Source organism: Mytilus californianus, unplaced genomic scaffold (genome assembly GCF_021869535.1).
Source record: "Mytilus californianus isolate M0D057914Y unplaced genomic scaffold, xbMytCali1.0.p SCAF_10, whole genome shotgun sequence".
Classification (NCBI taxonomy): Eukaryota; Metazoa; Mollusca; class Bivalvia; order Mytilida; family Mytilidae; genus Mytilus; species Mytilus californianus.
Genome location: NW_026262582.1, coordinates 56,875,141 through 56,947,229, shown reverse-complemented (window position 1 = coordinate 56,947,229; position 72,089 = coordinate 56,875,141). Strand labels below are relative to the sequence as shown.

Genomic DNA, 72,089 nt, shown 5'->3' with positions numbered 1-72,089 from the left:
CAAAAATCTAAATACATGGTTAGATTCAGCATATCAAAGAACCCCATATATTCAATTTTTGTTGAAATCAAACAAAGTTTAATTTTGGACCCCGATTTGGACCAACTTGAAAACTGGGCCCATAATCAAAAATCTAAATACATGTTTAGATTCAGCATATCAAAGAACCCTAAGAATTCAATTTTTGTTAAAATCAAACTAAGTTTAATTTTGGACCCTTTGGACCTTAATGTAGACCAATTTGAAAACGGAACCAAAAATTAAGAATCTAAATACACGGTTAGATTCGGCATATCAAAGAACCCCAATAATTCAATTTTTGATGAAATCAAACAAAGTTTAATTTTGGACCCTTTGGACCTCAATGTGGACCAATTTAAAAACGAGGCCCAAAATCCAAAAACTAAATACACTGTTAGATTCAGCATATTAAAGAACCCCAAGAATTCAAGAATAAAACCCCATTGAAATTGGTCAAGAAATAAGCAATTTATATGAAGTATCTTCTTTTGCACAATACTGTGCAATTAAATATTTCTTGCTATTGTGCAATACTGTACAATTGACAATTTCTTGCTATTACGCAATATTGTGCTATTGGATATTTCTTGCTATTGCGCAATACTGTGCAATTGAAGATTTCTTGCTATTGCGCAATACTGTGCAATTGAAGATTTCTTGCTATTGTGCAATACTGTGCAATTGAAAATTTCTTGCTATTGCACAATACTTATTATATAATAATTAACACATCCTGTTTGGTGTGTATCTCCTACCATATCATTATTACTTGCTTTTAAATATAAATCAGAAATAACCAACTTAAAATGGAAAATTTTAAAAGAAAAAAAAAAGGAAAAAAAGAAAAAAAAGGAAAAAAAAAAAAAATCCCCCCCCCCAAATTTTTTGAACCCCCTTATGATTCATCACCCCCAAACTCAATCCCAGGCTTCCCTTTGTGGTATGGTACCTGCAGTACAATTTCAGAGAGATCCATACACTTGAACACAAGTTATTATCTTGAAACTAGAAAAATGCTTGTTTTTTGGCCCCAAATTCCTAAACGTTTAGGGCAATTACCCCCAAACTCAAAACCAGCTTTCCCTTTGTGATATGGAACCTTGTAGTACAATTTCATAAAGATCCATACACTTACACATAAGTTATTGTCCTGAAACTAGAAAAATGCTTGTTTTTTTCCCCTTTTTTGGCCCCTAATTCCTAAAATTATGAAGCAATTACCCCCAAAATCAATCCCAGCCTTCCCTTTGTGGTATGGTACCTTGCAGTACAATTTCAGAGAGATCCATACACTTGAACACAAGTTATTGTCTGGAAACTAGAAAAATGCTTATTTTTGGCCCCTTTTTGGCCCCTTATTCCTAAACGTTTTGGGCAATTACCCCCAAACTCAATTCTAGCTTTCCCTTTGTGATATGGAACCTTGTAGTACAATTTCAGAAAGTTCCATACACTTACACACAAGTTATTGTCATGTATCTAGAAAAATGCTTGTTTTTTTTGGCCCCTAATTCCTAATATTTTGAGGCAATTACCCCAAAAATCAATCCCAGCATTCCCTGTGTGATATGGAACCTTGTGGTACAAATTCAGAGAGATCCATACACTTGAACACAAGTTATTGTCTGGAAACTAGAAAAATGCTTATTTTTGGCCCCTTATTCCTAAACGTTTTGGGCAATTACCCCCAAACTCAATTCCAGCTTTCCCTTTTTGATATGGAACCTTGTAGTACAATTTCAGAAAGATCTATACACTTACACACAAGTTATTATCTTGAAACTAGAAAAATGCTTGTTTTTTGGCCCCTTATTCCTAAACACTTAGGGCAATTACCCCCAAACTCAAACCCAGCTTTCTTTTTGTGATATGGAACCTTGTAGTACAATTTCATAAAGATCCATACACTTACACACAAGTTATTGTCCTGAAACTAGAAAATGCTTGTTTTTTGCCCCTTTTTTGGCCCCTCATTCCTAAAACTTTGAAGCAATTACCCCCAAAATCAATCCCAGCCTTCCCTTTGTGGTATGGTACCTTGCAGTACAATTTCAGAGAGATCCATACACTTGAACACAAGTTATTGTCTGGAAACTAGAAAAATGCTTATTTTTGGCCCCTTTTTGGCCCCTTATTCCTAAACGTTTTGGGCAATTACCCCCAAACTCAATTCTAGCTTTCCCTTTGTGATATGGAACCTTGTAGTACAATTTCAGAAAGTTCCATACACTTACACACAAGTTATTGTCATGTAACTAGAAAAATGCTTGTTTTTTTTGGCCCCTAATTCCTAATATTTTGAGGCAATTACCCCAAAAATCAATCCCAGCATTCCCTGTGTGATATGGAACCTTGTGGTACAATTTCAGAGAGATCCATACACTTGAACACAAGTTATTGTCTGGAAACTAGAAAAATGCTTATTTTTGGCCCCTTATTCCTAAACGTTTTGGGCAATTACCCCCAAACTCAATTCCAGCTTTCCCTTTTTGATATGGAACCTTGTAGTACAATTTCAGAAAGATCTATACACTTACACACAAGTTATTATCTTGAAACTAGAAAAATGCTTGTTTTTTGGCCCCTTATTCCTAAACACTTAGGGCAATTACCCCCAAACTCAAACCCAGCTTTCTTTTTGTGATATGGAACCTTGTAGTACAATTTCATAAAGATCCATACACTTACACACAAGTTATTGTCCTGAAACTAGAAAAATGCTTGTTTTTTGCCCCTTTTTTGGCCCCTCATTCCTAAAACTTTGAAGCAATTACCCCCAAAATCAATCCCAGCCTTCCCTTTGTGGTATGGTACCTTGCAGTACAATTTCAGAGAGATCCATACACTTGAACACAAGTTATTGTCTGGAAACTAGAAAAATGCTTATTTTTGGCCCCTTTTTGGCCCCTTATTCCTAAACGTTTTGGGCAATTACCCCCAAACTCAATTCCAGCTTTCCCTTTGTGATATGGAACCTTGTAGTACAATTTCAGAAAGTTCCATACACTTACACACAAGTTATTGTCATGTAACTAGAAAAATGCTTGTTTTTTTTGGCCCCCAATTCCTAATATTTTGAGGCAATTACCCCAAAAATCAATCCCAGCATTCCCTGTGTGATATGGAACCTTGTGGTACAATTTCAGAGAGATCCATACACTTGAACACAAGTTATTGTCTGGAAACTAGAAAAATGCTTATTTTTGGCCCCTTACTCCTAAACGTTTTGGGCAATTACCCCCAAACTCAATTCCAGCTTTCCCTTTGTGATATGGAACCTTGTAGTACAATTTCAGAAAGATCTATACACTTACACACAAGTTATTATCTTGAAACTAGAAAAATGCTTGTTTTTTGGCCCCTTATTCCTAAACACTTAGGGCAATTACCCCCAAACTCAAACCCAGCTTTCCCTTTGTGATATGGAACCTTGTAGTACATGTAGTACAATTTCATAAAGATCCATACACTTACACACAAGTTATTGTTCTGAAACTAGAAAAATGCTTGTTTTTTGCCCCTTTTTTGGCCCCTCATTCCTAAAATTTTGAAGCAATTACCCCCAAAATCAATCCCAGCCTTCCCTTTGTGGTATGGTACCTTGCAGTACAATTTCAGAGAGATCCATACACTTGAACACAAGTTATTGTCTGGAAACTAGAAAAATGCTTATTTTTGGCCCCTTTTTGGCCCCTTATTCCTAAACGTTTTGGGCAATTACCCCAAAAATCAATCCCAGCATTCCCTGTGTGATATGGAACCTTGTGGTACAATTTCAGAGAGATCCATTCACTTGAATACAAGTTATTGTCTGGAAACTAGAAAAATGCTTATTTTTGGCCCCTTATTCCTAAACATTTTGGGCAATTACCCCAAACTCAATTCCAGCTTTCCCTTTGTGATATGGAACCTTGTAGTACAATTTCAGAAAGATCTATACACTAACACACAAGTTATTGTCATGAAACTAGAAAAATGCTTGTTTTTTGCCCCATTTTTTTTACCCTAATTCCTAATGTTTTGAGGCAATTACCCCCAAAATCAATCCCAGCATTCCCTGTGTGATATGGAACCTTGTAGTACAATGTCAGAGAGATCCATATACTAACACACAAGTTATGTCTGGAAGTTACAAAAATGCTTATTTTTGGCCCCTTTTTGGCCCCTAATTCCTTAACTGTTGGTACCATAACCCCCAAAATCAATCCCCACCTTCCTTTTGTGGTATTGAACCTTATGGTAAAATTTTATAGAGATCCATTCACTTAAACTAAAGTTAGAGTGCGAAAAACCAATGTGTCTTCGGACGACGACTACGATGCCAACGTCATACCAATATACAACCACAGGTGTTTAACGACCTTGCCTATCCATGAGGGTCTCACATGGTAAGATAACAGATAAGGTATATCAGATGTCTTCCCCCATCTTGGATTGTAAAAAAGCAGAAAACAATTGATCTCAACCTTTAATGAAATATGCAAATTTTGAGAGAGGAATGTAATTCATTTGTCATGTTTGTAAGATTTTTCATCTGAATGAAGAAAATTGTTTGTTTTATTTTATTTTGTTTTTACAAATACAGAATATTTTTTGTTTGGTTGATATTTTTTGTCAATTTTGCCATATAAGGGGAGATAACTCAGATAATCTATTTTGTTTTGTTTCAAGAATTTGAATTCAGCCCAGGTCATATTTTTTATGCAATATATTAATTGAAATGATCTTACCTTGTAACAAATCCATTACAGCTCACTCACTTTACTTGTTTAAATGCTTCATATGTTTTCCATAAAATGTTATATTTCAACCTTTCCAGCAACTGTGAAGTGCTACGATTATTTCTTCATGAAGTAGCACATAAACAGTTACATGAGAGGTACTGCCTACAGCACATCAGGAAAGCTTGTTAACATGGTAAACTGCAAAACAAATTTAAGTTCATTTTGCATTTGATGCTATCTCTTAATTATGTAGAAACTGCTGTCCAAGTTTTGCAAAATTCAATGTTGGTTAAACAAAGTTATTGATGTTTAAAAAAACATTTAATTTCAGACTGAACCTTAATATTGACAAGGACGGGAATCTAGGATGGCTGTCAAGTCAGGGCTTAGACACAATCAAGTCAGAATCTTTGATTAGACTTGTACAAGTAAGAATCTTGGAAGACTTTTGCAAGTCAGATTATGTATTTTTTAAGTAATATCATATAAAAACTTATAAAAGTCAAAATATGCTTCACTTATTCAGGTCAGTTTCTGTGAATCTTGCAATTTCCTGTAATTTATAAAATGTGTAACAACCTAGTCAATAAATAAACATTTCTATGATCATTTACATTATTAAAATCTACATGCTTGTGTTCAAGTTTATCTGTTAAGCATACAAAACACTTTTTCACAAATACATAATTGCATAAAAAGATTAATTTGACATTGCTCAGTTTTTTAGACTCTTGTCATATTTTTTTATTGATAAACAACATTGAACAAGTGTTGGCATCAGAAAGCATTTTTAACATTTTCATGTTGATGTCGAACTTTAAACATAGGTGCATGGCCCTTAAAAGTAAGCAATTTTGGTTAAATTTTGACTTAAGTTAAATTTTGAAATATTTTTGTTAACAGGTCACAGGGCATGAAATATCATCATGATCATCGACTTGTAGAAGTGAATTTATTTTAAATGATGGGAGGTACTTCATGACACCAAATATTCTGACTTTTTTATGTCAGAGCTCTGACTGATGTCTCCGTCTTCGAGAGATTGGTCACAGGAGAGACAAATCATCAAGATACATAATTAACTAAGACAACAACTGACGAGGTTCCTGAATTGAGGGTTGCACTTATCTCTGTTATTGTAATAAAATATGACAGACATGAATCAAAGACCACCACTGAATTACAGGCTCCTGACTTGGGACAGACACAAAGAGTGTGCCATCTTTTTTTCTTGTGGTTAATTCTTTTTGGCGAGTGTTCCCCAATTTATCTCAAATTTCTGACAAGTTTAATACAATTTTGAAGATGTAAGCTTTGAAATATTTGCTGCTGAAAGCTAATTTAATATTTGGTATTATAGTTTATTGTATCCTGATAATTATTAAGCCTTTTAAGTATTCTTATTATTTATATAATTTTTGAAGTGTGATTTGTCATGACTAAATGGTACACCACATTGGAACTGTATTTATACCACTATAAGCATATAACTTTTTTTGCAAGTTTTACTTTACGATGTAAATCTTCATTCACGTTCATCCAATTAAATAACACCTTGCAATGTTTAAATTTGAGACTAGTATAATATGAAAATGAGGAGATGTGGTATGATTGCCAATGAGACAATTATCCACCAAAGTTCAAATGTGAAGTGAAGTGAAAGTCAGCAATTATAGGCAACAGAACGGCCTTCAACAATGAGAAAAACCCATCTCGTAAAGTCGGCTATAAAAGGCCCTGACATGAAAAATACGAAACAATTCAATACTTTGAGTACAATGCTTCGAACAAAGATCTATATTTTTCTTATATTTAACGAGTTATATCATGTATATATTTAGTGTAAAACACAAAGTGGGAAAAAACTACACAAAAAAGAAAGATTTAAAGACCATTTCTAGAGATCTATCATTAAATTGATGTACAAATATAAATGAACACACACAATTTTATTTTGGATTTAGTTTTTGGTGGGTAGATTAACTTTCTCTCTATAGCAATAAAACAAGTCTGTTGCCTATCTTAGGTGTACATGTTACCATCGTCTAAACGTCTACCAAGGGAAAAGGAGACGACAGATACATTTTTCATTTGAATTTTCACTTATTAGTTTATTCATCAACATTTCAATTTTATTTTTAACACATTTAAAGACCAAAAAGCATGAATTCCACTTCTCTACATGTACCTTTGAACATTAACATATTGGCTGAGTATAAGACCAACTTACCATGTGCATAACCATTTTAATGTCCAGAGAGACATTTTTCTCTACAAGTTATTGGAAAACGATCACTTGTATTATATGTACCTATCATTTTTTTAGACAAACCTATCAAGTATTGACCTATCAAGTATTGACCTATCAAGGTGATTTTGACATAAAAATGCCAAAAAATCGCCTAGAAAGGTTGAAGGATTGTACAACTGACCTTTTTAAAGTCATTTTACAGTTTTTTCTATACATATTTCACTCCTTTCTATACATGACATTTACAATTTCATTTAAAAATTCACCAAAGAAAAAGTTTTCATTATTGAAGCCATTAATAGATATAAGAAGATGTAGTATGAGTGCCAATGAGACAACTCTCCATCCAAGTCAAAATTTATAAGGTAAACCGTTATAAGTCACAGTACGGTCTTCAACACGGAGCATTGGCTCACACCGAACAGTAAGCTATAAAGGGCCCCACAAATTACTAGTGTAAAACCATTCAAACGGGAAAACCAACGGTCTAATCTATATAAAAAACAAGAAACGAGAAACACTTATGAACCACATCAACAAACGACAACTACTGAACATCAGATTCCTGACTTAGGACAGGTGCAAACAAATGCAGTGGGTTTAAACGTTTTAATGGTACCAAACCTTCACCCTTTTTCTGAAACAATAGTGTAACATCACAACATAGAAAGACACACTATAAAATATCAACTGAAATAGCTTAACTCAATCAAAGGACATATTAACACCAGTGAACAAACACTGAACAAATAAATTTAACCTATGATACAATGTAAATACAAAATAAATAAACTAAGGGAAGAATAATAAAAGTAACATGTTATATTGGTATGAAATGTTAAACAATTTAAGAAAAACAATATGCTCGAACAAAAATATCAGCCATTTGCAATAACTTTAAACACAGGTAAATGAAAATAATTTACATTCTAATTTTGTTAAAAATGAAACATCTTTCAATACAAGATCTAGTAGTAAAAACTTTTATATACCAGGAATTAAAGGGTGTGAATCAACCACTTTCTTTTATAATGGAATAAAAGACTGGACTCGTTACCAGACATGATTAAAAGTTGCTCTAAAAAATATAATTTTAAAGTACAGGTAAAAAAAAATTTTGATGGATAAATTTAAATCCATCTTTAATAGTGAATTTGTTTTTTATTAATTATATTGGGGCTTTGACCATTTATCTGTGATAAATTCTAAATGATTTGTGCTTGTATTTTCTATGTGTCACCCCTTGGTGTAAACTGGAAGTCTCGTTATAAAAGGACCCCACTGGAAATAAGTTTTAGTAACTTTTGTGGGTCATTCTAAGATATTAGGCTACAGTGTAAAATCTAGTCAAGTTAAATTTCACTCATCTAGTCTAATCATATTATCAAAATATCATGAAAATTTTCATAATTTTATTTTTTATTATTTCTTAAATTAAAATGTTTAGTAAACATGTATATCATTTTAGTGTCTATAAACTATGTCTAGTGCTATATCTGTGTCTTTGTAATATTTTGTATCTGTCAAATTCATGCCTTTTTATCTTGAATAAATATATATATATATATATATATATATATGTTGTTAGGTATAAGTGTACAGTTCCAGTAGAGAAAGGAAATATTTTTACAAAATAAATAATTTTGATGTTCATGGTACGAAGTGAAAATTTATAGTAATACCAAACACTTATCAAAGCTGGTATATAGACCAGATATAACCCTGAATAACATTAAATAACAAAAAAGCATTACTATTAGTATCAACAGGTCAAATAAACAAGAAAGTACGAATTAAACCAACATTGCTACATGTATAACAACACATGTACAAATGTCACAAAAAAAATTGGTATTAGACGACAGGCAATAAACTCATTATATTGCTACCTGGCTACATAGAGAAGGTTTATCTAAATACATCTTTTAAACCTGACAATTTTTTCAGTTCAGATTTTAATTTTGATAGTGATTCTTTTTTTCCTATCAATAATTTTTTTTTTCATCATTTTATAGGACTTTGTCATTATCCATTCTTTCAGTCTGTCATTAAAGCATTACTTAACATAAACAGCACTTATCACCAATTCAAACGTTAGTCTTCAAGAAACATCTACCATTTATGACAACCCTATAGAAAATTTGTAATTCGTTGAACATTTAAGTTGGTAGTTCATCTTTTCATACAAAATCCACTTAAAATAATGAACCCATAGTATACATTGATGAGAAAGTCTTTATTTTATTGGTGTATAGTTTGTTTAAACATTGTTGGCAGTTTTGAATTTGAAAGCCAAGACCAACTAGCACTTTAATTTAGTTAACATTATATAGTGATTGAAAACCAAAGCAGAAACTAATCCAGTGTGAACAAGGTTAACAAATGAGGATTTTTCAATTTTAAAGTCTTTGACAAGGTCAGGGTGCGAATCCACAACATCCTGCACTTGTTGCAAGAACACTACTATGAGATCACTGAATGATGGTTTGTTGTCAAATTGTTTGATAGGCTAAATGACTCCAGCGCTACCTCTCTGATTCATCTCGTGGTAAACTAAATTTCATAAAGTGGGGCCTGATGTTAACCAAGGATATGCAATTTGAGCAAGGGGCAAACAATTTAAGTATTCCAACAGGGACCCATATCAGCTATCTGTTTTTGTGCTCCATTTGTAGATGTTTCCCAAAATTACAAAACAGAATAAATTATCTGACAACAATGTATTAATAAGGGCATGAAGGGTAAATTATGCACTTGACAACAGCTAGAAGAGTTGAGAACGTATAGTTCTGACATGTATTTGATATTTCCTTTCCGTAAATTGGGTTTTTGAATGCATAAATTGAGAAATTAAATTGATTTTTGATTGTTTTTATTTCATAATCACACAAATATGCAGCTTATCTGGAGGTCTGAATTTAAACAAAAGAAATATTTATTGTTAGGTTATAAATAACCTACTGAACATATATGTTAAAATAACTTGAAATTTTGTATCATGGTGCTGTGTTGCAAAAACTGAAAAGTGATTTAAGTTAGCTAATTGATAAGGTTGTCACTTCCTTAGTATGTGATGTGAACACCATTATGACATGATGTGATGTCATATAAATAACGTAATTTAAAAAAAAAATAAACATCTTGACTTTATATCTTAGTAAAGCTTCAATTATGCAAGGTAATTTGTTGTTATACAAGATTTAATAACAAAATACTATTAATGTTATTTTGTACTGAAATTATCCCATTTCTGGGCAGTGTTTTGAAATTTAGCCCAACACTAAGAGGGATATAGTTTTAATTGTATATATTGGAGGCTGTTTTAACTGTAAATAGTTTTGAGATGAGTTTTGCTGGACACTGCAATTTTCGCAGGACCATATTTACATTCACTATTGAATTCGGTTCTTACCAGACCTGCCAACTATCCTGTTTTATGGGGGATATCCTCCATAAGTGGTCTCACTAATAAGCCACAAGAAGAATATTTGCGACAAGAATCATCAAGAAGCAACAGGAAGAAAAAATTACAGACAAGAAGAAAAAATCAGCTGGCCCCTAAACAGTCAGAGCTCAGACATAAACAAGTCGTTTTTTGTTTTTGACTTACAGAAGTCAAAAAATGTATTTATAATAAAAATGTGTTTTCATTTTCCATTTTTCAGACTTATTTAAGTCAGAAAATGACAGACTTGTTTAGGTCTATTTTTGTTTATGAAAAGACTTAATTTTAATTGGTGGGCCGCCAAAGTGCACCACCTATGACATCATAAACCTGTCTGAGAGTTCACAAGGACCTGAGCTATCTATATTTAATTATCTAATCGAACATTTTTACTTAACATAAGATTATTTTCCTTATTTCGTGTGGTTATAGATGGTTGCATTGTATAGTAAATAAACATAATCTGCGTTTTTTTAGGCTCTCATGCATATTTTTCTTTAGAAGACAAAGCATTCTCTTTCAATGTTGTCATAATTTCATGTAGATGCATGACCTTTTTATAAATATGCTTGGGTCTTGGAGTTGACCAATTTTGGTAACTTATTGACTTGTAGGAGTCAATATTTGCAACTTTTTAATTCAGGTCAAATAATTTTTACTTAACACTAATTGACTTATTGAAGTCATAATTTGTCTTAAATTAAAGGGGGACAAATCTTGAAACCTACAAATTTACTCTATGAGTCAAAAGCAGATTTAGACTTATTTATGTCTGAGCTCTGACTGCTAAACAAAAATGTGTACTAGTTCAGTGAAAATGGATGTCACACTAAACTCCGAAACATATAAATGAACTAAAATTAAAAAAACATACAAGACTAACAAAGGCCAGAGGCTCCTGACTTGGGACAGGGGCAAAAATGTGGAGGGGTTAAACATGTTTTGTGAGATCTCAACCCTCTTCACGTTTTATAAACTTTAAAATTATGTTGCATTTGGTAGCTATGCCGTTTTGTAGTGAATTTTTAGTAAAAATAAATACTTTAAAGTATTTATGAATCTGAACATTTTGTTAAAATCCAAGAATCATAATGGTGTCACAACAGTGAAATAATCTTAATAAATAAATTATGTAAATAAAAGCACACAACAATTATTACTCTTAATATAAAAGCATGCATAATGTCCATTAATAAGAATGACTTCAAAATTTAAAGAAAAAAGAAATTAACCAATTAACCCCCCCTCCCCGTTTTTCATTCATTAATCATGTTCATTCACTTATACACATACACTATATATATATATATATATATATATGCTGTAAATATATTATCTTAAACATATCCTCAATAATAAAAAAAAAATCTTTTCTTGAACAAATGTTTATATCCTTCTATCAGCATAATAAAATACTTAAAATACATGTACAATCGATGCAGTCTGGTAAATCCGCCCACATAAGGCTTTGATCGTATGTATTTCTGCTAAATTATATACAAATTGTATCAAATTTAATATAGATCCTTTCACTGACAAATCAACTTTGAGTAGTTTATCTCATTTCCTAAAAAATATCTGAAATAAATTTTAAAATCAACAAAACAAGTGGGTCATCTGTGGTTTTATCGAAAATGTGTTTGTCCGGTTAATCCGCCCCTGCACAGTAAATGTGTATGGAGGGCCAGTTTATCACAAGTTTATGGAAGGAAAGGGTGATCTATTTATCAATAGACCACTTACAAAGAGATTCCAGATAATCCCAAAAAAAATTTCAAGTCAGAAATGAGTTTTGTAAGCAATAATATGATTATCGTTAGCTTTAGGAACTTTTGACAATTTGACATGCAGTGATGATAAGTACAGTTCCTATGAATAAAATAGCAGACGAAATATTCACGGAAGTGACAATTACAGAAGAAATGGGATTGGGCAGGTTTACCGAACGGGCGGAATTACCGGACACTACTGTATATTAAAAAACACACTTTAATGCCTGTTTCTATATACTTAATAACTTGTTTGAAATAACTTTAAAATAGTTAATTTCTTGATGCTAAATTTGTTTTCTTGTCGCTAAATTAGTCTTCTTGTCGCTAAATTATTCTTCTTGTAGATTCTTGTTTCTAATTAGTGAGACCCCACCCCATGAGAAGTGTTGACCAGAATTTTGAAATTCTTTATTATATAACCTGAACACCTCAAAACAGGCATTCAAATGAGTTAAAAGGGTATGTTTACAAGCACACATATGCAGGGTTTAAGCTAGGATTTTGAGGGCTTTAGTCACTTTTGTGCGGTATGAAAATCAACCTTATTTTGGTTAGCAGCAAGGGACCTAGGGTGTATATTACTATCTATACATCATTGTCAGACTTTGAAGGACTTAGGCATACTAGGAAGTTACTGTATGATTTGATTGATGTGGCACTTTAATACGAAGATAAGGATATACATGTAAGATGTAGAAATCTAGTTCACAATTACACTTCAGATAGTTTCAGGGTACATTCCTACATTGTCCTAATCAACAAAAGTTGGGATCCATTTTTTTTTAACCAGGAATCACAGCATGAATGAACTTGTAAGGACTATTTCACTGCATTATTCATACTCATTATCCGTTTTAAAGCGATATTTAGAATCAATTCTATAAAGTTGGAACCAAGGATTTGTACAAATCCTTATTGGAACAATTTTAATGACTTTAAATTGTAAATTTATCATGATTAGATCACGTTTACTTTCAATTTCCAAATGAAATGAAAATGGGAAGTGACAAGTGGATAATAAATTCAGAATGAATCCGGATTCATCTACGGATTGGTTCGTGTTTAAAAAAGGCAGGAAATTATCATTTTTTAAATTAAATTTGCTAAATAAGAACTATATTTGTCTCTCTTGTTTAGTGTGATACTTAATTATTTCGTATTTTAAGTTTTAGTGTCTTTAAATTCATAAGAATACTTTCGCGCATGCGCAGTTCATCTCGTGAAAACATTTCTGAATGTTGTGAATAAATTTCTATCTTTTTAATCGAAATTGTCGAAAGTTTTTGATTAAAAGTTATATCAAATATGACGAAAATACGTTCATTTGATGAAACTACGACAAGCGAACTGCAAATTGTGATCGTTTGAGAAATATTGAAATTAAAATGCGAACTGTCCGAACTGTCCGAGGGAAACAATTTTCTTCAAATGACGAAACTATGACAAACGAACTGCAAATTGTGCTCGTTTGATAACTTTGAAATTGAAATACCGACTGACTGATTTTACTTGGGAAAATAATATGATGATCAATTATGAGGTTGATAAATAATTAACGGATTAGTGACCCATCCGATGGTGATAAGCAGATTATCTGTAATCACATCTTATAACACCTGTTGTAAATGTTAATTAGCTGAGGGTCATAAACTTGTCAAAAACAATAAGACAGGTTAAGAATTATAGTATTTTCATGCGAAAATATTTTTACTCTTTCCAAATTCAAGTGACGAAATTGATTTGGAATACTTTCATCATTTGAAAACCGTTTTTCGTAAATGACGAAAACGAAGAGCGCTAGCAAAATCACTGTATATGGAAGAAGAAGGTAAACAATTCATTTAACGAAAAACATTAATGACACTTATTGACAGACATGAATCAACAACCACCAATGAACTACATGCGTTTGACTTGGGAAAAGCACATACAGAATGTGGCGAGGTTTAAAATGTTTGTGAGCATTTAACCCTATCCTTAGGCTTAGCCCTTACTAGCTTACCTGGGACAGTGCAGTGCCAGTGGTGGTGGTAACGAAAACTAACGATCTATGTTGTATTTATCTGATTTTTTTAGGGGTGGGTGTTGGAAAGAATAAAATGTCTTGGCTACATTTGAAGTTGTTGTTTTTACCAAAGGACTTTAATACTTTTAACGTCCATGTACGCTGCCACATTGTTTACCTGTGTACGTAGCGCGTAGATCGAATCCACCATTTTGAATTTTTAATGTGGTCACATGATTTTTTTTCTACATTTTCCCCTGTAATATGAACTATTTTTAATTTTATGTTATACCTGAGACCTTACTACCATTTAGAAGAAAAATGAATAATGCAATGAATTTTATAACAACAAGAAAAAGTTTCAATTCATAAATTTTCGTCACCACAGCGGAGACCCGTATGTAATATGGCGTCCAGTCAACTGTCAGGGAATGTTGGACAGTTCAACTAAAGTTGCCCATTTCCTCGATATTGATTGCCCGTGCGCTGACGCACTCCATCCGCATATGCATTGATGGTAATGCATGCAAGGAAACAGCCCAGACTCAGTGATGGGTAAAGATGATTACATTTAATATGATTGTAAAGTCGGTTGGTCTCTTGTTCCGCCATTTTGTTGTCAATATTTACAAAATTTGCATGAAAAACACATGTTTTGAAGTAAAATTACACTTCGTATGTATTAATTATGTATTTTTCTGTCTTGCAGGTATACAGATAAGAGAGACTCCCATCTGTACCAGGTAATTTGAAGTGACAGCAATGAACATCAGCATAAAGCATGGTAGAGCCAGTCCCAGACACAAGATTTATGTTGACATTGCGCTTTAATGTTTGAAATATAAGGAAAAAATGTTCCTTTGGTCATACCAATATTTACTACACTAAAAAAATAGTTTGAATGATGAAAAAAGCAAAAATATTTTCAGCATATCAATAGTAAAGACTAAAGAACAGGTTAGGGAAGATTCTGGGTACTATTCGGTATTCCTGTTTATGGGTATAATACGCAAATTCGGGTATCAATTTAAAGTGATTAAAAATCAAATTTTGTATTTCATTATGCTAGCTGTCATGGTGAAAATATTCATTTAAATGGCAAAATGTTCCCCTTAGTTCAAATGACAGTGTCATTAGGCAAAATGTTGTCCTTTACCTGAATGTTTGTGCCATGACAAAAAATATCTAAATCCAAAGTTTATATTTTTATCACTGAAAGTTGATACCTGTTTTGGGTTATGATACCCATAAATGAGGATAGTACTCTTTGGAGGGGATCCTCCCCAACCTGTAGAAGACTCCCAAAATTGCATGCACTCTCCCATAAAATTCCTATGTCACAATGCTTACATTATTATCCGACAGTAAGAGCTGATTGTTTGATGACGTAATTTAATCCAATTGACCTCAGGACAACCACAGTAATCGTTCATAAACAACAACTCAAGATTGGTGTATACACTGAAATGTGTTTCAAATAATAGCAAGAAACATAATATGATGTAGCTTACTGGGAAATTATTTTAATGGGCTGCACTTTGAAAATATTCAGGGAAGGTAAAATTATCATACAGCTGCAGCTCAAAGATCACGCATATACATGGTAGACTTCAAAACTGTTTTGTAAGTAAAAGATATAGACCAAATTCAAGTTCTTTTTTTAATGAATGAGATGCAGGTTGACCTGATGACAAATGACCTCGTTTAATAAGCAATTCTTAGTGTGATGCAATTACATAGCTTAGGGAAAATGCTCAAATGTGAGTCATTTCTTTTATTCATTTGAATTGATATATCATAATGAATTTACCAGAAGTTTCATCACTAGGATGTGGTGTACATGATGTCCCTCCATAAAAATTGGATTGCTAAATAATAAGGCTCATTAAACATGGTAAACAAATTAATTTGATATATATGTTTAAACTGTCAACTCCATATTTTTTTTAATAGATTTTTGAAGTTTTGGGCACAGTCTACCTTATGGTGGCCTATAATTGCTTAAATCCACTTCATTTGAACTCTGGTGGATATATAAGTTTAAAGTTAAGGGAATTATCAGGGTTTGACACTAAACTAAATGTATGTACTAGCCTGCAGGGATAGATAAATTATTATTCTTCTAGTCCTCTTATCAAATCACTAGCCCTCCAAGTGCCAAAGGCACTTGGATGGTCGTGCCAACGGCATGACCCTATCTAGGAGGGCCTGGGGGCATGCCCCCCTCCCCCAGAAAATTTTGATACAAATGAAGCCAAATCCTGTGTTCTGGAGCATTTCCAGAGAGTTTTGAACATGTTTTGTTTCATGAAATTTCACTGGTTTGCTAATAAAAAATACCAAAAAAAAAAAAAAATCATATTTTAATCATCTATATTAAGAATGTGTTCGACTTATTTTGTGTTTTTGATTACCCTACTGCCAACCTATCCTATATTTTTTTGGGTCATTTTATAACATGCACCATTAAAGTCCAAGTGTTTTCTCTGTGTAAACCAAAAAAACTTGAAAAAAAATAAATATTTGCCTTCTTCCTACCCTTATTCTTTTCAGCATTTTAGTGTAAACACAAGTATTATTTTATTTGTATTGAAATATAAATCAACATGATCAGCTGCAAACATCACAAACATGACAAATGTAATATTAGGAAAGAGAGGAGACATTCTGAGACATGTTAAATATCAAGAAGAATATAATTTACTTTTTTTCTTTCAGTCATCCCAGTACCCATCCAAAAGTAAAGGTGAAGGGTACAGACAAACAGACAGATACAAACGTGAATCTTCATACGACAGAGCCAGAGATAGTCCATCACGTGATAGTCCCAGATATCACAACAAAAACTCTTATATTGAGAGGACTAAAGAAAGACTTGACAAAGGTGTGAATTTTTGTTGTTAATTACATGTAAAAACAGTAATACAATCGTTAATAATCTAACACACAATAGTATTACAAGTACAAAACCTACTTTGTACATTACTTAACAATAATTAATGGATGTATATATATATAACCACATATCTATGGAATTTGATGTAAGTCATGTAACAGGGGTGAGTATGGATTTAAATTCTTGGAAAGCTTTTAATGTATTTACAAATTAAGTAAATAATTGTCTTAATTGTTCAAATATAATGTTTTACCAACTTTTATGATACCATCATGACTCAGAAAGCTTTTAATTTTTTTTTAACAATTTCATGAATGTATATTATAAAAATAGGAAGATATGTGGTATGATTGCCAAGGAGACACTCTCTATCAGAGACCAAATGAGTTTGAAGTTGGCAATCATGGCAATTATGGGTCACCTTACAGCCTTCAACAATGAGTAAAACCGTACCGCATAGCAAGCTACATGTATAAAAGCCCTGAAATGACAAATGTAAACCAATTCAAACAAGAAACTAACAGTCTGATTTGTGTTGTGTGCAAAGCAATTATGATATACATTTTACAGCAACAAACGACAATCACTGAATTACAGGCTCCTGACTTTGAACTGGCACATACATTAGCATGATTAGATTTGAGATTTACTGAATGCAATTATCATGATTGTGATACGATTATCCTTAAGGTTTTTAGTACACATGGTACATGTTCATACAGTGTTCCAGCTTGAATCTCAGGGCAGAAGGGTGCTAGTTGTCTGAAAGGGCACTTAAGCGCAATAACCAAGATTGTAAGGGCACTGTTGGACAGTGTATAAATTACCTTGAATATTGCTATGCTCAGTTGGAGAACATAAGTTGTATTTAAACCATATTCAGAAATTATTGTGTTCTTGATGTTGGTTCCAGTAAGAATTTTTTTTATCAAATTATCATACCATGAAGCAAAGCATATCATTTTGATGTTAATCTAAACAAACTTGTACATTTGGTAAGGAAAATAATCATCAGAAATTTCAATGTTTAATAACTTATACCAGTCAACAAATGGTCTATAAAAATAAACAAGTATAGTTTTGAAAGATGGAGTTATACATGCAAAATTGAATGTTTAGTGTAATTGAATTATCTACATTTATATAACTTGTTCAAACATTATAGTATATATGTTATTGAAAGTGTTTTATTATCATTTGAATTGTTACAAAAAAGTATTTTTAAATGCACAAAAGTGCTCCTAAGTAAGGAGTTTTATAAATATAACAGGTGAGACAGGAGATGATCATATTATATTGATGCATATATTGCAGAAGATATAAACAGTTACTTTTTTCTCCATAAAAACAAGCATTTGTTGAGTGCTCCTATATGTAAGGAGGATTATAAAATACAAGAAGTAAAACAGGAAGTGGTGCAATCATGTTATGTTCAAAGTACAAATTTCTTTGATTCTTCTTTAAATTTCATACTCATGTTTATGAAACAAAACATTTTTTTACCAATTTAGTCAAAACTATCTATGTATGCCTTTAAAATTGTTTTAGATTTTATTTTTATGTTATTGCCTACTGAAATAATTTTTTTCTGTTGTACATGCTGTACATAAACAACAATCATTAACAAAGGTGATAAAACTGCCAAAAGAATTAGGTGTTCAACTTAATCCCATTGTCAGTTAATGAGTGTTACACAATCAGGTAACAATTTTACCGGAAACGCAGACGGGCATGAATTTTGGAAATTTTATTTTTTTGAAAAGGCAGAGGGATGCATTCTTTTGCTTTGGAGGGCAGAAGGGCGGGGTAAGGGCACCAAGGGTGGGCCGCCCTTCTATTTAGGGCAGGCGTGAACACTGTCATATAATTTTGAAACTAACTTGATCTGTTGACAGAACCATGTACTTGCAATTTATGTGAATTTATTAGTCCCCTTCTGACGAAGTCGAAGGGGACTTTCGGTTTGCACTCCATCCGTCTGTCTGTCCATCCGTCAGTCCGGCAAATCAGTTTTCCACACTTTTTTCCTTCATGCTGGAAGATACTGATTTGATATTTGGTGTATTGTTTTATCATGACAAATTACAGATCAAGTTCGAATTTTGTTACGGTCTGATGATTTTGTGCAGAGTTATGGTCCTTGGACTTAGAAAATTCACTCAAATAATCAGTTTTCAGCACTTTTTTCATCATGCTTGAAGATATTGATTTGAAAATTGGTATATAGTTTTCACCATGACCATGATGACAAGTAATAGTATAATAAGTCAGAATTTTGTTCAAATACAATGAATTTTTAACTGGTAGGGGACTATGTATTGCCATGCAATACTCACAGAATGCTTGTTTATTTTATCATGTTTATCGTCATAATCATACCCATGTCTTGGTCTAAAATAACCGATATGTATGTTGACAAATATAAAATGAAATTCCTCCCAGATTGAGCTGTTATTACATAACACACAATATCCCTTCCTCAGAAACACTTATCGATCTACCAGTATATTTAAGAAATTCAATGTTAAAACCATAATTTTATAATTGGGGTAATGTAAATTCTACTTTCAAAACACTTTTTTTCCCCAAAATTCTTTATAAATAAGGAATAAAATTGACCTCTTGAACAGTGGTCTATCTCTCCATATCCATGATATCGTTTCTAAATAAACTAATTAAAAAGAATTTGAAGAAAGAAAATTCTATAGCTTTCATATGGCATTGTCAAGACTGTCCATGTTGCATACATACATATAACTTTGATGCTGTTTTATTTAAAAAAATTACTAAATTCTTTGCACCAGTCCCAGGGGTGGGCATCAGTAATGTTGCAAAATGGATTTATGATTTCAACTTGGGACAAAATACAGCTGCAAGTGACATTTTTTGTTGCCACTGTCTCTGTGATATCTAGTATCAACCTGTCTCTGATGAAAAATACATAAATTTGTAACTAGTATAAAAGCAATGTAAAATACATTATTTCAGGATCAAGTAATGTCAATCATACATCCAGATCAAATGATAGAAGTCAGAATGGAGCACATTTCAAGTCAAATAGCCAAGACAACAGAGATAAGAAGACTGAGGTAAGAGACAATACAAATAGAAAGACATCACATGTATTATGTTAATGTATGTATGCTCTTATTAAAACCAACAGCTTTTCTCAGTTTAATACTTGTTTTGTAAATTTTTTAAAAGTCATCACAGTGGCATGAATTTGAAGACTTGTCAAGGTGTCATGAACTGAAATGAGGATTTGACTCCTGAATTTTTAGAGTGGGGGCTTATATTACAATCACCTTGTCTGTTCTGAGGCACTACTAAATGGAATGACTTTAAAACCAATGTTATTATGACTTGTCTGTTCTGAGGCACTACTTAACGGAATGACATTAAAACCAATGTTATTATGCCTTGTCTGTTCTGAGGCACTACCAAGGGATCATAGATTTATTCTTACGAGGATGCTCGGAGCTTTTTAAGTAGGCTCTTCTCAGCAGTTTATGTGACAATAATTATAATGATCCATTTAGATGTCAATCAAATCTATAGCACTTTTATATTAAGGAAAGTAGAGCATTATAGAGGAAGCTCCATTAACACCTGTGTAAACATCTGGTCTATTCTGTATTCAAACAAATCTTGCATTAATTTTACAAAACTATAAAATAGATGAGAAATTCTTCAATAGTACTGTACAATGCTTGGTATCAAGTCTTCACAGAATGAAAATGATTTTAAAACATTTTCTTAATAATTATCATTCTTTTTCAATACACATGATACAAAAAACACTCAAATTTTATATTTAAAATTTAAAATTTATAATAAATAGATAAAATGAAATATAAAAGTCATCAAAGACACAAACTATGGTTATTGATTTATAACCGTACTACCAAAACATAGTACATTCAGTTTCATGCGAAATAGGGTTGATCTTTTTTATATTCCATTTAATTTGACAGTTGTTTGAAATTAACCCTCCATTTCATTGCAGAAAAGTTTTTTGAGTTGTAAACATGTATCTTGGGTGTTTCAAAGCAATAAAAATATACTATATTCTACAGGGGGAAAAGGGGGAGAGAATTTGATTGGTTAACTTCTGGTGATGTTTACTTTATTATATGCACTGAAAAGTTATGCTTTATTTTCACTGTAGTACAGGACAGGATAGGATAAAACTTAATTTATGTCAAGTATTTCTTTATTTATAGATAAATTCTGCACATTTTTTTTTAATATAACGATCATGACAATTAAACAAAGACTTATAGGGGGAAAATAATTTTACTCATGCCAAGTATTTCTTTATTTAAAACAAAACTAAATCTGCACAATTAAAAAAAAAATGCCATGTAAAGAGAGACGTACTAGACGGAAAACAATGGTGGTATTAATATCCCCTCAAACCAGGCTTCCACTTATGAATTACAACTTTTCTTAAAGTAGCCATAATTTTTTATAAAAGAACTTAGTCTGCTACATTGTATTTAAAAAAAAAAATAACCATTGTTTAGTTAGGGGCATTACTTAAACAGTAATTTTAAAAATTACCTACACAAGTTATGTTGAAAACGAGGCTGTTTCAAATATTACTTCTATATCATGAATAAGTAACTTCTGTTAATATTATTTTTTAGGTGTCCATTCATACAGGTTTTACTAGCTTTAACAAATTTTCACTGACATCTGGTTATTTTCCCCATGAAATATACATTTTACATATATAATTTACAGGGTTTGACACTAACTTTATGTATGTACTAGCCTGCAGGGCTAGTAAAATTATTATTCTACTAGTCCTCTTGTCATTTAACTAGCCCTACGACCCTATCTAGGAGGGTTTGGGAGCATGCCCCCCCAGAAAATTTTGATACAAATGAAGCTAAATCCTGTGTTCTTGAGCATTTCCAGAGGGTTTTGAACATGTTTTATTTCATGAAATTTCACTGGTTTGCTAATAAAAAATACCCCAAAAAAAAATAAATCATATTTTAATCATCTATATTCAGAATGTGTTCGACTTATTTTGAAGACCCCTTTAGATCATTACTTCATCATCATCCTCATTTTACTTATCATTATTACTAGTGTCTTTAATGAAGATGGATAAGTTAGGGATTTAAAAATACACCCACAAAAGAGGAAAGGTTTGCCCTTGCAGGACAAGATTTTATTCCTAAAAATCTGTATATTTTTACCAGAGACCAAGTAGTATACAAATCCTTGCAGAGACCTATAATTTTGTTTTTATGACAATAATTCAGTGATATTGTTTGCCTCAAATTACATTCGAAATACTGCTTTTTCCCCTAGAGAAAATTCCCAATTACCAAAAAAATGGCTTAAAATTCCTCCCAATAAGTTGTACATTTTTCCCAAACAGTGATGGTATCGGTAGTAATGTATGTAAATTATTATTTTGATATTATGAAAGCACTTTTGAGATCCAGGTTTCTGATTAGAATTATCAAGGCGTTTGTAACACACATGGTTTTCAATGTATTAAGTACCATCATTGTTTCCGTTTCTTTCCCCTCCCCAAAAAGTAAGTTTCATGTTAAAAAATGTCTGACAATCAAAATATACGTGAATAAACTGTACAATAAAGACAGCAAAGATCATCAAAAAATCTGGGATTTGTTGACAATTAAAATTTTGTGAAATTCCTAGTTTTAAACAAAATTTTGACTAGCCCGTCAGACTACTGTGATGAAAACTTTACTAGCCCTCCCTAATTTTTACTAGTCTCTGGCTAGCGGACTAGCGTTAGTGTCGAACCCTGGGTAAAGTTAAATCCTCAACAAGCACTAACTGCTTTTCTGATGACACACTTCTTGGTCAAAGATTGGCCTCTTGGGGCTATTAAAATATAATTTCCCCTTAAAATCATAGAGATAGACAGTTATAACTAGATATTAAGACTTGAAGTTATTTATAATTTGAATCTTAATCAAAAGCAATTACATATATTCCTTGAATAATTGTAAGTACTAAGTTTTTTGAAGTTGTATAAAATAATTTATTAAAGTAATATTTTTGTCATTAATTAAAAGTAACCTCTCTATACTCATATCAAATTGGATAAATACTTAATTTTATTTATTGAAATGATATAAAAGTTCTTAAAAACTACATTTAGCATGTTTAGTCCATGATTTATTTGTCATTTAAAATAACAATTGAGTTATTAAATAATTTTTAAAAACAAAAAATACTTATAAAAGTGACTAAAAAAAATTACTTGTTTAGTATCGCCACCTGACTGTTGTTTGTGTCTTGGTAACTTTTATGTAGCATATTATATAAAATAAACTATTTTTTAATCATATCAACTAATTATAAAATATGAGAATTTTTTTATTAGAAAAAAAGGAATGATTATTAAATATAATAAGAAAATATTTAAACGACTTTTACTTTTTGTGGAGACTTGAGAATTCTTTCCAAGCATTACACAGCACTGTTGAAGAATTTCTAATCTATTTTATAGTTATGTAAAATTTCATGCAAAATGTATTTGAATAGACCAGATGTTTACACAGGTGTTAATGGAGCTTCCTCTATAATGCTCTACTTTCCTTATCATAGAAGTGGTGTAGATTTGACTGACATCTTAATGAATCATAATACATGTGATAATTATTGTCACATTAACTGCTGAGAAGAGCCTACTTAAAAAGCTCCGAGCATCCTCCAAGCATGCTCTAAGGCACTACTAAACGGAATGACTTTAAAACCAATGTTATTATGCCTTGTCTGTTCTGAGGCACAACTAAACGGAATGACTTTAAAACCAATGTTATTATGCCTTGTCTGTTCTGAGGCACTACTAAACGGAATGACATGAAAACCAATGTTGTTATGCCTTGTCTGTTCTGAGACACTACTAAACGGAATGACGTTAAAACCAATGTTATTATGCCTTGTCTGTTAAAACCAATGTTATTATGCCTTGTCTGTTAAAACCAATGTTATTATGCCTTGTCTGTTCTGAGACACTACTAAACGGAATGACGTTAAAACCAATGTTATTATGCCTTGTCTGTTCTGAGGCACAACTAAACAGAATGACTTTAAAACCAATGTTATTATGCCTTGTCTGTTCTGAGGCACTACTAAACGGAATGACATGAAAACCAATGTTGTTATGCCTTGTCTGTTCTGAGACACTACTAAACGGAATGACGTTAAAACCAATGTTATTATGCCTTGTCTGTTAAAACCAATGTTATTATGCCTTGTCTGTTCTGAGACACTACTAAACGGAATGACGTTAAAACCAATGTTATTATGCCTTGTCTGTTCTGAGGCACTACTAAACGGAATGACTTTAAAACCAATTTTATTATGCCTTGTCTGTTCTGAGGCACTACTAAACGGAATGACTTTAAAACCAATGTTATTATGCCTTGTCTGTTCTGAGGCACTACTAAACAGAATGACTTTAAAACCAATGTTATTATGCCTTGTCTGTTCTGAGGCACTACTAAACGGAATGACTTTAAAACCAATGTTATTATGCCTTGTCTGTTAAAACCAATGTTATTATGCCTTGTCTGTTCTGAGGCACTACTAAACAGAATGACTTTAAAACCAATGTTATTATGCCTTGTCTGTTCTGAGGCACTACTAAACGGAATGACGTTAAAACCAATGTTATTATGACAAGTAAAGACAATTTTATTATTAAGTTATATCTGATTGTTGTTTGATTCATTAGCATATTAAATTTATTGGCATCATCCTTTATATAGAAACTTGTTTTCATACAAATTGATAGCTAGTAGTAAACTTCAATACATGTGTATCAGCCCATAGAAAGCTCAAAATAAAGACATAGACAGGAGGTACAAAAGATCCTAAATTTCTTTTTTTTTTCTTGAAAATAAAACCACTGAAGGTTCAAAATATTATATGGTCTTTATATTTTAGCTTACAAAAACTGCCCTTCGAGTATGTGGTGATTGGTCAGAGCACATCAGTACCTCAAAACATACAATGGGAAAAAAGTATTACTACAATAGCAAGACTGAAGAATCAACATGGACTAAGCCTAAAGAATGGGTTGATGAGTAGGTTTACATTAACTATCATTACTAGTACATGTGAAATTAAGACATAAGAGAAGGAACTGGGACCAAATTGGCCCCAAGTCAAATGTTTTTCAAACTGTGATTTGCAGAGACGAAAAGCTCAATCTATATTCTTAAATAAACCTTGAAGTTTTGGTTTAAAATGTACTCTGCGTGAGTTATTCAGTTAAGGACACTCAAATGTCAAAATTTGGCAAAATTTTGACTAATTGACTTGTTCATGTGCAGAAATAATTTAGGGCACAACTGTCTCCGAAAAAGATATTCACAAAGCAAATGTATTTTTATTTATCTTTTCAATCATGTCAATGGCAAAACATTAGGGTGATGCTTGTCATGCTTGTGCTCTATGTTACTTTAGCCAAAATGTTCTTACTATTGCTACAAATCTCTCTGATCACATCACTTTATCACAATGTTATTTTGTCATAAAGACTAACTAGTATTCACATATTTGTATATGTGAGTCTGTTGGTCTGTCCATCTGTCCCACTTCAGGTTAAAGTTTTTGGTCAAGGTAGTTTTTGATGAAGTTGAAGTCCAATCAACTTGAAACTTAGTACACATGTTCCCTATGATATGATCTTTCTAATTTTAATGCCAAATTAGAGTTTTGACCCCAATTTCACTGTCCACTGAACATAGAAAATGAGAGTGCTAGTGTGGCATCCCTGTACTATGGACACATTCTTGTTTGAAAGTCTGTTAAGTAATTTTTTTTATTAGTATTGGTATCATACAATTATTTTCATTTACGAAAAAGTCCCTAAATGTAGTTTACCCTTATATTCATTGGTATTCATCTATGTAAATAGACGAAACAGTTCAAAAAGATATGGTCAACTGAAAAACACTTGGAAAGAAGCTTTGTCTTTGTTTAATGTATTTCTGTAAATGTATTATTATGCATAGCTGTTTATTCAAATGTTTGACAAATTTTTCTACAAAGTAACATACATTATGATGTACACAGCAACACTTGACAAATCTTTCTACAAAGTAACATACATTATGATGTAGACAGCAACACTTGACAAATTTTTCTACAAAGTAACATACATTATGATGTAGATAGCAACACTTGACAAATCTTTCTACAAAGTAACATACATTATGATGTAGATAGCAACACTTGACAAATCTTTCTACAAAGTAACATACATTATGATGTAGACAGCAACACTTGACAAATCTTTCTACAAAGTAACATACATTATGATGTAGATAGCAACACTTGACAAATCTTTCTACAAAGTAACATACGTTATGATGTAGATAGCAACACTTGACAAATCTTTCTACAAAGTAACATACGTAATGAAGAAGATAGCAACACTTGACAAATCTTTCTACAAAGTAACATACATTATGATGTAGATAGCAACACTTGACAAATCTTTCTACAAGTAACATACGTTATGAAGTAGATAGCAACACTTGACAAATCTTTCTACAAAGTAACATACATTATGATGTACACAGCAACACTTGACAAATCTTTCTACAAAGTAACATACCTTATGAAGTAGATAGCAACACTTGACAAATCTTTCTACAAAGTAACATACATTATGATGTACACAGCAACACTTGACAAATCTTTCTACAAAGAATATACATTATGATGTAGATAGCAACACTTGACAAATTTTTCTACAAAGTAACATACATTATGATGTAGATAGCAACACTTGACAAATCTTTCTACAAAGTAACATACATTATGATGTAGACAGCAACACTTGACAAATCTTTCTACAAAGTAACATACATTATGATGTAGACAGCAACACTTGACAAATCTTTCTACAAAGTAACATACATTATGATGTAGACAGCAACACTTGACAAATTTTTCTACAAAGTATCATACATTATGATGTACACAGCAACACTTGACAAATCTTTCTACAAAGTAATAACATTATGATGTAGATAGCAACACTTGACAAATCTTTCTACAAAGTAACATACATTATGATGTACACAGCAACACTCGACAAATCTTTCTACAAAGTAACATACATTATGATGTACACAGCAACACTTGACAAATCTTTCTACAAAGTAACATACATTAGGATGTAGACAGCAACACTTGACAAATCTTTCTACAAAGTAACATACATTATGATGTAGATAGCAACACTTGAAAAATCTTTCTACAAAGTAACATACATTATGATGTAGATAGCAACACTTGACAAATCTTTCTACAAAGTAACATACATTAGGATGTAGACAGTAACACTTGACAAATCTTTCTACAAAGTAACATACATTATGATGTAGATAGCAACACTTGACAAATCTTTCTACAAAGTAACATACATTAGGATGTAGACAGCAACACTTGACAAATCTTTCTTCAAAGTAACATACGTTATGTGTAGACAGCAACACTTGACAAATCTTTCTACAAAGTAACATACATTATGATGTAGACAGCAACACTTGACAAATCTTTCTACAAAGTAACATACATTAGGATGTAGACAGCAACACTTTGAATTTACAAAGGTTCGGTTATATATAACAGTCAGGGGTACTACTTAAACAAGTGATTTCAGAATCATTCCCTCGAGTGATTTTGGCTGTGAAATATTAAAAATTTTCACACAGACTTTTTAAAATCACTGAAACAAGTAATTTTAGAAGTTAAAATGTAATCACTTTAATAAGTGTTTATAACATTTTCTTGATATTTTTCCCACAAGCTTGGTTTTTTTTATTGGTAAAAAGACAACAATTCCATTGAAAAAACAACTATGTATATGCAGAAATTGTCTCTTGCTTGATAAGCCTGACACTTTTACAGTTTTTTTAAAATATGCAAAAACTGGAATAGTTTGTAGATCAGGTCATAACCTCAATGTAGATCATTCTAACTCTAAAGAAAACCAATCAGGTTACCTAATATTGTTGATCTTTGTCTGATAGTAAGAGTAGTTAATGAATTTTTGATTACAGAAAAATTCCCAAGGGTACTTTTAAAAGCTTTAGCCCACAAACTTACTGCCCAAGCGCACTGGTGAAATTAATATACAAAGAAAAAAGGATAATTGATTTATGTAGGAAAATTATAGAAAAGATTGTGAAAATATGGAAAATCAATGAAATTAGCATTTGAAGATCAAAGAAAACACTAAAATCACTTAAATAGGTGATAACTCAATTTATCAAATCACTGAAATAAGTGATGATGAAATCACTTGTTTAAGTAGCACCCCTGACTGTATAATGTCATAAAGCTGATAAACTAGGCATTGGGTGTTCTAATCAAAAGATGTTGGAACCAATCACCTTAATCATGTTGATGAGATATATACCTTGTTTAGAAAACATTCTAAAGGTTAACTCTTAATTTCATATGAAAAACACAGGTTGAGTTCAAATCAACCAGTTCAAACTGGAAATAATGTACACATCATGAACATGAGCTGTCTATCTAACAGGGTCTTAGTGGTTTTCTACTTTTGTTGCCTTCTTAAGGCGAAGTGTACGTAATTAACTACTCCACAGAATTTTTTTAAATTTTACATGTGGATTCTGCTTGTAAAAATACACCAGACAATAAAATAAAAAAAAGGGGTAACCGTTTTCGTTTTTCAAATACAAGCTGTTGAAATTAACAGCATGATACGCCAAAAATACAAAGGATATATAGGGAAAATCATAAAAATCGGCAGATATTTTTACTTTATTAAGATTTTCTAATTCGTTGGTCCACAGAATTTTTTTAAAAATCGATATGCGATTCAAAGATGAACGACGAACCCATTGGTGCAAAGAAAGTCCTTAGCAACCGTGCTAGTTTTCAAGCTATATCCTGTTAAAGTTTGATTTTTAGCGGAAAGAATAAAAACATTCGGCGACGTTATTGATGTCTACTGTAACGTCATCACAATTTCTACTCTATAACGCTATTATACCGTACAGTGTTGTAACAAAATCGTGAGTGTGTATAACCCATTTTCCTAATTATTGCAAATGCTCAAGCGTAATCAATTGATAAGGAAATAAACTAACTGTTTTTAAGGATAATTCTGCTGCCAAAAAAAAAAAACAAATTGGCAAATAAATATACTGCAAGTGAAAGAAAGTTACTGTATAGACTTTAACTCCATCTTTTTTTAATTAGACAGGGTTCCACATCTTTTTTGAAATGCATGTATTTATAGCTGACTATGGGCGTTGATCATTGTTGAAGGCCGTACGGTTACCTATAGTTGTTAATTTCTGTGTCATTTGGACTCTTGTGGAGAGTTGTCTCATTAGCAATCATACCACATCTTCTTTTTTTTTTTTATAGTGTATTGTTTTAATAATTATGAATCAAATATCAAGTTTGAAATTGTCCCAGTTACACAGCGTTGACAGAATGATTCTATACGTATTTAAATAATCGGTTATAATATTGGGATCGCGTATACACGTCTTTTTTTAAATCTTATTTCTGCATGTTTGTATTTTAAAAAAGTGAATATAATTTGCTGCATCTTTTCATCCTCACCATTTCCGGCGCTATTCGAGGTATTGCGCACAAAGCCCATTTTATTTGTTAGGTTCACACGCGTGCACGTGACACAACTCTGCAATTTTATTTAAAAAATTTCCTGTCTCGATCGCTTTCCCTTTTCTTTAACTACACGACAAAGCATGATATAATGTTTGCTGGAGATTTTAAGTAAAAAAGGAAATAATTTTTTGTACCATTATTTGTTAAATATCCACATGCAAGACTCCAAAAAATAAGAAAACTGCATCTGCATATTATCTTGAGAATTTTTATGGCTGTAATAAGGTCAAAAGAAGAACCCGCATATGAATTTTAGCAAGGTAAAACAGATTGGAGTTTTAACTTCACGTAGCACAGATCATTCCCAGTGTTAGCCTTAGCATTGTGTATATCGTGTTTAATGCTATAGCATTGTGTATAGTGTAATGCTAAAGCTTTGTGCATAGTGATATGCTATAAATGTACTGGTGTAATGCTATAAGAATGTACCAAGAGCGATGCTATACGAGTTTACCTAGTATAGTGCCATACAAATTGTTCCTGTATATAGTGCAAATTTGAATTGCAGTTTTGTTAATATAATATGAACATAAGGAGATGTGGTATGATTGCAAATGAGACAACTATCTGCCACGTTTAAGGTAGATCGGGTTCCTTTTTCTGAGCGTCCGTTCTGATCATGTTGCAAAAACTTTTTTGTTTTAAAAATATTTTACCAAGTATCATTCAATATACAACAAAATACCTAAAACTTGAAATTTAAAGATTGAACTATCAAGAAATTAAGTGTCGTAAAGTATATTTAAAATATTTGGGGATTTTTTTCAAGAAAATAAGGCATGTGACACCCTATTTTTATTTGATATTTCGGAGTTATTAATGAAAAGCAATTCTCTCATCGACTTTTAGCCAATTCCATCGTTTAATGTTTCTGCAATAAGGAAAATTTAAGTTTCCCCTATATTAACAATATAAAATAACCCAAATTTCGTTAATTTCAATGTGTTATTACGAAAAAACAAGGTCCGTGATCCCCAGTTTTTATATTGAAATTTATATAACATTGACACAGAAGTCTTACAGAAGTTTAAGAAAAATCTATCGTCCAACATTTAGACACCCCAGCTACCTTAAAGGATGTGGATGTAAGCAATTGTTAAAGGCAATCATATATACGGCCTTCAACAATGAGAAAATCCATACCGTATAGTCGGTTATAAAAAGCCCCGACATTGTAGAACTAATTTTCTTCACCCCCTCCCCATTCTTCCCCTACCTCATACTACTGCTGAATGATACACAAAAGCACAACAAAAAAGAAAACAAGTTTCGCTATCCCTTTGAAATCTGAATTTGATAAAGAAAAAAATAACACGTTCTATTTTTATCATACATGTGTAGTTTCAGTTTCAACCATGGTTCTAAATTTAGATTTTACTTTCCCCAAAAATTGCGGACGGAAGAGAAGACACCTGTTTATTTTTTGCACCTTGAAAACTGAGATTTGGATGACATAGATTTTACTTATTCTGAGATAAATGTAATAGTGCTCAATTCTTAGTTTCTGAGAGTGTAATGTTTTGTGGACGGAATCTGATGGGTTTTTTTTTTTTGCTGTTGGCTTTTTCTTCGGCTTATAAATGTTGTACTAGTGGTCGATTACCCCCGTATCTTTTATACTTTTTACCTAAATAATAAAATATAAAACATCATAAAAATTTTCAATTGCATAAAAACGGACATGCCAACGTCTTTCTTGTTCAAAACACAAATTCACATGCAATATAATTATTTGTTACCTACAATTTTACGCTACAGTACACTGTGAAATTCAATAAAAACTATGGTTTTTCAAAAAAATATTGTGGGGGTCAATTCAGGTTTGATTTTAATGAATTTGAAACGAATAGAAGCAGAATTGTCACTGGTTTATTTTTTATTTGGTTATAATTTTGTTGTTTAGGCGTTTTTACCTTCTGTTGAAATAAACACGAGTCGTTTTGTGTACCTGCTCCTGCGTGTTTAACTAAAACAAAAACAGTGGTAATATAGTCATACTAACTCACAATAGGATACTCAGATTTCTGATTAGAGTCATTCTAATAATTTCTTTGAAATTTTGAGATAGCACATGAATACTTGTTTGAATTCATGATAGACCGCACGAAGTTATTTCTCTTTCATGTGCCCATTTTTCCTTTCTTGGAGTAGGGGAGATAACCCGCGTAACTAACGACGCACGTTTTTTATCCTAAATTCCGCTAGAGGCGTGCAATTACGTACACTTCGCCTTAATCAGGTTTTATGATGCAGAATATAAATATCCTGTACATATTGCTAGCAACACATGTATTGAGATGTGGAAAGGTTATAATGAAGTACTCAAAAGAAGTTTAATTGAATGTCTCATTGTGTTAATACTTGTAACATATTAACCATTTTTTTAATTTTCCAGACCAGCGAACAGGCCAAGAACAAGTACATCAAATGATAAATCTTATACATCCAGCAAATGTAAGTCATTGTATGTTACAATTGTTTTGTCTTTTAAGTGAAAGGCAGAACTTACGGAACTAGATGTGTTTGTATTATTAATACCTTTGATCATTGTTGGCTATCCTACATCTTTTAATTTCTTCACATATAGTCAAGTATTAAGAATCTAGAAATAGATAGTGTGCACTAAGAATAGTCCGGGTCAACAAACAAACAAAAAATCAGTGTCTTAGTCTGTTAAAACAGTCTATGGTACATAATATAACAAGTATTATGAATACTTAAACTAAGAGAAGTCAGTGATCCATAACATCTATAAGAATTGATTGGGGATAATGATTTAAAAGGTCAGTATTAAGGACATTCAGACACACAATGTAAGGAATACACACAAAGTCTATAAGAACAACATTGTCAAAAACACGACAAACTGTCTATTGTCTATATGAACAGTCAGGATTTACCAACAGTCTGTAGGAGCTCACTGTCAGCTGTACATTAATAGTCTGTAAGAACTGTCAGGGGTAGACAAATAATCTGTAGAAATGACAAAGTGGTTTTCATTACTCTACATTGTTTTCCATCAGAACTTGCATATACATGTATACTACACAACTGAGACTGGCTGGAAAATAAGTCAATGCAATTGGTTGTTAAAAAGCCTAATTTCTCGTTTGAATTGTGTTACATTTATTATTTGGGGACATTCATAGCTTGTTATGCTGTATTGGTTTTGCTAATTGTTGAAGATCCTGTAGTTGCTAACCTTCTACCTCATTTGGTCTCTGGTGGAGAGTTGTCTCATTGGCAATCGTACCATATCTTCTTATTTTTATACAACATGCATGATGTGGTTTTCATATTTTATTGCCACCACCACATCCTTCCATACATCCCAAAATTAGTTTCTGTTCTCTTAACTTGTTTGGCCCTACCAAATGTTATAAAACTTATACACAATAAAATTGAGAATGGAAATGGGGAATGTGTCAAAGAGACAACAACCCGACCATAGAGCAGACAACAGCCGACGGCCACCAATGGGTCTTCAATGCAGCGAGAAACTCCCGCACCCGGAGGCGTCCTTCAGCTGGCCCCTAAACAAATATGTATACTAGTTCAGTGATAATGGACGTCATACTAAACTCCAAATTATACACAAGAAACTAAAATTAAAAATGATACAAGACTAACAAAGGCCAGAGGCTCCTTACTTGGGACAAGCGCAAAAATGCGGCGGGTTAAACATGTTTTTTGAGATCTCAACCCTCTCCCTATACCTCTAGCCAATGTAGAAAAAACAAACCCACAACAGTACGCACACTAAGACTCAGTTTAAGAGAAGTCCGAGTCCGATGTCAGAATAGGAAACAAAAGAAAATAAACAAAATGACAATAATACATAAATAACAACAGACTACTAGCAGTTACTGTCATGCCAGCTCCAGACCTCAATTAAACTGATTGAAAGATTATGTCTTCATCATATGAATATCAGGCACAATCCCTCCTGTTAGGGGTTTAGTATTATACCATCATAAAATATATGATGCTAATTACCACCAAACACAGATCAAGTTTGAATTTGGGTGGCGTCACTTTCACCGTTCTCGAGTTATGTCCCTTTGTAAATTGATAAATTGCAGAATTTGCCTTATATTTACAAGCAGGGGCATCTGTGTCCCATGGACACATTCTTCATTTAAATTTCTCACAAATTGATGTAGATATGAATCTTTTTCTTAAAATATATTACTGTATGTCTTGTATATATTTTAGAAGGTTAAGAGTACGATCTTTTTAAGGTTTGTCTATGAATTAGTTTCATTCTTATTGTAGATACAGTTTCTAACGACACACATTAAAACTAAAGTTTTGAAGAACTATATAAGTATACCTCAAGGTCTTTCGTGTATTCAGTTTGATTGCAAACACAAAATGTTCTTATATTGTCATTGTTGATTGTTTTTATGAGGTCACATTTACAGTGAAACAGAATCAGGTTCTCTGAAGGATTTTGCATATGTTAAATCAAATAAAAGTTCTTCTTAATAAGGTCATCTGATATACAAACATTGCTTTTAACCATGTACATTAGCATTTGAAAACTACAAAATCAAGAAAAACAGGAACGAATTTGGACACAGGGTTAACCAAATTTTATGAAAAGTCCTCTGAAAAATTAATTGCTTGTAACATAAACAGGAAAATGATGCTCTAATGCTTATATTCTGGAGAGAAATATTAAGTTACTTGTTACCATTTAAATGAAAAAGAGCTTAATGATACTTTAATCTGTGTACTAGCACTATAGACCTCAACATCATGAACATGGAACTGCTTGAATGAAATACAAATATAAAAGGGCAGATTTAGATATATTCCAGTAGATAATTTAGATAAATATACAGTGAATGGTAACTGGTAACACAAGGAAACATGTTATCATAATTATTGGATAAACATGTAAACATTTGTAGTTAAGTATTTTTTTGGGCATAGGCTTTTTAAAAACTGGTACAAAATATAAAATGTCAAAAGCACATGGTGTTGCCTGCTTAGACATGTTAGATAGCTATTTTGTGTATGATTGTTTTATTTGTGTGTTTTATAGCTGCTGATGTGTATAATTCCACCATGATTTGTGTATGATTGTTTTGTTTTATAGCTGCTGATGTGTATAATTCCACACACAATGATAACAGGACTTCAGACAAGAACTCACTTAAAAACTCTGACTTTGATGCCGGTAGTGGAAAACCTGACAAACAGTTTCTTATTAAAAAATTTCAAGAAAGTCAGATCGACTATCGGACTAGTCAGCCTTCTTCTTCTCATAGAAGTGACTATTCTAAATTGGATCATAGACGAGATAGTTATGACCATAATAGGCGAAGACGAGACAGTGAAGGAAACAGGTCATATGGACATCGGACTCCAAAAAAACATGGTGAGTTTGTAAAGAAGAGTATCTCTTCTTGGATGATAACATAATGATATTTTTATGGATTATATAATTCAAATTTGGTAAGTATACCAATTTTATTACTTATTTATTTCCTTTTGATTTATTATGATCAGGTATATGTTTTTTGGTCTGTGTGACCGTTCGTCCGTCCGTCCATTTGTCTGTCTGTCCCGCTTCAGGTAAAAAGATTTTGGTCAAGGTAGTTTTTGATGAAGTTGAATTCCAATCAACTTGAAACTTAGTACACATGTTCCTTATGGTATGACCTTTCTAAATTTAATGCCAAATTAGAGTTTTGACCCCAATTTCACGGTCCACTGAACATAGAAAATGATAGTGCGAGTGGGGCATCCGTGTACTATGGACACATTCTTGTTTTGCTGAGCTTTGATTAATGTTGTGAAGTGAACAATCCTTGTTTTCTTCTAGCAGTATTTTCAACATGTTAAGAACATAAGAAGCCACTGATAGATTGAGCAGAATATGAGGCCTTGCCCGTCTTTCTCATGCATTAGTGAATATTTAATGTGTATCTATGCTGTTTCATCATCATCATCCTTGCATTTCAGTTTCATGCAGAATATGACACTTTATCCCTGCTTATAATGTAGTGACCTTAGTACTTTTACATTGTTTTTTAGAGGTGACTGACCCTAAGGGCATAATTGGCAAAGGCAATGACTGCCATCACTTGTTGCCTGTTGTCGTAAACTTTTAAAGCTTAGCAGAAACCACTGGGCCAAACTTGGACTGAATGATCCTATGGTGTTTAGTGTAAAGTGTGTGTGTTTTTTTGTTCCAGCTTAACAACCTAAAATACCATGGCTTAAGCTAGTGATTAGGTCAGTTTAAAGGGAACCACTTAGGTTGGGGTTTTGAAAAGTATTTTTTTCCACATTGCAACGTAAAAAAAAAGTTTATTGGGGGCTGTTGTTTTTATACTAGTGATTAAATTTTCACACCTAGCAATGCCAGGTGATAGGTTATAAGACACCTGTAACTTCATTTACCTGTAGTTTTATGTACCTGTAAAAATTATGCATTTTCAATAAAAAAATATCTTGATTGAAAAACTGTGGCGGATCCAGGGGGGTTGGAACCCCCCTTTTTTTTTGACGATCAATGCATTTGAATGGGGACATATAGTTGGACCCCCCCCCCCCCCCCCCCCCCCCTTATCCTGGGTTAGGAACCCCCCCATTAATAAATGCCTGGTTCCACCCCTGTAAAATGTTGTAAAAATTAATTTGTCAATTCTTTATATATATCTAAAATATGCAATATCATAACTTATAAGGACTAAATTAGTAGGTATAAGTGTTAAAAATGAATAAAATTCATTCATTTATATCAGCTGAAACATGCCAAAAGATTAAAGTTTAAATATATCTTACTTTTTATCATTTTTTTACTTCAATAAATAGTAAAAACCGCCATGAAAATTTCAAGCAACCAGTATTTGCCAGTATTGACCACTTGAGGAGTATTGTCCAGGGCGGTAAGATGCCTCGTGTAAAGAGAGTGCCACGCTCTTTGCACGTTGAGAACCCTTGCAACAACTCTTTGAGGGGTCCGTAGGTGACCTGTTACATGGCTAAATTTCTGTCCCTATCCAATATACCCTCATTTTCCGTGGCAGTCTAAATTTCTCCGACCTTAATCCCGGAAGCCCCTATTACAGAACCTACCTATTGTATTTATTGTTAACTTGTTCTCGTCCTGAATATGCATGAAATATTTGCCACTGGACGTTAAGCAACCAACAATCAATCAATCAATCCGGGGCGGTAAAAACCAGTAAATACCGCATGTAAATACCAGGGGCGGTATTTACCGTCCAACCTTGATGTGTGTTGATTTTGGTCCCATTCAAAAAGAAAAATATAACCTTTATTTTCTTTTTTCCCACAAATATCCAAAGCATTCCTAGCAATAGATTATAGAATATTGGTAAATTCTTGATATTATACCATTACCTCCTTCAGTCTGTTTGTCTGTTCCTTTGTTCAACCAAAAAAAAAATTCCTCACACTTTTCTCAGGTACTACCAGTAATGACAATGCTGAATAAATTATCGATAAAATTTATTCAGCAGCTTGACAGTGATGAGTTGTAAGTTGTCAGTCACTTACTTCCTGTCAGAGTTCTTGAAAACAAATTTCACATGTCAGTCATTTGGGTAGACATTAATTTGGCTTTCACATGGTTTGTCAGCCCGAACAAAGTTTTGTCAGTCCTATTTTTTTCAACAGGACTTAAAAAAGTCGTTGAAACTTCTATGAATATTATGGTAGAATAAACTTTTGTTGTAGTATTTTTGCTGAATAAATTATTATAAATGTTGAATCTTAACATTTGAATTCATATTCTTGGCATCTCTGGACATTTTTTAAAATCTTATTCTCTGTTTACTATCAATCACTCCCTGCCTCACTATTCATGCTATTAGCAAGTACAAAACAAAAAAAACATGTAACTTATGTATTAAAACCAACAATAAACATGAGCTTAAGAAAGCTCTCACAACTGACTATTTATCAGTAAATAACAATCTCTTCCACTGTTCTGTCACTGGCTCTCCCATTTATTTATGTATCCAATATCCTATCACTCTCAATCTGACTTCCTAATTCAAACTATCTCACTCACTCTGTCATCATCTCCCTCTTGATACAGGCCATGTTCATGTGGTTGTTGTTATTAAATAGAACTCTCATGTTTTATCATTGTTAGAGAAGAAATCATTGTGTTCAGAAAGTTTTGGGACAAGCAAATACTGCATTCAGGACCAGGGAACTGTCCTGAATATCCAGTCAATAGTAAGATTGCAGGAATGCAGTCTTCGAATTTAGCCACAAGTCTGATGCCAATGGCTTGTACATTTTATTGGGGACTTGTAAATATTCTGTTGTGATTAGTCCGACTGGCTTGTGAAAAATTTCGACCTGGGGGACTAGTATATATTGTAAAATCACCTGTCCGACTTGTATTTGTATTTTGTCACTATGCGCGTTCCTAAAAATCCAGTCGTTTTTTACAGACGGGGCTTAACCTTGTATCCTGGTGAACTGCTCCTGTACTCTTATAATGAGGCTCACGCTAGCAGGCGACAGGGGCGAATAAGTCGCTTTCCTGTCCGTCACTTTGCTTTGCCCTATCGTCAAAAGCGAAAACTAGTTGCCCTGGTGTACACAATACTTGCTTTCAGTCACTTTCGCCATCGACAATTTTCAATTTTTACCAAGTCGATGAAACAGCTATTTTTGTACAACTGCAAAAAAATTTTGCTGTCTTATAGTGGTATGACGTTGGTGTCGTCGTCGCTGTCTGGCGTTGGCGTAGGCATCCGAAGACACATTGGTTTTCGCACTCTTAACTTTAGTTTAAGTGAATGGATCTCTATGAAATTTTACCATAAGGTTCAATACCACAAAGGGAAGGTTGGGATTGATTTTTGGGTTTATGGTACCAACAGTTAAGGAATTAGGGGCCAAAAATAAGCATTTTTATACGCTCGTTTACTGGACGTATTATGGTATACCTCTGTCGGTCTGTCCGTCTGTCGTCAACATGTCGGACATTAACTCAAAAACGCTTTAACCAATTTGCATAAAACTTTGGTGAATTGTTTAAATATCTATTGACATGAGCTCCCTTCCGATTTTTTTATATTTTAGATTTTACGTTTCCGAGTTACAGGGTTTCATTCATAAAAAAAGGGGGATTTTCCAGTTTTCGGACAAAAAATCAAAATTGCTTTCAGCAGTTCGTATGAAACTTTGGTGAATTGTTTATATCTATTGATGAAAGCTCTGTTGAGAATTTTATAAATTTTACATTTTACATTTCTGAGTTATGGGGTTTTATTAATTAAAAAAGGGGGGATTTTCCAGTTTTCGGACAATAACTCAAAAATGCTGACAGCAATTCTCATGAAACTTTAGTGAATTGTTTATATCTATTGATGTAAGCTCCCTTTACATTTTCATAAATTTCTAATATGACATTGAGAATTAATTGAACTTTATTTGTTTATAGTCTAACAACAGAGTTACTAAGTATTGCACAACAGCACAGTGTATTGCACAACAGCAAGAAATCTTTAATTGAATATAAATTCAATTCATATAACCAATTTCAAGTGACTACATTTATTCAGAAACCTATAATATGTCAAATATTTAATACAATCCAAATTCCGACCTGTATCAAGTTTGAATATTGTGTCCATTTTTGCCCCAACTGTACAGGGTTGGACCTCTGCGGGCGTATTCAGCTGCACTCAGCGAAGCAGTTTATTGTAACTTCCAGACATAACTTGTGTGTTAGTGTATGGATCTCTCTGACATTGTATCACAAGGTTTCATATCACAAAGGGAATGCTGGGAATGATTTTGGGGGTAATTGCCTCCAAATTTTAGGAATTAGGGGCCAAAAAAGGGTAAAAAAACAATCATTTTTCTAGTTTCATGACAATAACTTGTGTGTTAGTGTATTGATCTCTCTTTTTTCTAGTTTCCAGATTATAAAATTTTTGTTCACGTGTATGGATCTCTCTGAAATTGTACTGCAAGGTACCATACCACAAAGGGAAGGCTGGGATTGATTTTGGGGGTAATTGCCTTAAAATTTTAGGAATTAGGGGCCAAAAAGGGGCAAAAAAAACAAGCTTATTTTCTAGTTTCAGGACAATAACTTGTGCCTAAGTGTATGGATCTTTATGAAATTGTACTACAAGGTTCCATATCACAAAGGGAAAGCTGGATTTGAGTTTGGGGGTAATTGCCTCAAACATTTAGGAATTTGGGGCCAAAAAACAAGCATTTTTCTAGTTTCCAGACAATAACTTGTTTTCAAGTGTATGGATCTCTCTGAAATTGTACAGCAAGGAACCATAGCACAAAGGGAAGGCTGGGATTGAGTTTGGGGGTGATGAATCATAAGGGGGTTCTAAAAATTTGGGGGGGGGGGGAGGTTTCCTTTTTTTTCTTTAAAATTTTCCATTTTAAATTGGTTATTTCTGATTTACATATAAAAGCAAATAATAATGATATGGTTTGAATAGGTCAATTAAAAAATGTTTAAGTTCTTAGACCACATTCATTCTGTGTCAGAAACCTATGCTGTGTCAAATATTTAATCACAATCAAAATTCAGTGCTGTATCAAGCTTGAATGTTGTGTCCATACTTGCCCCAACTGTTCAGGGTTCGACCTCTGCGGTCGTATCCAGCTGCGCCCAGCGGAGCATTTTATTTTAAATATTGTTGTCATCAAAAGGAAGGAGCGGTGCAAAAGGCCAGGGCACCAAGATAACATGGGATCAGGGCACAGAGTGGTTGTGTGTCCTCTGATAATGGTCTAGCTGGAATACTGTTGTTACCTTGGTCAGTTTCTCAAATGCTATAGTATAACTATAAGTAATAAGGCTGCTTTATTGGTTGATATATATTTGTTCTACATGTTCTGAATGAATCACCTGACCATGCTGACCATGACCTCTTTTAAAGGTTCAGTGATCCTCCTTGATATGATGACCTTAAACCAGTTCCTCAACTGCTATTGACATGTATGAGAAGTAATAGGTCCACTAATACTACATTTGGTTTTTATGCTCATTTCAGCTTTTCAGTCGCTTTCATACATTATGTAGTTCAACAATATTTGTATTACAGTCAAACCTTGTTTTTTTATGCCCCCGCCGTAGCGGAGAGGGCATTAAGTTTTACCTTTGTCCGTCTGTACATCCATCCGTACGTCCCAAATTTGGTTTCCGTTCTTTAACTGTAGTTTGCCTCAACCAAATGTTATGAAACTTATACACAATGCACATTACCATAAGATACAGATCAAGTTTGAAATTGGGTGGCGTCACTTTTACCGTTCTTGAGTTATGCCCCTTTCTAAACAAAATAATTGCTGAATTTTTCGTTTCCATCCTCTAAATTTAGTTTGCCTCAACCAAATGTTATGAAACTTATACACACTACTTATTACTACAAAATACAGATCAAGTTCGAAATTGGGTGGGGTCACTTATTCCTTTCTTGAGTTATGCCCCTTTATAAACATAAAAATTGCTGATTTTTTTATTTCCATTCTCTAACTTTAGTTTGCCTCAACAAAATGTTATGAAACTTATACGCAATGCTTATTACCATAAAATAAAGATCAAGTTTGAATTTTAGTGGTATCACTTTTACCGTTCTTGAGTTATGCCTATTTACAAATGGAAAATTTGCTGAATTTTTCGTTTCTGTTCTCGAACTTAAGTTAGCCACAACCAAATGTTATGAGACTTATACACAATACTTATTACCACAAAACTCAGATCAAGTACAAATTTGGGTAGTATCACTTTTACTTTTCTTCAGTTATGTCCCTTTATAACTTCATTATGATATGCAAGCTGGGGCATCATCTGTGTCCCATGGACACATTCCCCATTTATTTAACAAGGTTTTGTTCGAAACTTGGACAAGTCAAATGCAAGGTATTTGTCAGTCCTGGTAAAACTTCAAAAGTCCCCTTGAAAAAAATTAACATCACTAGATATATATTGCTATATATGACATGTACAGTTTTAAGTACTCATGATCTTACATCCTGTCAATACTGTTTACTTGTAATTATATTTTGGCATTGCACAAGGTCATGCCTTTGTCAGACTGTTTATGACGTCTTAACACTAAATCTGTTTGATGTGTACTGATTGATACTTTAGTCTGGGTAACATAATTTATTAATTAGTTTTTATTAGCTTTGAACTAGCTTTCAGTAACTGCGAGTACTCTTATTTCGTTGCTTTGTGTCTATTCTGTCTATTGTTTTTATTTAGTTGTTTTTGTGCATCGCACTGATCTTTTGAGTTAGCCAATTGCAACTGATCAAAAATGTGGTGCACACTGAATAACCCGCTCTGCCGGTTATTTTAAAGTGTGCTTTTTAGCTCACCTGGCCCAAAGGGCCAAGTGATGTTTTCTAGTCACTTGGAGTCCGTCGTCGTCGTTAACTTTTTATACGCCCGTTTATGGGACGTATTATGGTATACCGTTGTCCGTCGTCATCATGTCGGACATTAACTCAAAAATGCTTTCACCAATTTGCATAAAACTTTGGTGAATTGTTTATATCTATTGACGTGAGCTCCCTTTTGTTTTTTATAAAATTTAGATTTCATGTTTCCGAGTTATGGGGTTTTATTCATTAAAAAAAGGGGGATTTTCTAGTTTTCTGATAATAAGTCAAGAATGCTTTCACTAACTTGCAAGAAATTGTGGTGAATTGTTTATATCTATTGACATGAGCTCCCTTTCGATTTTTATAAATTTTAGATTTTACGTTTCCGAGTTACAGGGTTTTATTCATAAAAAAAGGGGGGATTTTCCAGTTTTCGGACAAAAACTCAAAAATGCTTTCAGCAATTCTTATGAAACCTTGGTGAATTGTTTGTTTGTATTGATGTAAGCTCCTTTTAGAATTTTATAAATTTTACATTTTACATTTCTGAGTTATGGGGTTTTATTCATTAAAAAAGGGGTGATTTTCAAGTTTTCGGGCAATAACTCAAAATGCTGTCACCAATTCTCAGGAAACTTTGGTGAATTGTTAATATCTATTGATGTAAGCTCCCTTTTTATTTTCATAAATTTCTAATATGACATTGAGAATTAATTGAACTTTATTTGTTTATAGTCTGACAACAGATATACTAAGTATTGCACAACAGCAAGAAATCTTTAAGTGAATATAAATTCAATTCATATAACCAATTTCAAGTTCTTTGACTACATTTATTCAGAAACCTATAATATGTCAAATATTTAATTACAATCCAAAGTCAGACCTGAATCAAGCTTGAATATTGTGTCCATTTTTGCCCCAACTGTTCAGGGTTGGACCTCTGCGGGCGTATCTAGCTGCGCTCAGCGAAGCAGTTTATTACATTTTGAACTTCTTCTAGAGAATCACTGAATGGAATGAAACCAAACATGGCATGAATGTTCCTTATGAGGTGCTGACCAAGTGTTGTTACTTTGTAGTGATCCATCATCCAAGATGGCCGCCAGCGGGGGTCTTCGTTTAACATAGTACCCTATGGACAATACATACAAATGTCTTCTTTTAGAGAACCACTTAATGGAATGAAACCAAACATGGCATGAATGTTCCTTATGAGGTGTTGACCAAGTTTTGTTACTTTGAAGCCGATTCATCATCCAAGATGGCCGCCAGAGGGGGACTTAGTTAACATAGGACCCTATGGGAAATACATACAAATGTCATCTTTTAGAGAACCACTAAATGGAATGATAATACATGGCATGAATGTTCCTTATGAGGTGCTGACCAAGTGTTGTAACTTTGTACATGTAGGCGATCAATCATCCAAAATGGCCACCAGCGGGGACTTAGTTTAACATAGGACCCTATGGGAAATACATACAAATGTTTTCTTTTAAAGAACCACTGAATGGAATGAAAACACACATGGCATGAATGTTCCTTATGAGGTGCTGACCAAGTGTTGTTACTTTGTAGCAAATCCATCAACCAAGATGGCTGCCAACAGGGGACTTAGTTTAAGAAAGGACCCTATGGGAAATATATACAAATGTGTTCTTCTAGAAAACCACTTAATGGATTGAAACCAAACATGGTATGAATGTTTCTTTTGAGGTGCTGACCAAGTGTTTTTACTTTGTAGCTGATTTGTCATTGTCCTTATAAAGTCATTTTCTACAATTTCAATGAATTTATCGGTAATTTCTGTAAACTTTACAAAAGTCTTCTGCTTTTGATTAAATTACGGGGCCAATATTAAACCAAATTTGGCCTCAATCATTATTAGGGTATCTGTTATGATTTTAGTCTATTTTTACATGATTTCCAAAACCAAAGTAGAATCACAGCGACACAGGCTCTTGGGAGCCTCTAGTTTAGGTTATTTTGAATAGACAGAACAAATATTACAGTCAGTCCTTATAATTTAATTCTAAATTCCTTTTTTAAGGAGTAAATCATGTTAGATTTATAAAAAAGTTAAAAGAATTTTTTTTTTACTAATTGCTCTTGGCCATATGACACATGTATGAAATATGTGCAAAGCAGGGGGAAATCGGTATGCTGTTCTTTAAAGTGCAATGCTGTTGATTAATTCAATAATTCAGAAACTAAGTCTAAGGTTCCAACTCCCTCAAGAAAGATTGACCTTCGAGGAATTTGGCTATTTTTATACGCCCGTCAAATTTTTGACAGGACGTATTATGGTATACAAATGTCCGTCTTTCCGTCCGTCTGTCTGTCCGGCGTAAACATGTCGCATCGTAACTTGAGAATGACTTATCCAAATTTCATGAAACTTAACATAGTTGTTTCTTATGATGGTCAAACGATCTGTATACTTTTTGGTAAAAATAAGATTAAAAATTTTTGAGTTACAGGACTTGGTAACTAAAACAGGTGTGTGTTTTTTTTTCACATGTCGCGCCGTATCTCAAAAACAATTTATGATTATTGCTTAAAACTTTACACACTTCTTAGTTATATTAATCTTAAGATCTGTATACTTTTTGGTGATGATTCAAAATTTTATTTTAGAGATATTGAGTATTTTGTTAAAAAAGGGGGAGGGGTTTTTCACATGTCGCGCCGTATCTCAAAAACTGTTTATGATTATTGCTTAAAACTTTACACACTTCTTAGCTATATAACCTTAAGATCTGTATACTTTTTGGTGATGATTCAAAATTTTATTTTTGAGTTATTGAGTATTTTGTAAAAAAAGGGGGAGGGGTTTTTCACATGTCGCGCCGTATCTCAAAAACGATTTATGATTATTGCTTAAAATTTTACACACTTCTTAGTTATATTAATCTAAAGATCTGTATACTTTTTGGTTTTGATTCAAAATTTTATTTTTAAGACATTGATTTTTTTTTTTTTAAAGGGGGGTTTTCACATGTCGCGCCGTATCTCAAAAACGATTTATGATTATTGCTTAAAATTTTACACACTTCTTAGTTATATTAATCTAAAGATCTGTATACTTTTTGGTTTTGATTCAAAATTTTATTTTAGAGATTTTGTAAAAAAAAGGGGGGGTTTTCGCATGTCACGCTGTATGTCAGAAACTATTTATGCTTATTGCATAAAAATTCACACACAAGACGACGGGCATATCATGCGCTCATAGCGCAGCTGTTTATTTATTAAGGTCTCTTTTTGGACATATAGCTCTTCATGTGTATACATCCTTGGCTTTTCGGAAGCACAAAATTAATAAAGTGCTATAAATCATGCCATTAGTTTTCTTTTAATTGTTTTACATAAATTGACCATCCTTCCTTCTTTCCATCCATCCCGTTTTTCGTTTCCACACTATCAACCAAGTTTTCCTCATCCAAATTTTACAAACCCTAAAATTCTCAAATTTTGGGAGGTAGAAACATGCTTGAAACAAATTTTCTCTGGTTTGCTAATATTTTTTAATTAGAATTCAACCTTTCATCTCACTAATTCAACAAAGAAATAAATTGCGCAAAGATGTTAAGTAACTGCAGCAAGGCCTTCAAATAGTGCTCCCTGGAGGCTTGTAAATGAGCAGTATTTTGAAGATAACAGACAAGAGATTTCCATTGCCCATGAAAATATACTTATATGATTAGTAAAGACATTTGTAAAGGACATACATGTACAATTAAGCACTCTATTAGAGCAAAGGAGTCAAGAGACATTCAAGAAAAAAGGATGTATAAGTAAAAAAAATCTGAATGTCTAAGGGATATAACTATACCATTAAAATAATTTACATGTACCAGTAAATAAAATACACTTCTATAAGTATTACCCCTGACTGCCCTTTATACATGTTATAAGGAGTAATACCACCATTGATTTTCCCTTATTAGTCTTTGTTACATTGTCACTTTTCAAAAGACGGTGCAGAATTTTTATTTGTTTCAAATAAAGAAATACTTGGCATGAGTAAAGTTTTATCCTGTCCAATATTGCAGACAAAATTTCACATAACATTTCATTGCATATAAGATAATAACCATCACTGGAATATAACCAATCAAATTGTTCACCCCTTTTTTTCCTGTTTACAAGCTTTAGTAACCATGTAACCTCAAGTTTCAAAATATTTTATAGAAACACCAAATAGAAAAAGAATGGTGCTTTGAAGACGTACTATGATTTGGTGGTATTACACCTATAACTTGGATAATTGCAAATTTTTTCTTTTCCACACTCTTAAGTTTGCCTCATGCTAATTTTATGAAACTCATACACAATGCTAAGAACCAAAAACTCCAATAAAGTGTTCAAATTTGAGCAGTGAGTCACTTACCGTGTAGAGTTAATGTGCTTTAAAACTTGGAAAATTGCGATTTTTTTCATTTCCACACTCTTACTTAACATGCTTAAGTTTGCTAATGCAAATTTTATGAACCTCATACACAATGCTAAAAACCAAAACTTGCTGACAGAGTTAAAATTTCGGCAGTGAGTCAATGACTGTTTAAGAGTTATGCCTTGTTATAACTTGGAAAATTTCAAATTGTTTCGTTTCCTCACTCGAACAAGCAGTGACATCAAATGCTCTCAAAAGTATTTCCACGTAATATAAGCAAGCTTGAGGGGGGCATTGGTGTCCACAGATGCATTCTTCTTTCATTTATGTCCCTTTTGATCATTTTGCTCTTCACATGTTTTGGTTTTGTTTATCATGATCCATTGCTTTCAAAATGTTTTGAGTGTGACCATTCCTGATGAAGGCTAATTCAGAAAAGCTATTTGGATGCACAAAATTGAAAAAGTGCTGTTTTTGCATGTTTTATTTATCACACTGAAAATGCAAGCAATGGAAATTTACAAGTAATAGAGTTTTGTATAAATTGAAAATATTGCAATTTGTTTTCAACATGTTCAACTTCATATGATTTTAATTCAAGTTTCAGTTTATTTTCAATATATTCTCCTTCTGTCTAATGCATTGAATTAGAAATATTACCCTTATTTATACTTTACCTACAATCGTTTACATTATTTCCAGTGTGTTACAAAACTTAATTATCAGTTTAAATACACTTGATAATTATTTAACTTCCCGTGACAACTGTATTGCTGTTAAACATGTACTCAACACACAATGCTTAACTGTAAACACATTTTGATCTCTTCGATTTTATACCATTAGCATAGGGCAGTCACATGATCATGATAGCATCATTTATTTTTGGAAGTCACTTTCTGATAAAAAAAATATTGACAACAATCATGTTTTGGGACACTTTTTTGGCAGCTGAAGGTGAATCTTGATGATTTATACAGAATTCAGCTAGCGTTTAATAACAGGATGTGTCCAACGTTAACTGAGCATCCGGAGAGAAAATCATGCTCCTTAATGAGAACCTTGATAGAATGATTATAAGGCGTCTGGACAATTTATATCTGAGCAAACACGCTGTTTCACTTATATTTAACACCAGTGTGTTTTCACCTTCAATTATAATTACTAGCAATCACTCTGTTCCACAGTGATTCACTTAAAATCAGAGTGTTAATACCTGCAATAATGAGCATTCACTCTGCTTCACAGTGACCACTTAATATCAGCAAATGTGATTTTTAAGTAACAATGACAACTTAATAACCTAATATGTATAATGCATTGATTATATATCAATTAGCAATTTACCAATTTAATCATTTTTGATAAATATTTTATATTTCAGAGCATCATGAGGATATGGACATATCACCCAGTAGTACACCTACCAGTTCTCGACAGTCTAGTTGTGCTGGTACCCCACAGCTAGGACCAGTATCCACGCCAGCCTCCGTCACCACTCCTGGATCACTTAACCTGTCGTCAAGGATACCAAGTACTAGTACTTCAGGCCCTTTAATATCAGCTCTGCCACAATTAATTACACAACTCAGTGGTGTCCAAAACAATCAGGACTTAACAAATAAAGGTAGATACATGTCCTCATTTATTGTGCTCCCTGAAAAAAAATTTAGGAGCATATACATTTAGTTTTACCATTCTTCTGGATAGTAACTTGAGAATCTGTTGCTTGATTGAAAGGGAACAACAGATCGATGGTGTAAAGAAGGGAAAGAAGAGTATTGATTTTTGTGTCAATATCATTGTTACTCGAACTAAATTTTTTTTAAAGTTGCTATGAATTTTATAATAAATTTATGCAGATGATAATACTTGTAAGCTACCGTTTTTGAGTCATGTCCATTTATAACATTATATGCAAGTGGGGGCATCACCTGTGTCCCATGGACACATTCCCCATTTATTTGTTTCTGTCATATATTTTTTAGCTCATCTGGCCCACAGAGCTTAAATTTCTCATCACTTGGCATCCGTTAACTTTTACAAAAAACCTGAAACTACTGGGCCAAATTTAACCAAACTTGTCCGCAATCATTATTAGGGTATTAAGTTTAAACAACATGCCCGACGTGGCTAAAAATAGAACATAGGTGTAAAATGCAAGTTTTGTCTATTATCTTGAAAACCCCTCGAAATAGCAATTCTGACTTGGCAGAAATGTTCAGAATGATGAGATCCACCTATTGTTCTTTTACATCAAAACTGTCAGACAACTTCTTATTGGAGTTATTGTTCTTAAATGACCAATTTTACTAATTTTTTTTATTTTCGCCTTTTATTTTGAAAATTATAATAGATAGAGAGAAACTATGAACAGGAATAAAATGATCAGCAAGACAAAATTTACAAATAAGTCAAATTTTGCCCAAATCTTTAGTAGCCTCTCTATAGGAATGATTGCCCTTAAATGACAAATGTTTACCCTTTTTGTTTTTTTGGCAAAAATTTAAGAAGATAGAGGGAAACTAAGCAGAAAAAATTATCAGCAATACAAGATCAAATAAGAGATTTTTGTCTCACCTTGACAGAGTCAAAAAGTGAGACATCCAGCAGTGGCGTCAACAGTGTATTAGTTTGTGATTAGGTCTAGTTTATGGTGAACCACTAGTGGTAGGTCAATAATATTTGGTATGCAGTTGTATTAGCAATGGCACATCTCATTTCCATTGAGATTATTTGGCACTGCCCCCCTCAGTCATTGTCTATTGACTTAGTTTACATGAATTAGTTTGTGATTAGATCAGTTTAAGATGAATCGCTTATGTTAAGTCAATGATATTTGGTATGCAAATTAATTGGCATTTGCAAGTCTCGTATCCATGGAGATTATATAGTTCATTGACTCTGAAACTTTTACAGAGTTTACAAGTTAATGTTTGTGTTTAGGTTTGTTTAAAGGGAACAACTTATGATAAGTTAATGGTATTTGGTATGCAGTTGTATTAGCATTGACACATCTCATTTCCATGGAGATTTTTAGCTATATTCCTTCAGTCATTGTTCATTGACTTTAAATATTTGCATAACTTACATGTTAAAGTATTGCTATTTATTTTCAACATTTGCATTATCAAAATTACAAAAAGGCGAGACATATCTCTGTGTTAACAGTTTATTTTCATGAATTCTATTCTAGTCCACAATGTTTGAGAGTATCCATTGTGAATATGCACATACACCTAGGTGTGGAACGCGGGCTCTTTAAAGCCTCTAGTTCAAAGATCTCCTCTGAATTTCACCAAAACTTTGGGTGAATGATCCTTAGTGTATGTTACGAAGTTTGTGTGGATTTCTTTTTCTGTTCATTGAGCAAACATGGCTACCATGGCTAAAAATAGAACATAAGGGTACAATGCATAAATTGTTTTTTATCTTGAAAACCATAACAGATTGAGAAAATCTGACATGTACACAAAAAAAAAATTTGAATGGAGATATACCCACCACCTATTGTCACCAAATAATCTTGTTAGATTGTCTAATATATTTTTTTTTGTCAAAAATGTCAGGTTAGGGAAACAAGCTCTATATAACATGGTGACTTAAATGCATATATATTTTTTCAACAGCATTGCAGACATTACATCAGTTGCAGGAGGTGATAAAAAGACAAATTGCACAACAACAGACTCCAGGTTAGTGGCTATTCATAAGTACTGTAATCAATCTTAAAGATATGGTGCTATTCAGCATTAACAACAAAAACAAAATGACTCTTCATCAGAAAACATCTAATTTGTATACACATGTTATATTTGTGTCTTCAGAGACTTTGTCATACAAGTGATAAACATGTTTCAGAGAGTACTTTTCAGTTTTCTAGTTATGTCAGAAACTGTAGCATGTGTAGCCACTTGTCCAATACACAGCAAGTCTAACTAGTAAAAATTTGTGTTTAGCTTGTTAGGTTTGCTCAAAAAAAAGTTTTTGCTGACAGCAGGCAATTCCTAGATTTATCTCATTTGTGAGAAGCTGTTTGATGTTGACTGTTAGAATCTTTACACACAAGTTTATAGAATTTAGAAATTTCAATATTTTACACACACTTTAGTAACATTGAACTTGTTCAAATGTTTTTTAAAAGTTTAATTTTGTACATGACAATATGTTCAAAGGGAGGAACAATAAAATGGCTCATTTGAAAACCAAACCATATCCCTAAGTAGATAAGTATTGTTTACCAATATATTAGAACACACATGTTTCAGTCCACTACATACGCAGGGATGATTCCAGGTGTTTTCAAATGGGTCCCTTGACCATCAAATTGGGGAATTTTCATCCCAATTGGGAATTTTTTATACATAAAATCTAAGATGAAATAACATTATTTTCCTGTAAAACGGAAAATGTGTATTAAGTTTCACCTGTACACTGCTGTAAGAAGTTAAAACATTTTGAACAATCCTGGACAGGGGTACTGATTATGATATATATGATTACCAGATCGCTTGACAGTTTTTGGATTGAGACCAGGGAAGTTGTTACATGAAGATCATTGCACATGATGCACTATCTTTTGTAGGCTTGCATCTTAGCTATGGTAACCTAGGCCTTTTACATACATAACAGCTAACATAAACCACTGAAAAAAATCATCCATTGGGTATTTTTTTCAACAACAGGTCATCTTTATAAATTTACATTGATTCAAGTGGATTTCAAATTGAACTGGCCAGTTGTCGAATTCAGAAAAGCAATGTACAAAAGTTTAAGTACTTAAGTGCATGATAAGATAATTTTGTGGTTTTTGCTGGCTGTCTAATATGTAGAAGGTTGCCATATTTTTATGCCCCCGCTGTAACGGAGGGGGCATTAAGTTTTACCCTTGTCCGTACGTACGTCCCAAAATTGGTTTCCGTTCTCTAACTTAAGTTTGCCTCAACCAAATGTTATGAAACTTATACACAATGCTTATTACCACAAAACACAGATCAAGTTTGAATTTTGGTGGCGTCACTTTTACTGTTCTAGAGTTATGCCCCTTTACAAATGGAAATATTGCTGAATTTTTCGTTTCCGTTCTCTAACTTAAGTTTGCCTTAACCAAATGTTATGAAACTTATACACAATGCTTATTACCACCAAATACAGATCAAGTTTGAATTTTGGTAGCATTTCTCTAACCGTTCTAGAGTTATGCCCCTTTATAAATGGAAAAATTACAAAATTTTTAGTTTCCGTTCTGTAACTTAAGTTTGCCCCAACCAAACATTATGAAACCTATACATAATACTTATTACCTTAAAACTCAGATCAAGTACAAATTTGGGTAGCGTCACTTTTATCGTTTTTGAGTTATGTCCCTTTATAATGTTATATGCAAGCGGGGGCATCATCTGTGTCCATGGGGACACATTCTCCATTTTTTGAGAAATAATTTCGGTCATTTATTGAGATCGGGTTTCTTATTCACCATTTTCCACTTGTTTTTGTTTTTATGCCCCCGCCGTAGCGGAGGGGGCATTAAGTTTTACCCTTGTCCGTCTGTACGTACGTACGTACGTACGTACGTCCCGAAATTGGTTTCCGTTCTCTAACTTCAGTTTGCCTCAACCAAATGTTATGAAACTTATACACAATGCTTATTACCACAAAACACAGATCAAGTTTGAATTTTGGTGGCGTCACTCTAACCGATCTAGAGTTATGCCCCTTTATAAAAGGAAATATTGCAAAATTTTTAGTTTCCGTTCTCTTACTTAAGTTTGCCTCAACCAAATGTTATGAAACTTATACACAATGCTTATTACCACAAAACACAGATCAAGTTTGAATTTTGGTGGTGTCACTTTAACCGATCTAGAGTTATGCCCCTTTATAAAAGGAAAAATTGCTAAATTTTTATTTTCTTCTAAATATCAAGTTTATATAATATATTTTTAAAATTGGAGTTATCTTCCTTTGAACATGATTATAGTTGAATCAACTACAGTCATTGCTTTATACAATGCAATGTTTAATTTTGACTTCCACTGATAAAACACAGATCAAGTTGAATTTGGGTATTGTCACTTTAACCATTATTGAGTTATGCCCCTTTATAAATAGAAAGATTGCAAAATTTTTTAGTTTCCATTCTGTAACTGAAGTTTTCCCCAGCCAAACATTATGAAACCTATACACAATATTCATTACCACAAAACTCAGTAAGGATCAAGTACAATTTTTTTGTTTCAGTTCTCTAACTTGAGTTTGCCTCAACCAAATGTTATGAAACTTATACACAATGCTTATTACTACATAATACAGATTAAGTACGAAATTAGGTGGCAACACTTTTACCATTCTAGAGTTATGTCCCTTTATAAACATAAAAATTGCTGAATTTTTTAGTTTGTCTCAACCAAATGTTGTAAAACTTATACACAACCGTTCTAGAGTTATGCGTGTTTACAAATAGAAAAATTGCTGAATTTTTAGTTTCTGTTCTCTACTTAAGTTAGCCTCAACCAAATGTTATGAGACTTACACACAATGCTTATTACCACAAAACTCAGATCAAGTTCAAATTTGGGTAGCGTCACTTTTACCGTTCTTCAGTTATGTCCCTTTATAACTATATGATATGCAAGCGGGGGCATCATCAGTGTCCACATGTGGACACTATCCACATTTATTTAATCCTTTTTTATACGACCGCAAAAATTGAAAATTTTTTGGTCGTATATTGGTATGACGTTGGCGTCGTCGTCGTCGTCGTCGTCGTCGTCGTCGTCGTCGTCGTCCGGCGTCGTCCGAAGACACATTGGTTTTCGCACTCTAACTTTAGTTTAAGTGAATGGATCTCCATGAAATTTTACCATAAGGTTCAATACCATGAAAGGAAGGTTGGGATTGATTTTGGGGGTTATGGTACCAACAGTTAAGGAATTAGGGGCCAAAAAGGGGCCAACAATAAGCATTTTTGTAACTTCCAGACAATAACTTGTGTGTAAGTGTATGGATCTCTCTGACATTGTACCACAAGGTTCCATATCACAAAGGGAAGGCTGTAATTGATTTTGGGGGTAATTGCCTCAAAATGTTAGGAATTAGGGGCCAAAAAAGGGGCAAAAAACAAGCATTTTTCTAGTTTCATGACAATAACTTGTGTGTAAGTGTTTGGATATTTCTGAAATTGTACTACAAGGTTCCATATCACAAAGGGGAAGCTGGAATTGAGTTTGGGGGTAATTGCCCGAAACGTTTAGGAATTGGGGGCCAAAAAGGGGCCAAAAATAAGCATTTTTCTAGTTTCCAGACAATAACTTGTGTTCAAGTGTATGGATCTCTCTGAAATTGTACTGCAAGGTACCATACCACAAAGGGAAGGCTGAGATTGAGTTTGGGGGTGATGAATCATAAGGGGGTTCAAAAAATTTTGGGGGGGGATTTTTTTTTTTCTTTTTTTCCTTTTTTTTTTCTTTTAAAATTTTCCATTTTAAGTTGGTTATTTCTGATTTATATTTAAAAGCAAATAATAATGATATGGTAGGAGATACACACCAAACAGGATGTGTAAATTATTATATAATAAGTATTGTGCAATAGCAAGAAATTTTCAATTGCACAGTATTGCACAATAGCAAGAAATCTTCAATTGCACAGTATTGCGCAATAGCAAGAAATCTTCAATTGCACAGTATTGCGCAATAGCAAGAAATATCCAATAGCACAATATTGCGCAATAGCAAGAAATTGTCAATTGTACAGTATTGCGCAATAGCAAGAAATAATCAATTGCACAGTATTGTGCAAAAGAAGATACTTCGTATAAATTGCTTATTTCTTGATCAATTTCAATGGGGTTTTATTCTTGAATTCTTGGGGTTCTTTAATATGCTGAATCTAACCGTGTATTAAGTTTTTGGATATTGGGCCCCGTTTTTAAATTGGTCCACATTGAGGTCCAAAGGGTCCAAAATTTTACTTTGTTTGATTTCATCAAAAATTGAATTATTGGGGTTCTTTGATATGCCGAATCTAACCGTGTATTTAGATTCTTAATTTTTGGTTCTGTTTTCAAATTGGTCTACATAAAGGTCCAAAGGGTCCAAAATTAAACTTAGTTTGATTTCAACAAAAATTGAATATATGGGGTTCTTTGATATGCTGAATCTAACCATGTATTTAGATTTTTGATTATGGGCCCAGTTTTCAAGTTGGTCCAAATCGGGGTCCAAAATTAAACTTTGTTTGATTTCAACAAAAATTGAATTTATGGGGTTCTTTGATATGCTGAATCTAACCATGTATTTAGATTTTTGATTATGGGCCCAGTTTTCAAGTTGGTCCAAATCGGGGTCCAAAATTAAACTTTGTTTGATTTCAACAAAAATTGAATATATGGGGTTCTTTGATATGCTGAATCTAACCATGTATTTAGATTTTTGATTGTTGGGCCCCGTTATCAACTTTGTCCACATTGAGATCAAAAGGGTCCAAAATTAAACTTTGTTTGATTTCATCAAAAATTGAATATATGGGGTTCTTTGATATGCTGAATCTAACCATGTATTTAGATTTTTGATTATGGGCCCAGTTTTCAAGTTGGTCCAAATCGGGGTCCAAAATTAAACTTTGTTTGATTTCAACAAAAATTGAATATATGGGGTTCTTTGATATGCTGAATCTAACCATGTATTTAGATTTTTGATTATGGGCCCAGTTTTCAAGTTGGTCCAAATCGGGGTCCAAAATTAAACTTTGTTTGATTTCAACAAAAATTGAATATATGGGGTTCTGTAATATGCTGAATCTAACCGTGTATTAAGTTTTTGGATTTTGGGCCCCGTTTTTAAATTGGTCCACATTGAAGTCCAAAGGGTCCAAAATTTAACTTTGTTTGATTTCATCAAAAATTGAATTATTGGGGTTCTTTGATATGCCGAATCTAACCGTGTATTTAGATTCTTAATTTTTGGTTCCGTTTTCAAATTGGTCTACATAAAGGTCCAAAGGGTCCAAAATTAAACTTAGTTTGATTTTAACAAAAATTGAATTTTTAGGGTTCTTTGATATGCTGAATCTAAACATGTATTTAGATTTTTGATTATGGGCCCAGTTTTCAAGTTGGTCCAAATCGGGGTCCAAAATTAAACTTTGTTTAATTTCAACAAAAATTGAATATATGGGGTTCTTTGATATGCTGAATCTAACCATGTATTTAGATTTTTGATTTTTGGGCCCTGTTATCATTTTTGTCCACATTGAGATCAAAAGGGTCCAAAATTAAACTTTGTTTGATTTCATCAAAAATTGAATTCTTGGGGTTCTTTGATATGCTGAATCTAACCATGTATTTAGATTTTGGATATTGGACCATAATAGGTGAATGTCCAATTTAAAATTTTTAAGTTCTTAGACCACATTCATTCTGTGTCAGAAACCTATGCTGTGTCAAATATTTAATCACAATCCAAATTCAGAGCTGTATCAAGCTTGAATGTTGTGTCCATACTTGCCCCAACTGTTCAGGGTTCGACCTCTGCGGTCGTATCAAGCTGCGCCCTGCGGAGCATTTTATCTGTAATAAAACTGCCACTCCAGTATAGTAGTATAATCTTGAGGGCCCTCCTAATAACTGTAATAATGCCTACGGGAAATATTGGCTAATGATCGCTAATCACTTTTTACCTGTGTTTTTAATTCACACCTGACATTGATCACAAGCTCAGAACTAATATCATAAAGAAATTAAAATTCTATGACAACTGTCTTCCTTATTAAGTCTCCCAAACGAAGTTTGGGAAGACTTATTGTTTTTGCTCAGTTCTTATTATTATTATTATTCTTCTTCCTCTTCCTCTTCCTCTTCCTCTTCCGCCGCTTTTAAATTTGAACTTGTCCGCACCCGTTCTCCAAAACCGCTTGTCAGATTAACTTAGGGTTTCACAATATGTTAGACTAACATGTCTAGTGGTGCAATCAGGGTTTAGTTTGTGCAATGGGGTTTATAAAGGGGTACTTTGAGGGGCAAAAAGAAAAGAGGGTTTTACTATAGAACCCTATGGGATTTTATTTTTTTAAATTTTCAAATGATTATAAATTGAAAACCGTTTGTGATAGACACAATCTTTTTAATTGAAAATGTTCTAAATGATAAAACCCATTAAATGAAATACAGGGTTAGTCCCCAGGGGTCATCCCCACCCCCTGCCATTTAAGAAAGTTCTAATACCTTGTAAGTGGTCAAGATCCCCACCCCTAAACCACATATATTCTGGTTTGTCATGCTAAGATGGTTTGAATGATATACAGGGTTAGTCCCCAGGGGTCATCCCGACCCCCTGCCATTTGAGAAAGTTCTAATATCTTGAAAATGGTCGAGATCCCCACCCCTAAACCATATATATTCTGGTTTGTCATGCTAAGATGGTTTGAATGATATACAGGGTTAGTTCCCAGGGGTCATCCCGACCCCCTGTCATTTGAGAAAGTTCTAATATCTTGTAAATGGTCGAGATCCCCACCCCTAAACCATATATATTCTGGTTTGTCATGATAAAGCACATGAAATGAAATACAGAGTTAGTCCCCAGGGGTCACCCCCACCCCATGCCATTTAAGAAAGTTCTAATAATTTGTAATTGGTCGAGATCCCCACCCCTAAACCATATATATTCTGGTTTGTCATGCTAAGATGGTTTTAATGATATACAGGGTTAGTCCCCAGGGGTCATCCCGACCCCCTGCCATTTGAGAAAGTTCTAATAATTTGTAATTGGTCGAGATCCCCACCCCTAAACCATATATATTCTGGTTTGTCATGCTAAGATGGTTTGAATGATATACAGGGTTAGTCCCCAGGGGTCATCCCGACCCCCTGCCATTTGAGAAAGTTCTAATATCTTGTAAATGGTCGAGATCCCCACCCCTAAACCATATATAATCTGGTTTGTCATGCTAAGATGGTTTGAATGATATACAGGGTTAGTCCCCAGGGGTCATCCCGACCCCCTGCCATTTGAGAAAGTTCTAATATCTTGTAAATGGTCGAGATCCCCACCCATAAACCATATATATTCTGGTTTGTCATGATAAAGCACATGAAATGAAATACAGGGTTAGTCCTCAGGGGTCACCCCCACCCCCAGCCATTCAAGAAAGTTCTAATGTAAGTGGTTAAGATCCCCACCCCTAAACCATATATATTCTGGTTTGTCATGCTATGATGGTTTGAATGATCTACAGGGTTAGTCCCCAGGGGTCATCCTGACCCCCTGACATTTAAGAAAGTTCTAATATCTTGTAAGTGGTCAAGATCCCCACCCCTAAACCATATATATTCTGGTTTGTCATGATAAAGCACATCAAATGAAATACAGGGTTAGTCCCCAGGGGTCACCCCCAGCCCCTTCTATTTAAGAAAGTTCTAATATCTTGTAAGTGGTCAAGATCCCCACCCCTAAACCATATATATTCTGGTTTGTCATACCAAGATGGTTTGAATGATATACAGGGTTAGTCCCCAGGGGTCACCCCACCCCCTGCTATTTAAGAAAGCTCTAATATCTTGTTAGTGGTCAAGATCCCCACCCCTAAACCATATATATTCTGGTTTGTCATACCAAGATGGTTTGAATGATATACAGGGTTAGTCCCCAGGAGTCATCCCGACCTCCTGCCATTTGAGAAAGTTCTAATATCTTGTAAATGGTCGAGATCCCCACCCCTAAACCATATATATTCCTGTTCATCATGTCTCGAACATTTGAATGACGTATACGGTCAGTCCCCACTGGGTTCCCCCCACCCCCAATGTTCTAATATCTTGTAAATGGTCGAGATCCCCACCCCTAGACCATATATATTCCTGTTCGTCGTTTCTCGAACATTTGAATGATGTATAGGGTCAGTCCCCAGGGGTTCCCCCCACCCCCAATGTTCTAGTATCTTGTAAATGGTCGAGATCCCCACCCCTAAACCATATATATTCTGGTTTGTCATGCCAAGATGATTTGAATGATATACAGGGTTAGTCCCCAGGCATCACTAATGCATTAACTTTACTGGACCAAACCAATTTTCACTGGACTTTGTCCAATGTCAGGCGACACTGGGAATTACGAATTATGGGAGCTTCGTTTGGGAGACTTCGTAACAGCATCCTGTTACAATCATTTCTTGTTTTAAATACTTTTCAGCAAAGAAAATCGTCAATTCTGATTTAAAAATTAAAACTTAATTTAATTTACGTAGAAAAAAGTTATTTTTCACGAAGTACACATGTGCTTTATTTACTATGTAATACGCATGCATGAAATTGTCTTCAGCAGATTAGACACTTAATGGTAAAATGGAAAATGATTTCATGCTAAATTAAACGAGTGCAACTATTATCTGTTATTTCAAACACTTAAAAAAGGTAATAAAAGTAAAAAGCCAGTGATTTCCTGTCAATCTGACGAACAAAACGAATCCGGGAAATGAATCTGGAATTACTCGTACTTTAGTATTGTCGCAAAATTTCCGGTTTTAATTTCTTCTTCAAAATCGAAAGAAACGTTAGCGATGTATGAGAAATTTACCATTTTGAGTCATTAAAATCATTTCAATTTTAAACTGTTGCCTTCCCTGAACTGTTCTTGAACGTTTTTAGATAAATGGTAAGAAAATTCACGAAGTAAATGCAACGAAACAGTCAATTTAAGTTCACTGATGCTATGAATCTAGTGTGATTTCGACAATTTGAAAAAAAGGGCACCAACTTTTAAGTCATCTCAAAATGACCGCACATGTTTCAGTCCACTACATATGACATACATGTTTCAGTCCAGTACATAAGACTTACATTGCCAATGAGACAACTCTGCACAAGAGACCAAATGACACAGAAATTAACAACTATAGGTAACCGTACAGCCTTCAACAATGAGCAAAACCAATACCGCATAGTCAGCTATAAAATACATGTTTCATGTTCTAATGTATTCTAATGTTTCATGTAACATACATGTTTCAATCTAATACATTAGGACATACATGTTTCAGTCCAATACATTAGAACATACATGTTTCAGTCCACTACATAGGACATACATGTGTCAGTCCAATACATTAGAACATAAATGTTTCAGTCCAATACATTAGAACATGCATGTTTCAGTCCACTACATACGGTATACATGTCAGTCCAATACATTAGAACATACATGTTTCAGTCCAATACATTAGAACATACATGTTTCAGTCCAATACATATGACATACATGTTTCAGTCCAATACATTATTTAGAACATGCAAGTTTCAGTTTAATACGTTAGGACATACATGTTTCAGAATTTTTTAGATTCAAGAAATTTTATTAAAAAATGAATCATGAGAGCATTGACCATGTTGACTATTAAACCAAAATAAAATCAGGTAGGTCTGTACATTTGTAAAAATTGTCTCTAAAATTTTAAATAGCATGATGTGTAAGGTTAGCTATCTCACATGTTTTTTGTTATTTACTGTGCATTCATTATCAAAATGTTTACAAAAGTGCAGATCTATTGAACAATGAAAATTATAAGTTTCTTTTCATTTATCATCTTGTATCAATCAAAAGGGGCTGGTTTCACCAAAAAAAATCTTGACTAGGATTGATCATAGTTATACTGAAATGTTTATAACTTTTAAAAGTTTCTGTTATAATAAATGATGAACTTTATTTTAGGTTCTGATGGTCACACCCCGGTTACTTCGCAACAGCAACCACATCCAGCCACAAGGAGTGCTCCAATTCAAATCCCAATCACATCAACCCAGCCCTCAATGAATAGAACACATCCCCAACAGACAATATCAAATCCTCACCTTCAAATGTCACATGTGGTCCAAAACCAGGGATCAATTTATGGCCGAGTCATGTCACAGCAACCAACACCTCCTATGAATGGAAGGATGCATGTCCAACAGCCTTCCCCTAATATGAGAATGGTAACGCAACAACATCCATCACCGCACCTAGATATGTTGCAAGAGATATCTATGGAGGGAGGTCACATGACATCACATCATTTTCCTGTAAAAGAAGATGACAGGACAGGGGGAGAAAGTCCAGCATCAGATACTAGCAGAAGATCATCATGGTAAATTTATGTAGTCCGAAAAAAGGAAAACATTATACACATATTTGTTTGATGGAGATTATTCCAGAAACATGTTCCATTCATGCACTTTGAAAACAAGTCTGGTACAATTTTATATTACACAAAGAATATCTTTTTAAATACAATATTAAGCAAGGTTTTCTGTTTTTCTGCTATTTAACTATGATTTAATCCACTCACCTATGTAAATTTTTAAATGGCCTGGTAAACTTAACTTTAAAGTATTAAAAAAAAACAACCTCCAGTTTGATTATATTATTTACATGAACAAAAAATTGAATTGATGATGCTCTGCATAAAACATATTCTTACATATTTAATACTACTAGTCTGGAGCTTGTAAAAAGTAGATTTGGAATGACCATTACCATCCTTTATGTTCCTAGCTTCTTATAAAAATTGATTTGTTCAATCAATGCACAACTTTTCATAAATGATTGGTGTTTGTAAATAAGCTTAAGTTTTGTGTTTCAGCATGAGTCCAAATAGTACAACAAGTTCCCAGAATGCATGTGTAGAGGCTGGTCCACTAACAAACATGGGTGTTACTAAAGATCCAGCAGCTGATATGATGAACTCTTTAAAACAATATTACAATGAAAACTTAGTTAGCCATGTGTCTGGCTGGCAGGCTGAACATGCAGAAAGACAGGTAGGAAGATCAAATGTTAATGAAAACTTAGTTAGCCATGTGTCTGGCTTGCAGGCTGACAGTTTAATATAGATAAAATGTTACATATTCATGTAGTACAACATTAAATATATTTTTATTTAACATAAATAATCAGACACTACTTGTATTTATTATTGAATTTACAGCTTGTATAAGTATCCTGAATTTGAATTGTTTGATAGCTAGTGTATTTTTCATTTATATTCCTTTTTAAGATGAATATTGGTTATATTTCACCATCACAGGGGTAAATGCACAAAGGTATGCCTTTTTTACCCTCTCTTCCATGGCATTTGCCAAACTTATATTCCTTTTATACCCTTCACAGAGGTGCTTGAACATTAGTGTGCTTTATGAAATGTAGTTGCTTTTGCTTACATCAAAAAATGAAAGAAAAATGGAATCAGATTTCAGTTGTTTAACTTAACCATTTCTATTGATATTCGGTGTAATTAAAAAACCGTATATGTATTGTGATTAGGAGGGGTATTTGCGAAGACTTCAGAAGAAATCTCCTTAGCAATGCTAGTCGTGAAATTTTACCTGCTCTCAACTGGTGTGTTGGCAAAAAACCCTCCTGAACATGACATACCTCTTCAATACTTCTATAAGAAGTGTAATTGTCCTTATAGAAATTACTGATTTATTGTTTATATATATGTCAGTCAGAACTCAGACATAAGTAAGTCTAAATCTGCTTTTGACTCATAGTGGTCTAAATTTGTAGGTTTCTAGATTTGTCTCCCTTTAATTTAAGACAAATTATGACTTCAATAAGTCAATTAGTGTTAAGCAAGAAATATTTGACCTGAATTTAAAAGTTGCAAATATTGACTCCTACAAGTCGATAAGTTACCAAAATTGGTCAACTTCAAGACCTAAGCACATTTATAAAAAGGTCAAGCATCTTCATGAAATTATGACAACAGTGAAGTACAATGCTTTGTCTTCTAAAGAAAAATATGTTGAGAGCCTAAAAAAACGGAGATAATGTTTATTTACTTTACAATGCAACCATCTATAACCAAACAAAATGAGGAAAATAATCTTATGTTAAGTAAAAATGTTCAATTAGGTAATTAAAAATAGATAGCTCAGGTCCTTGTGAACTCTCAGACAGGTTTATGATGTCATAGGTGGTGCACATGTACATTGATTGTCAATTAAAGTTACCATAAATAGACATAACTTAATTAAGTCTGAAAATGAAAACACATTTTTATAATAAATACATTTTTGGACTTCTGTTAGTCAAAAACAAAAAACTACTTGTTTATGTCTGAGCTCTGACTATGTTGTTGTACCATGAAAAATGAGTATTTAGATAACATGACAAAAATGTTAATTCTTTTTTCAGGCAAATAGATATTGGGAAGAGGGTTTAAAGATTGGTAGTTTTCATTGTAGTCAAGTTAGTGTCAATTTAAAGAGAGCTAGATCATTAGTTAGACTGGCTGAAATACAATCGACACTTCATGAACAAAGGTAAGAACATAGGTCAATTGGTGGCAGAAAATCATTACACACCAAATCTTTCAAAACGAAATGAACCAAAGAAAAGTACTGTACACACTTTTTGAAACCAAAGCTACCAACAAATTTATTCTTTTAACTTTTGTCACAGAATGTATGACCTGCTAACCTACATTATGTTTACTTCATAAGAAAAATGTTCTATAGGCCATTCTTTGTCACAGGATTTTTTCAGTAATTAGTATAAGGCTAACTATATTTGGTATATTGTTTCATTGTAAAGAGATACTTTTAGTATAAAGACTATCATAATCAGTAAATTAGGAGCAACACATCAGAGTGTCTACATTGGGTTAAGCTGTTGTCAAGAAATGCAACAACTCACCAACTTTAAATTTTAAGTTCCATTATGATATAGATTGATTGGTGTTTAACGCCACTTTCAACACTATTGTGCTATTTCATGGCGGTCAGTTTTTATTGGTGGAGGAAGACAGGGTGTCCAGAGAGAACCACCGACCTTCAGTAGAAAAACTGACAAATTCTAGTCAATAAAGATTGGAGTCTAGTGCACCTAACCCTTGTGGGATTCAAACTCACAACCTCAGTGTTGACAGGCTAGTGATACAGTAGTTTGACTACTTAGACCACTCGGCCACCGTGGCCCCAAGTTTAATTATAAAACAGTCTTTAGCATTTTTAGAAATGAAAAGAAGTTTGGTAGATGAACATTGGTTAAAATCCTATAAAAAGTACACACATATTTTCCCAGTAACAGAGAAGGGATTTGGTGTTGGATAATCATGTTTGATGTTGAAATTGTTTATTTAATGGCCTGGCTACGATATCATTTGATCCCCATTCCCTGGTTCACTGATCATGGAAATTTGATGATGTGAAACCACTACATTCGTATGATTCTCAAGTTAGATTTTTAACCAGATTTTCGAAGGAAATATCGGTTATTAAAATGGTTATATACGGCGGGCGGCTGGGCGGCTCTGGCGGCTGCCAAACAACGTCCGCACAATAACATGAAAACGCTTTTACAATTTTTTGTCAAATTTAAATATGTTGTTTCCTGGGACTTAATGAAGGTCTCTATTAATTTTCAAGATTTTAGTATATCTCCTTTGTGAGTTATCGCCATTTTTAATATCCAAAAGTAGAATTTTTAAATATTTTACTGTTGTTATCTTTTTATGATTTGTCTTATCTCAGAATAAAAATTGGAGTGACAGATATATTTGAAAATTATCTATTTCCTAAGTGGTAATGATTATAAGCTATATCATTAGACATTTTGAAGATTATTACATTATTAATTATGTATGAGTACTATGTTAAACAACCATAGTTCTGTTCAGTTAGATAATATAAATATTTCAGCATATGATAATGATTTATTTTCATTATTAATTAGATCTTTGAAATATTTTAGCATATGATAATCATTGGAGTGACAGATTTATTTGAAAATTTACTGTTTTCTGATTGAAATATAGGGGAAGTCCATTGGGGTAACCCCTACCCCCCTTTTTTAGCTCACCTGGCCCGAAGGGCCAAGTGAGCTTTTCTCATCACTTGGCGTCCGGCGTCCGTCGTCGTTAGCTTTTTACAAAAATCTTCTCCTCTGAAACCACTGGGCCAAATTTAACCAAACTTGGCCACAATCATCATTAGGGTATCTAGTTTAAAAAATGTGTCCGATGACCCGGCCAACCAACCAAGATGGCCGCCATGGCTAAAAATAGAACATAGGGGTAAAATGTAGATTTTGGCTTATATCTCTGAAACCAAAGCATTTAGAGTAAATCTGACATAGGTAAAACTGATTATCAGGTCAAGATCTATCTGCCCTGAAATTTTCAGACAAATCTGACAACCTGTTGTTGGGTTGCTGCCCCTGAATTGGTAATTTTAAGGAAATTTGGCAGTTTTTGGTTATTATCTTGAATATTATTATAGATAGAGATAAACTGTAAACAGCAATAATGTTCAGCAAAGTAAGATCTACAAATAAGTTGTCATGACCAAAATTGTCAGTCGACCCCTTTAGGAGTTATTGCCCTTAATAGTCAATTGTTAACAATTTTTGTAAATTTTTGTAATCTTTTACAAAAATCTTCTTTTCTGAAACTACTGAGACAAATTTAACCATACTTGGCCATAATCATTATAAGGGTTTCTAGTTTAAAAAATTTGTCCGATGACCCCGCCTTCTAACCATCATGGCTGACTTGGTTAAAAATAGAACATAGGGGTAAAATGCAGTTTTTGGTTTATATCTCTGAAACTAAAGCATTTAGAGCAAATCTGACAGGTGGCAAAAATGTTCATCAGATTTAGATTTATCTGCCCTGAAATTTTCAGACGAATCCGACAACCCGTTGTTGGGTTGCTGCCCATGAGTTAGTAATTTTACAAAAATTTTGCAGTTTTTTGTTATTATCTTAGATATCATTATAATATCTAATATCTAATACTATTAATTATGATTTTAACCTTATTTTACATGATTTCCAAAGCATCAGTAAATACAGGTGAGCGACACAGGCTCTTGAGAGCCTCTAGTTTTGATAACTTGTAAACGGTCAAGATTCCCACCCAGAAACCATATATATTCTTGTATGGGACAATAAAACTAATCAAATGAAATATAGGGGAAGTCCTAGGGGGTAAACACTACCCCCTTCTTTTTGAAAACTTGTAAACGGTTAAGATCCCCACCCCTAAACCATATATATTCTTGTATTGGACAATAAAATAAAGCAAATTAAATTTAGGGGAAGTCCCCTGGGGTAACCCCTACACTCCTTTTTTTTGAAAACTTGTAAACGGTCAAGATCCCCACCGCGAAACCATATATATTGTTGTATGTTACAATAAAACAAATGAAATGAAATAAAAGGTGAGTTCCTTGGGGTCATTCCCACCTTCTTCCTGTTTAAGAACTTGTAAATGGTCGAGATCCCCGCCCCTAAACCATATATATACTTGTATGGGACAAAAAAACAAATCATATGAAATAAAGGGCAGGTCCCCTGGGAAAATTAATCAGTTTGTGTGTGTTATATTTGAACATAAATTAAATATATATAGGGTTCTTTAAGTGCTGAATCTAAACTTGTTTTTAATTAGATAATAATCTATTTTTATTATGAGATAAAGATTTTGACATTGATAGATAAGTTGCAGATCTGTATTATTTTTGACACATGAAAGAAACAATATTAGCAACTATTAATTAAATTTGATTATAATATGGAAATAGATATAACATCATATCTGATTTTAGAGAAGTATTTTGCTGGTTTTTTATTGGTTTATGTAAATAAGCTTGAGTTATTTGGTTGAAAAGTGAGGTGTTTAATTGATATCTAATTTTTGAGATTTATGAGTGGTTGTCATATCTAATTTTAGAGAATTATTTTGGTGTTTTGTTACTGGTTCATGGAAATAAATTTGAGTTTTATCTTGTAAACGGTGGAGATCCCCACCCCTAAACCATATATATTCTTGTATGAGACAATAAAACAAATCAAACAAAATATTGGGGGAGTCCCCAGAACCACCCCCTTATTTTTGAAAACTTGTAAACGGTCAAGATCCCCACCCTGAAACCATATATATTCTTGTATGGGACAATAAAACAAATCAAATGAAATATAAGGTGAGTCCCCTGGGGTCACCCCTACCCCATCCTGTTTGAGAACTTGTAAACTGTCGAGATCCCCACCCCTGAACCATATATATTCTTGTATGGGTCAATAAAACAAATCAAATGAAATATTGGGAAGTCCATGGGGGTAACCCCTACCCCCTTCTTTTTGATAACTTGTAAACGGTTGAGATCCCCACCTTGAAACCATATATATTCTTGTATGGGACAATAAAACTAATCAAATGAAGTAAAAGGCGAGTCCCCTGGGGTCACCCCAACCCCCTCCTGTTTGAGTACTTGTAAACGGTCGAGATCCCCACCCCTAAACCATATATATATTCTTGTATGGGACAATAACACAAATCAAATGAAAATATGGGGGAAGTCCATGGGGTCACCCCCACACCCTTCTTTTTGAGAACTTGTAAAAGGTCAAGATCCCCACCCCGAAACCATATATATTCTTGTATGGGACAATAAATCAAATCAAATCAAATATAGAAGAAGTCCATGGGGGTAACCCCCACCCCCTTCTTTTTGATAACTTGTAAACGGTCGAGATCTGCACCCCTAAACCATATATATTCTTGAATGGGACAATAAAACAAATCAAATGAAATTGAGGGAAAGTCCCCTGGGGTAATCCCTACCCCCTTCTTTTTGAAATCTTGTAAATGGTCAAGATCCCCACCTCGAAACCATATATATTCTTGTATGGGACAATAAAACAAATCAAATGAAATATAAGGTGAGTCCCCTTGGTTCACCCCACCCCCCTCCTGTTTAAGAACTTGTAAACGGTTGAGCTTTTCATTATTAATAAGATAATACCACATTGAGGTCCAAAGGGTCCTAAATTAAACTTTTGTTTAATTTCATCAAATATTGAATTCTTGGAGTGCTTTGATATGCTGATTCTAATATGTACTTAGATTTTGGATATTGGACCATAATAGGTATTTAAATGTCCAATTTCAAATATATCAGTTCTTTTACTACATTCATTTTGTGTCACAAACCTATGATGTGTCAAATATTCAATCACAATCCAAATTCAGAGCTGTTTTAAGTTTAAATGTAGTGTCCATACTTGCTCAACTGTTCAGAGTTCGACCTCTGCAGGAAAATCCGGTTTGCTGTCTCTCTGACAGCCTCTTGTTGTGGTTAAGATAGTTTACCATGAAATTGTGGTCACATCAATTGGAACTAAGCACATATGTTTATTTATGGTGTAAACTTATTAAATTATATGCCAAATTACTGTTTTGACTCTGATTTCACAGTTTGCTAAACATGGAAATAGGATAGTGTGAGCAGGGCATCATGTCCTATGGACTTCTATTCTTGTTAACCATTGTAATATTTACTGTATTAACTGCATTAAGTTTTATTATATAATAATTCATATTTTGTTTTAGGATCCTGTTTTTAAATCAACAAGTTCATCAGTTAGAAGGCATGAAGCCGCCATCATTTTCCTCATCACAGCCGTTCACGTCATCATCACAGTAACATGTAATATAGTGTGTATGAATGTGTCCAATGGTCAGATAAAGAAATAACAGACTCAACTTCAAATTATTTTGTGTTTAATATCAGACATTTATTTTCTGTAAGATGTTGTTCCATCTCATCAATGAATGTTTTGGTAAGGTAACACTTTTTTGTCAGTTAACATGAATTTGACTATTGTAATAAATAAGTATGAAATATGATTTAAGTTGTTAACTGGTATTGAGTGAAATATGTATTGCTTTGGCTAATGTAACACTGAACAACTAACCTGTATCATTGGAGTCAACACAACAATTTTGTGAATGGATTATGATTTATCTTAAAAATTACCTCAAATTGGCAGGTATCATATGTTAGTCTTTAGAAAAAGTTGACTCTACATAATAATGGGCAAATAAGATAAAACAAAAAAAGTTAATGGTTAACTTCTTTAAGTAACTGGAAATATACTAAATTCTAAAGTTGGACTTCATTTTGATCATTTTTGTTGATTGTAAAATTTATGATGGGGAAAAGCATTTTCTAAATTTTGAAGTTTCATGCTTTCAAAAATATCCACAATACAAGACAAATCTTGATAAAAAATTTTTTTTAAATCAAGTCATTGTTCTTTAAGGGCATACAATACAGTTACAAGATGTTGCTAGCGTGAAATGTTATTTTTCGCGATGTCAAACTGCGACATATCGGGAAAAGATGCATTGTTTGAGGGATTCTAATCATTAGCTTGAAAATGAGAACATGGAATCCTCTTTTATAAAATGACATTTGACTTGATACTGAATGAAGATTATTTGTTATAATTTTTATGAAGAAATCAGTGATGAAATTTTTTAGAATTAGATATTATACAGCAACAAAGGATAGAAATGTCCAAGAAAACGAAATTTCAAGCATATGTCCAAAATTTCTACCCCATTTATCTCTAAATTTAGCACATGAAGGTATATTTTTTTAGTATATATTTGTATTTTCTTGGTAAGAAATAGCTTGTATGCAAATTTCAAAAAAAAATCACCGTGGGATCAAAACTGTATTGTATGCCCTTAATGCTAACATTCAAAAATATATAAAAATACTTTAACTGTAAGAGAAATCTTTTTTTTTTATTTTGTTATATGCAAGATCAGTGTATAAATTTTTATGTTGGTTGCATAATAATTTGAAAAATAAAATATATAATATATTAATTCTAAACTTTTTAGAATGATAAGAACAAAGAAATCATAAAAATATTGTTTCTCAGAACTTTTTTTAAATGGCAGCTTTCTCTGTTTTTACTTACAGTTTAGAATTTTTAAAAGTAAAAATGATATCTTTATTTGATATTTTTTTTTTTTGCATGGATAGGGAACTGTCTCAAAGACATATACTCAACACCTTCATTTATTCCTATCTAATTGGTGGAAAATTGGCTCATGCTTATAAAGTAGATGGAAAAGGGGGAGTAAGAATCCTAAAATTAATGGTCATTTAGAATCCCATTGATATAAACCCTGTACTTAAGTAAGAGACTTACAGAAGATTGGTTTTAATGATAAAATGTAATGATGCTATCTTCTTTGATAGTTCTGTTTGCATTGGAAGACATTAGAATATCCCATACTTGATATCACATCAATTTTTAATATTTTTTGCATGATACTTGGCTATTAAAGGAATAATAATTGTCATAATCTGTGAAGATCTTATCAACCTTGACATGCAGCAATATGCCCTCTTTTATTGAAATGGGTTTAGTTTAAAAAAAACTGTTAAAATCAAATAGAGTTGCATGTCTGTTCTCAAATCTTTGTTATTAATTGACTTTTAAATATGTGATGCCATCTAACTAGAAACATAATTGTATTTAAAGATGGAATAAATTATTTTTTTTCATCAAATACACTGAATGTAAGTTCAAATTGTATGTCATAAAGAATTTCTAGAATTGAAAAAAAGTTTAATATTGGGTTTAAAACAGTGGTATGTTTAACATAATTTAGATTTTTACATCTTTTTAGCTCACCTGGCCCTTTAAGTGAGCTTTTCTCATCACTTGGCGTCTGTCGTCCGTTAACTTTTACAAAAATCTTCTCCTCTGAAACTACTGGGACCAAACATGGCCACAATCATCATTGAGGTATCTAGTTTAAAAAATGTGTCCGACAACCTGACCCCCCAACCAAGATGGCCGCCATGGCTAAAAATAGAACATAGGGGTAAAATGTAGATTTTGACTTATATCTCTGAAACTAAAGCATTTAGAGCAAATCTGACATGGGGTAAAATTGTTCGTCAGGTCAAGATCGATCTGCCCTGATATTTTCAGACAAATCAGACTACCCGTTGTTGGTTGCTGCCCCTGAATTGGTAATTTTGCAGTTTTTATACGACCGCAAAAATTAAAAATTTTTTGGTCCTATATTGGTATGACGTTGGCGTCGGCGTCGTCCGAAGACACATTGGTTTTCGCACTCTAACTTTAGTTTAAGTGAATGGATCTCCATGAAATTTTACCATAAGGTTCAATACCACAAAAGAAAGGTTGGGATTGATTTTGGGGGTTATGGTACCAACAGTTAAGGAATTAGGGGCCAAAAAGGGGCCAAAAATAAGCATTTTTGTAACTTCCATACAATAACTTGTGTGTAAGTGTATGGATCTCTCTGACATTGTACCACAAGGTTCCATATCACAAAGGGAAGGCTGTAATTGATTTTGGGGGTAATTGCCCCAAAATTTTAGGAATTAGGGGCCAAAAAAGGGGCAAAAAACAAGCATTTTTCTAGTTTCATGACAATAACTTGTGTGTAAGTGTTTGGATATTTCTGAAATTGTACTACAAGGTTCCATATCACAAAGGGAAAGCTGGAATTGAGTTTGGGGGTAATTGCCCGAAACGTATAGGAATTGGGGGCCAAAAAGGGGCCAAAAATAAGCATTTTTCTAGTTTCCAGACAATAACTTTTGTTCAAGTGTATGGATCTCTCTGAAATTGTACTGCAAGGTACCATACCACAAAGGGAAGGCTGGGATTGAGTTTGGGGGTGATGAATCATAAGGGGGTTCAAAAAATTTGGGGGGGGGGGGATTTTTTTTCTTTCTTTTTTTCCTTTTTTTTTCTTTCTTTTTTCTTTTAAAATTTTCCATTTTAAGTTGGTTATTTCTGATAAATATTTAAAAGCAAATAATAATGATATGGTAGGAGATACACACCAAACAGGATGTGTAAATTATTATATAATAAGTATTGTGCAATAGCAAGAAATTTTCAATTGCACAGTATTGCACAATAGCAAGAAATCTTCAATTGCACAGTATTGCCCAATAGCAAGAAATCTTCAATTGTACAGTATTGCGCAATAGCAAGAAATATCCAATAGCACAATATTGCGCAATAGCAAGAAATTGTCAATTGTACAGTATTGCACAATAGCAAGGAATATTCAATTGCACAGTATTGTGCAAAAGAAGATACTACGTATAAATTGCTTATTTCTTGATCAATTTCAATGGGGTTTTATTCTTGAATTCTTGGGGTTCTTTAATATGCTGAATCTAACCGTGTATTAAGTTTTTGGATTTTGGGCCCCGTTTATAAATTGGTCCACATTGAGGTCCAAAGGGTCCAAAATTTAACTTTGTTTGATTTCATCAAAAAGTGAATTATTGGGGTTTTTTGATATGCCGAATCTAACCGTGTATTTAGATTCTTAATTTTTGGTTCCGTTTTCAAATTGGTCTACATTAAGGTCCAAAGGGTCCAAAATTAAACTTAGTTTGATTTTAACAAAAATTGAATTTTTAGGGTTCTTTGATATGCTGAATCTAAACATGTATTTAGATTTTTGATTATGGGCCCAGTTTTCAAGTTGGTCCAAATTGGGGTCCAAAATTAAACTTTGTTTGATTTCAACAAAAATTGAATATATGGGGTTCTTTGATATGCTGAATCTAGCCATGTATTTAGATTTTTGATTTTTGGGCCCCGTTATCAACTTTGTCCACATTGAGGTCAAAAGGGTCCAAAATTAAACTTTGTTTGATTTCATCAAAAATTGAATTCTTGGGGTTCTTTGATATGCT

General features: G+C 33.2%; 1 protein-coding gene across 1 annotated transcript; it reads left to right on the top strand.

Annotated features, from left to right (window-relative positions):
* The first annotated feature begins 14,618 nt into the window (after positions 1 to 14,618).
* Positions 14,619 to 68,208, top strand: LOC127718883 (WW domain-containing adapter protein with coiled-coil homolog). The gene is made up of 13 exons (XM_052224947.1): positions 14,619 to 14,773; positions 14,928 to 14,961; positions 16,937 to 17,102; positions 20,103 to 20,203; positions 25,059 to 25,198; positions 32,194 to 32,252; positions 34,903 to 35,184; positions 47,942 to 48,184; positions 50,187 to 50,252; positions 60,261 to 60,675; positions 61,171 to 61,348; positions 62,727 to 62,854; positions 67,925 to 68,208. The coding sequence occupies exons 1-13, from the start codon at positions 14,733 to 14,735 to the stop codon at positions 68,016 to 68,018; spliced, it is 1,947 nt and encodes a 648-aa protein (XP_052080907.1). The 5' UTR covers positions 14,619 to 14,732; the 3' UTR covers positions 68,019 to 68,208.
* The last annotated feature ends 3,881 nt before the right edge of the window (positions 68,209 to 72,089 follow it).

What these genes read in the sequence shown, in the direction of transcription:
- LOC127718883 (XM_052224947.1), top strand. Translation starts at nt 14,733, where the DNA reads ATGGTAATGCATGCAAGGAAACAGCCCAGACTCAGTGATGG. An exon ending in ACTAGCAGAAGATCATCATG is followed by an intron (nt 60,676 to 61,170) that starts GTAAATTTATGT and finishes TTTGTGTTTCAG; the next exon opens with CATGAGTCCAAATAGTACAA. An exon ending in CTGAACATGCAGAAAGACAG is followed by an intron (nt 61,349 to 62,726) that starts GTAGGAAGATCA and finishes TTCTTTTTTCAG; the next exon opens with GCAAATAGATATTGGGAAGA.